Genomic DNA, 72,089 nt, shown 5'->3' with positions numbered 1-72,089 from the left:
AAAATAAGTTAAAAATATTCAGGTATAAGTTTTTTAACTATGAGACTGCATTTTTTTCCATTCTACTCATATCAAACTGCCACTAGACTTACTTTTTTAGTAATGATCAGACTCCAGCTTCTGTTGTTCTGTGTACTAGGCTCATCTTCAGATTTTTTTTCCTCCTTTCCATAACACTTATTAACACTTAGAAACTACAGCAGTTATATAAAGGGTAAATGCAAGACATTTCATTGAACTGTTACATTCAGTTTCCATTTATAATTTCCTGATTCTGGGCCATAGCACTGGCCTGGACTTAAGAAAGACCAACTTTATCAGTTCTTAGTAGTCCCAAAGGCCTAAGCAACATAATTTGAATAAAGTCCTCCACAGACATAGCTTCTCAGCCATAGCTTTTACTCTGAGAGCAGCAAGAGTATTGAAGCAAATATGTCTGGTTAGTCTTCTTTGCAGACCCTTGATGCTTCCTGGGACAGGAAAGTTTTGCCTTCCTTGGAAGAACTGACTTTGAAGTCAGACAATGAGCTCTCTTTAGCACCTCCAATTCCATATGTACTGTAAGACAAAAATATTTTAGTGACACAAGTAGCTGAATGTGCTCTTACAACCACATCAACAATTCTCTTTGAATAGAAAATCTCATTAGCTTTAGTTTATGTTTTCCTTTGATGCTGGTCAGACTGTGGTTATTCTTGAATAGTAAGATACAAATAATCTTCCATCTTTTATTTACTTTATTTTTATTTCAAATATCTTTACATTTTAGGGAATCATTCATCTAATACAAGGGTTTTTCACTTACACAAGAGACTTTTTAAGCTTAAGATTTCTGCAGTATTTTAAGGATTTTCAAAAATTGCATATTATTCTGCACTAGAAGACAGAAACAAGCTTTTCTGTTCTGCACATCAACATGAGCACACACAACAGATTCCAACCCACACAACCTGACTCTGCGACAGGTGCCGACAATATCAGCACAATTCAGGACTAGTGCAAAGTTCTTTGGCTCAGCCGTGTTTACAGGATGTGTTCTACCAAATTTACTTTCTATAATCATCCTCTGAAATCCACCAAATTAATATCTGCAGTTTCCAGAATCTTGCCAACAGAAATAATTACATCTGGAACACAAATCTCAAGTTTTTAGATATTCAGGACCTATGGAGATTGAAAAGTGCTAACCCCCAACTGATTAGGAAAATAAACAAAATAATGTTTGGGAACTAAATATGCACCATAACTTGATTGATTATTTGCTGAAATACATGCACATGTTTAATTTTTAATTTCATAAACCATACAGCTCCAGGGAATTTGCTGAAAAGATACCTAGTGAGAACCTCTTTACTAAGAAAATGAAATTAACCAGAGTTTCATGGAGAGGAAGAACCCTCAAGATCTCTTGTGATTTAAATCCAAATAAATCCACTCTTGTCTTTAAACCCAAATAATGAAAAAGAAGGACCATTGTTTTTCAGGAGGATTAGGTCTTTCTTATGATGCAAAATATAATTTCTTGAGACAGGTAATACTATAAAAATCTTGGGAACAAGAGTCCAGCAGTTTACCATGAACACTCAGGAAGACAAAATGATGCACAACCCATCCCATCCTTCACTTTGTTGAACAGGTATTTAAGAACTGTTTGAGCAAATAGCCTTCCAGGTTCACCCATCCTCCCAGGCCACAGGGACTGGCACCACAACAACACACATACACTTACACATACTCTCAGTCAGACATCATCCCTCACGTCCCCAAAACAAAAAGTCAAGAAGACATCAAAGGTTTGAATGCTTCTTCTTGACAAATTCCACCCCTAGTTCTTGCATCTGGCCTGTATGACAAAAAAAAACAAGAAGTGTACTAAGTTTTGATTTGTCCATTGCCAAGGAATTTGGTACTGTCTGGAACTGGCTGCGACTGACGCCAGGCAGCACCAGGCTCCTCCAGCACTGCCCACTCTGCAGCACCAAGGTCAAATTGTCCACTATTATTTGAATATATCTGATCAAGATGCTCCCTTTATTCCTACTTGAAATGGAAGAGCAGTCATGTGCTCTGTAAGCTCAGATCTCCAACACCTCTTTCTCTTAAATCTGTCTGAACTGTTAGCTGTAGGGTGCAGGGTTCTGAAGACAAAAATTACTCATTTAAGGAGTGTTTGTGTTTGAATTTCTGAGAACCAGACCAAAGCCAGGCATGGTTTCCAGTGACACATTCAGCAAAGAGAAGTTATCTAAACTCAGTATGCACATGGCTACCCAGTACAGAGGACTTGAGAGGCTGGCTGGTGCATTGTCACATATCTCATGTCTATGCTCACTTCAAAAGTCCAAGGCTTCAAAGGGTTTTTTTTTTCTTCAGCTTTGCAGGTGACAGACAGCTTTGAGACAAGTCTGGGCAAGGCATTATACAGAAATGTGCAGTTGCACTGTAACGATACAAAACCCACATGCAGTCACAGTTCTCATTACATATTGTCAATGTATTTACAAATCAGGTGGGAACTTTACATACAGTTTGGACTGATTAGCGTCTATTTTGACAGCCTCATTCTCATTTATATATCTTCCAATTTACTCTACTATGAAAGTCTTACGGGCTTCCTTAAAGTGCATGCAGGTTTATTTGCTTTCCACTTTAGCCATCCTTATCATGCCAGAGGGAGCTGTGTGAAGATAGAAGGAGGGCTTAACTGTTTTTAAGAAATGGTGTGGCAAAAGACAAAGCATTTAGAAGTACTGCTAAAAATGACAGAGCAAAGCATTACATTTTTACTAGTAACTTCTATGCCTAAACCATCTGCTAGAAACAAAGATCAATCTTAATATGACCAAGGCTTCTAATTCTCCTTTTTTTTTTTTTTAATTTGTTCCTTGTCTTATTTAACTCCAGGTTTTAATTACAGATGGGAGGATTATCATATCCAAATTAAGGCCTGTGTGAGCAGAATATATGAAAAAAATGCTAATTCAATTTAACATAAGCTTATAGTAAAAAGGAAACCTTGGAGCTTATGATTACTCTTGCTAGAATTACCTATTATTGCTCAAGCTAGAGCTGGAGATTATAATTCAGTTAGAAGTAACATAAGACATAATATTGATTAAGTATTGTTGCATACAATTTTGACAGCATATATCACAGCAAGGACAGTTTGTGTAAAATTGGTCAAATACAGAATTCTGACAAAAAAAGCATCCAGACTCACTCTCAGGAGCTATGAGTGCTCAACTCAGGATAAGTAATTTCTTATGGAAACACCTGTACACAATGCTATTATTCTCTAGTCGACTTTCTGTAATATCAATTCTAGAGAAAGAATTATGTCTATGAACCACAGTATGCTTCATTTATCATGCATATCATAGAAAATCATCTTATACCTTGGATGAATGGAAGTATATTCTTTGTAATCTGCAGTGCCCTGCAGAAGTCACTTAAATAACACTTAGTGGCTTAAAGTTTGCATCTTTCTTCTTTCTCCCATTATGGTAATTTCTTATGGGGGCTTCCTGATTCATGCAAGTGTCAAAATCATTACAGTAGAATTTGGTAAGTATTTCTATATCCAATTTTGGTAACAAAAAGATGTATGTGACAAACCGATGTATACGACAAACACATCTGACTTCTGAAAACTGACAACAGAAAAAACAGTTGTGGATGGAAGGACATAGAATCATAGAATGGTAGAGGTTGGAAGAGACCTTTAGAGATCATCTAATCCAACCCCCCTGCACAAGCAGGTCAACCTAGATCAAGTAGGAACATGTCCAGTTGGGTCTAACACAGTAGTCAGGACTCATTCATGACCTTTCTCGTTTTCTCAGTCCAATGGAAGAGTGTCTACTATAGCCTCACATTTTAAACAAACAGTATTGTTAATGTTTAAGTGAACAATTCAGGACTTTCTGAAAGACAGGTCATTCCAAACCTTCTGAGCAAGAATTGAAGCAAGCATTAAATACACCAGTACTGTTTTCTGCTAATTTGGAGGGGGTGGGGAGGGGAAGGTGTTTTCCTACAGTTTTACAGCTCAGATGATGGAATTATCTGGCTACATTTTGCACTGTACACTTTGCATGCTGCCACTATAAAATCCATTGCCCAATAGTCCAGAACAATCTGAATTTTTTATTGGGATTTATTGGTGATGTGTTAATTGGCTGCAAAGAGCAGAAGTACAGTACCATTTATACTTTCTTTTTTCAGAAAAGAGCCCAAGAAAAATATTCATTGTTTCTTCCCATAGTATTTTTTTTCTAAATTCTGAAATCTCAGTTTTGTATTTCATATTAGCATGCTTTCTCATCCTTTATATATTTCCTATTCAGTGTTCCCATCATAATTTATTTTATTGTAGTATATTCAAAGTATATGTTTATCCACCTTAACTGATTAAAAGTTAAATACTGCATCAGGCTTCTTTTTTACTCAGTGGAAAGAATCATAGAACCATTTAGGTTGGAAAAGATCTTTAAGATCATCGAGTCCAACTGTGAAACCAACACTGCGAAGTCCACCACTAAACCATATCCCTAAGAGCCTAATCTACATGTTTTTTAAACACCTCCAAGGATGGTGACTACTCAACTTGAGCAGCCTGCTACAATGTTTGACAACCTTTTCAGTGAAGAAATTTTTTTGTAATATCCCATCTAAATGTCCCTTGTTGCAACTTGAGGCCATTTCCACTCGTTTTATTACTTGTAATTTGGGAAAAGAAACCCACACTCAGTTGAATACAAGAAGAGAGAGCACGATCCTTTCCAAACTAAATTAGTACCTCTGGAGATGCTCATTTCACTCCATTAAATGTAAAAACCCCAGGGGATTTAGGTATCTAACTTTAAATATCTAAAGATAGATGAGATTAATTCTACTTTGTTCTTTTCTCAATAGACCATGATTATCCTTTCTTCACATCAAACAGTAAAGTCATCAGAGTTGTCTAAATTTTCATGCTTTAAAAAAAAAAAACAAAAATATAAGTATTTTCTTGTTCTATATGGTACTTTTTGTCCAGACTTGTCACAGCAGCTCATCATAGTTCTAAATGCAATTGGTTTATGTCCCTATCTTATCTACTCATCAGTACCACTCTTTGCAAATAATGCATTTTTCCATTTAAAATATCAAAAATTTTTATGACAGATAAATTCAGCTCACTCAGATTAAGACCTTTTGCATGCATTTCCATTTCAGAAGTAATAAACTGCAGAGCCCTTGGCTGTTTCTACTTGTTTAATTGTAGAATAATTATTTAACTTTCTAACTTGCCCAGTAAGGACTCCAGACTGTTTGTATCATAATTGATGAAGGGCTATTTGTATGTCTGCAGAGAAAATTTGTGCTTCTTCAAAACCAGGCATCTTTCCCTCACTCTGATCCACTCCCTGTGCTAAAAAACAAAACACAGAAATATGAGTCAAAACATATTAGTAGAATAAAACATGCAGACACATAGAAAGGAACTGAAATCAACTAGCAGAGACATTTATCTTTGCAATCAAAACTATGAAATTGCTAATTGTATTATCATTAATCAGTCAATGACCATTTTCCTTCAATGTCTATTCACATAAAGCAACTATGATATTAATTTACCAGCTCTGTAAATGAAGCAAATTCAGAAGCTCACTGAGTAGAAGAAAACCACAAAAGGAGCCACAAATGTTTATCAGCTGAATAATATCAGCTGCAGAAATACAAAATACCTGTATTCTGTGTTACCTACAGCTCCTGAAGGCACTCCTGTTTCTTCCAGAGAGGAAGAGTGGAAAAGGGTGCTTTGGTAATGTAATTATTTATAGTACTTGCTGCCCGTTCTTAATCAATGTTTGATAGGGAACATGCAATCCAGTATCAGTTTTCCAACTGTTTCTGACAGGATTGATTTGAGCTGTAATGAGGGCAGCTCTTCCAAATGGACATGGGATATGTAGCTTAGTTATGGTTGGGTAAAACAGTTCCTCATTGTGTGCTTGGATTATACACTCATATAACCCCAGGAGATGCCCTAAAGTTCAGGCTGTCTGTACAGGGGCAATGCTGACCCAAGATAAAGGACATGTACCTTTCCCCAACCTTTGAGGAAACCCTGCATCCACCAGCAGCCACAAGTCCCTCTTGCCCAAAAAGTTACCTCCTTTTCCAGTTATGTCTACACCAAAAAGTATCAGAGTTGCAGATTCCCTCCTACTAAATACACAGAGGCTGATGTTGTTTTAGTTGTCATTTTATGTCAGGGACCCACCATAACTGAGAATGTTAAACGTCACATGTTTTCATACCTCTTCACAATTTTATTGTTGTCTTTTTTATTTTAAGCTGCCATGCTCTGATCTGCTGCTGGTTTTAAAAAAATATTTTCTCTTTCTCCAGATACATAGACACATATTTTAAATATAGCAGGTGTATATAACATGCATATACATACATAAATAAAACACATAGAATCATAGAATAGTTTGAATTGGAAGGAACCTTTAAAGGTCATCTAGTCAAGACCCTATACAATAAGCAAATCCATCTTCAAATAGATTAGGTTGCCGGGAGTCCACTCCAGTCTGACTTTGAATATTTCCAGGGATGGGGCATCTACCCATTCTCTGGGCTGTTCCAATGTTTCACCACTCTAATTGTAAAAACTTTCTTCCTTATACCTAGTCTAAATCTTCCCTTTTTAAGGTTAAAACCATTACCCTTTTTTTTCTAGTCTAAAAAGACCTACGAAAAAGCTTGTCTTCATCTTTTTCATATACTGTAAGGAAGCTCTCCTTGGAGCCTTCTCTTCTTCAGACTGAGCAACCTCTACTCTCTCAGCCTAACTTCACAGGAGAGATGTTCCAGCCCTCTGATCATTTTCATAGCTCTCCTCTGGTCCATCCTGCAGGTCCATGTCATGAACTGAGATTCTTACTTTTACTGGAGTCTCTATAGAGATCTTGGAACTTGTGAGGATGTTTCCTGGAGATAACTAAAACCAACAAGGTACTCAGAGGAGGAAGCAACATCGAGTCCTTGGGATGGGATTTCACTGGTGTACCAGAGGAGGCACCTCCAAGAAAACGCACCAGGCAATTCTCATGGGTGCATGAACCATCATTCTGTCTCTTCCATCCATAAACATCTGGCTCACCACCTGCCAGGCAGCACAATGTGTGTACAGGACAAAGAGCAAATGTCACAACCACTGACCCCTGTTCTGAGGCCTGGGAAAGTGTCCATGGGGGATTCAACCCCCCAGGAACCACTTTGTCCTTGCTTTACTGAGTGATACGCAGGGCTGGAGCTGGTGGAAGAGGGCTTTGTGGGTTTGTGGGTGTATCAGTGATTTACAAATTCAGTCAGTAGAATATCATCATTTTGACTTTGCCCGTAAAAGTAACAAATCCTTTGAAAACTAATCCTTTTCGGATCATTAAGCAACCAAAAGTCCGAATTTTATATCAACTGTAGATACTATTTGCTTAGGTAGTCCAGCATAAATCACATAATACAAATTTTCTGATATCAGTACTCTACAGCAGTCATCAGCACTGAAGTAAAAAAATCATAGCCTAGTTACTTAACCACATGGTGGTTGCCATGTGTCTAATAGTTTATTAACTATCATTTCATTAAAATTCAGCATATTCAGTGGAGTTAAAATTTACATAAAGATCAGCCAGATTTGTGCCATCTGTAGTATATTCTTTAGCACTGTAATGCAGTACATCATCTGTACTGCAAAATGTATACACTTTCCTAGTCACTCAAACAGTCTGGTATAAACTTTTATGCATGATTGAAAAGGAAAAGCTATCACTCACCCAAAAACGTGCCTCATTTTGCAATAGTTATTTCCAATGAAGATATTTCTGTCTGGGCTTATATTTTATTGGTTTAGGTGACATGAGAAATTGTAAAACTTTCAGAGACAGAATAATCAAACAGCAATGCTGTTAATCAGCACAACAATCCAGGCATTTTGTAGAGACATCTTTCCATGAACTTTCAAGAGTGATTTTCAGTTTGCCTCCTATCTTATGCTCTACAGATATGGATGCTTGTTTTGTTCCCTGACTTTTCCTCCTAAAGCCAGTATTATAGTCCAATTGCTATTAATTCAACTTTTCTGCAGCAAGATATTATCCGATACAGAAATGCTTGCTTGCAGTGAATATTACTTGCTTAACAAGTATATTGTCACTTAAAGATGCATCATGCAGGCTCTGACTTTACCTGTGGACCTGCCTCTCATGAGGATGCTGTTTGAAATCAGTGTCAATACAAACGCACAGCAATGAGCTGTGTCATGTAACTATAACTTTTAGTGTTGTGCAAGCACCACAAAACAGGTAGGAATCACACAAAGCTATGGATAAGTGTACAACATGATAAGTGACCATTCGAGTGATTTACTCTTGGTCCTTCAGAATATATTCATGCATCAAGTAATACAAATGAGTATGATTTCAAAAGATAGACCTATAAATAATTAATAAGCATATTTTGTGAAGCCATGGGCTGTTCACTGTAGTTATGGGGAAAAGAAAAGATTCCTTCATTTTGATTAAACTTGATTATGAATACAATAAATCCTCCTCCAATGATTAAGCTAAATAAAATGTTTCAAAAGCCACCGGTTGTATTGCTATGGTAACCCAGTGAACCGCTGAAACAGTAATTGGGCCTGATATTATGCATAAAAAATTCATTTTCCCTCCCAAACGCACACTGATATAATTAATCTTATTCTGAATCCTTTTCGTACATCAGGGGAGAAGGATAAAATTATTTTCCTCTAAACTTGCAGTATTAAATCCACTGACTTGTCAACATAAATTGCGTTATTCATGATTTTGTTTGTGTAATTTTACCTTAAAAGTCATGATCTTTAACTCAACAAAGTTTCAGTTTAATAACAAAAGCAAAAGTATATGTCACCTCCTACGAAAAATCTCATTTTCTAGAAAGGACTCAAAATAAAACTGATGTGCAAATGTTGAACTGCACCTAGACATATCTAGTACAAATCGATTCTGACTCTGAATGCTTTGAACTGTCTAAAAGCCAATAGATGTGCTGATGTGGTTCACTCAGTTGAAATCTAAATTTGAAACTCACATTCATCTACTGGAGCAACTGTTTTCTGTAAATGTGTTTTACTGAATCTGTGTGGAATTCAGCTAAAGGCGGAAGTTTGATTTCCTTCAAGCTGGTTAATATCTGCTTTATAAAGGTGATATTACTCATACTTTCATACCATCTTAGCTCTTCAAAGACAGCTTGTGTATTTCAAGACATTTATGATGAAGGAAGCCTCATGTTTTTTGTGAAGTATTTATGTTTTGACCCACATGGTATAAGAGAAGTATAGTCTAGCCACAGAGAGAGACTGGAAATCAACTTTTGATGGCTTTTTCATGTGCTTGATTTTCATGTGCACAAATGTAAATCCAGTGAAGGGTTTCACTGGTATAAGATAATGCCTCTGCATTGAGTTCATAGAATCATAGAATCATAGAATCATAGAATGGTAGGGGTTGGAAGGGACCTTTAGAGATCATCTAGTCCAACCCCCCTGCAGAAGCAGGTTCACCTAGATCAGGTCACATAGGAACATGTCCAGGCAGGTCTTGAAGACCTCCAAGGAAGGAGACTCCACAACCCCTCTGGTCAGCCTGTTCCACTGCTCCCACACCATCTTATTAGCAGGACTATTTATCAGACTGATTGGGTGAACACATAATTTTTAAAAGTTTAAAAATTAAATACTTCCATTCCTAGAAGAGATAGTTTATTTCCTTGAAAAGAATGCACATCTTAAACTTCTCCAAGGCTCTGACAAACTACCTGCTTTTTGGATTGAATGTTCATAGGAAGAAACTGATTCACAGTTCATGTTGCTTTTTTCTTCTGCACTTACAGTACAGAATCCTAACCACATATTGAGAAATCCCTAAAATTTGTGTCATGTACTATAGCTGGTTTTGGGAAAGAACACCTGACAATTGACCCGTCTCCATAAATTGCAGAACTGCAACAGGCTAGGTAGGAATGTAAATGGGAAGAAAGAAGGCTGTGTATCTTACCATGTCTGGAATCGGGTCTCTGAATTGAATTTCTATTGGGGACAGTGAACACAAACTTGAATGTCAGACAAATAGAGATGCCTGATATTTCATACAGCGTGAGAATCCAGAGTCCAATCCTCCCTGTTCAGTGGAAGCTGTGGATATCCAGTAACTTTTGAAATTCAAGACTTTATTCTGTGTTTTATAATCAACATTGTAAATAGAATTCTATTAATTTTCATTAAAAAATTGAGATATATTCTTCAGTGAAAAATATTTTATTTGGTATTTATCACTGCCACAGTGGTCAATCTTGCATTAGGTTTCTGTAGTGACTTCTGAAACCAAGCCACATTGTTTCCAATTTGAAAAATAATCTGAACTGGAAGTACTTTTAGATCTTGCTAACAATAGTATTTCTTTTATTGTTACAGTCTTGTTGATGTGGTCAAAGAGCCTAACTTAAAAGATCTATTTCAGCTTAAGTGCTGATTATTCCTATTCTTTACTCGATTTCTTATGTAAGTCTTTCTCAGTGACCACATACAATTCCCTCATATAAATTCTAGTATCTTTCTTACAGTTTTGTGTTATGCCCTAAAGGCTACCCGTTGTAGTTCATAAAGCCAGGCTGTAACAGGAACCACTCATAGCAGTGAGGATTGTAGTCTATGAATAGCAAGAAGCTTAGAATTTTACCTTAAATTTAGAGTTACCTTAAATTGTCAGTAACATCACAAAATTCAAAAGAGATGAAACAGCTACTATTTTTGTAATATGTATATCTTAGGGACACCTCCGTAGTATTCCTGACAATGCAGACACAGTAATAAGTGGCCTTTTGATTAACTAGAAGTGTGAAAACTTTTAGTTGCACTGGAGTAACTTAAATGACCTTTTAAATCATAGAATCGTAGAATGGTAGGTATTGGAAGGGACTTTTAGTGATCATTTAGTCCAACCTCCAATCTGTAAATCTTTCCAGCAGAGTAAATAAGCATTTAACTAAGCCATTTAGAATGCATATTAGTAACAATTTGCTTTCACTTCAAACTCAAACAAACAACAACAACAAAAAAATCTGCAAAGAGATCTGTTAACCAATAAAGATAAACTGGATGGTACTAGCTGACTCTTAGGGTTTGGTTTTGTTTGGTTGGTTTTTTGCTCTAAGGAGTATAGAAGAGAGATTGTGGGCATACAATGATAGTTTACTATCATAACATCAAGTACCAGGGCAACTTTGAAATATTAGTGGGTGATAGCATGAGCACCCTTGATGTAGGCTTTTGTTGTTTCCTCAGGACCACGTACTACATTCCATTGCTGCCGGAATCTCTCATTACCTCCTACTGATTGGGTCACTCACCTCTTATCTGAGTGTCACGCTGATGCTTCCCATGTGCAATGTAAGCACAAGAACTCAGTAATTTTGTATATCTTACTTTAGACTGCATTATCAGATGATGTGCTCATTCTCTAAGACCAGAACTGATTGCCTATGGCAACAGCATCACCTGCTGTTAGATCATAGAATGATCTAACATAGATGAGGAATCAATATTCACATTTCCTGAGGATTTTGCCTAATGCTTATTTTATTTTTCAGGGTAACCGAGCTGAATATCCAGATAGGATTGAGGCATGGACTTTGTTTTTTTATAAAATATTGCCATATACACTTAACTTTTTGACTAGTAACAGTTCGTATGTTGAGATCTCCAGAGTCGCTGCCACCAGAAAGGCGGAGTATTTTGATGTTTAGAGCTCAAGCTTTTTCCCAAAATCTGTAAGGCTCAGTCCATACTACAAAAAGTTGTGAGGGATTTATTGGAAATAATCCTTCCCTGGGTTTGTAAATCAACATTAAAGCTGGTTTCCCAAACAAACAAACAAACAAAAAAAGGCGTACTACATACTACAAGTCTTAGTTTAGAATCCCATCTGAGAATATTCCATTTTAAATTAAATTCCTATGTTTGACCATTATAGAATAATTTTGTAATGAACAAAAGCTATAGTATTGGCCATGATATTTTAAAATTTATTAATGTCTCTTTTTAAATTAGAAAATGACTATAAAATAACATTAATGGATCAGATTGATCTTCAGATACCTGTAGCTGCCAAGGATGTCCAAGGATGGGTGTTTCCCTGCATACTGCAGGAGTCAAACTGATGATTAGTATCTCTATCTCTGAGTCACAATAATGACAACTTTGACTCTTTCATGTTTCTCTGCTTAGCAATGCTTCCCATGGTTTTATCCCCATATACACAGAGATATTGTGGCATTCTTTCACACAAAATTGATTTGCTAAACACTATACTTCATATGTTATTGCGGTTGTGAAGACAGAGAAATACATTGAATAAGTTTAGTTAGTGAAAAACAGTGGAAATATGAGGAGAAAAAACATTTGTCTAAATGCTTCAATAAATGATGAGAGAGCAACAAATCAAGAATTTGTAATGGCTTCTTTTGAACCACAAGACAATCATGTGAAGATTTGTTTTCACTTTTGTGTACTTCACAAGTACACATTTCACTTTGTGTACTTGTGAGGCTAACTTCAAAGAATAGCAAGATAAACATTGGAATAATTGGATGAAAGTGAAACATATATAGCTTGGCAATGAGAAACCTAATAAGATTTATGGGATGACTAAAAGCATTTGAGTAAACAAACCCAACAGTAGGAATCATAGAATCATAGAATGGTAGGGATTGGAAGGGACCTTTAGAGATCATCTAGTCCAACCCCCCTGCAGAAGCAGGTTCACTTAGATCAGGTCACATAGGAACATGTCCAGTCAGGTCTTGAAGACCTCCAAGGAAGGACACTCCATGACCTCTCTGGGCAGCCTGTGCCAGGGCTCCATCTCCTGAACAGTAAAATAGTTTTTTCTTATATTTAAGGGGAACTTTTTGTGTTCCAGCTTCATCCCATTACCCCTTGTCCTATTGCTAGCCACCACAGAAAAAAGGGATGTCCCAACCTCCTGACACCCACCCTTTAGATATTTATAATTGTTAATAAGATCTCCCCTCAGTCTCCTCTTCTCCAGACTAAACAGCCCCAGTTCCCACAGCCTTTCCTCATGTTCTGGTTTAGCAAGGAACAGCTTTTGGCTTAGTAACAGGGGGAGCGGGTTGCAGTGAAGACCCGGTAAAGAGTTTTCGGACTCTCCCCCGGCTCCTGGGTTCACACCCACCTCCGGCCCGGCTGGGCCAATCTGGCGCCTCTGCCATCACTATTTAGGGGACGGGGATTTGAAATGCGAGTCAGGAGGTGTAAGAGTGATACAAGATGCAGACGACCATGCGGACCCTTCAGCCAGAGAAGGAGGAAGGAAGGAGAAGCAATAGACCAGAGACTCATCTGCAAGCCATGGCGAGAATGCAAGGTGTGCCCCTGCAACCTATGGAGATCTGTGGCAGGACCGAGAGTTACCAGCAGCTCCGTGTGAGTGAGCCCGGACGGGCGAGGGACTGTGTGGGGAGACGGCCATGGCCCAGGCCGTGTTGGAGAGCCTGCACGCTGCAGAGCAGCCCCACACGAGAGGCAGAGAGGAGCTGCAGCCTTTGGAATAAGTGCACGTCGGAGCAGCCCGTGCAGGGCTGCCATGCGTGTGAGTTACCCCACGGACTTGCAGGGAGGACTGGTGTGGAGTTCACCCGTCCTGAGGAGGGACAAACGGCAGAAGCTATCGGGAACAGACTAACTGAAACCTCCCTCCCTCCCCCCAAACCGTTCAAGGGGGGACAAGGTAAAAACCCCGGGATCAGGGCTCTGAGCCCGGGAAGAGGGGAGGTGTGGCGGGAAGGTGTTCTTAAAAAGGCTGGTCGGACTCTTCATTGTTGTATTACTCTGTGTTGTTTTATCTTGGTTATGTTTTGGGTTTTGGGGGCATGTTTTAGTTGATGTTGCATTAAATTATTTTTCTCTTTTCTTCCCCGAACCGAGTGGCCTGGTCTGTTTTGTCCTGAACCTTAAGCGGCAATTAAGCTCTCCCTGCCCTTGAGCAATTCTCAGCCACTTCGGTACTTGAGGCTAATCATGGTCTTTGTTCCCTGATGGGCCCAAACCATGACACTTCATATTAAAGATGTTCCAGTCCCCCCTGCGCTGGACTCGCTCCAGAAATTCTCTTGTCACTCTTGAGCTGAGGAGTCCAGAACTCGACAGAGGACTCCAGATGAGGCCTCACCAAGGCAGAGTAGAGGTGGTGAAGAACCTCCCTTGACCTGCTGGCCACACTCTTCTTGATGCATCACAGGATGCCATTGGCCTTCTTGGCCACGAGGGCACATTGCTGGCTCATATTTAGTCTATTATCAATCAGGACTCCAAGATCTCTCTCTGCAGAGCAATTTGACTCCCAGACTGTATTGGTGCATGGAGTTGTTCCTTCCCAGAGTCAGGACTCTGCACTTGTCCTTGTTGAACCTCATGAGGTTCCTCAATTCCCAACTCTCAAGCCAGTTGAGATCCCATTGAATGGCAGCACGGCCTTCTGGGGAATCAGCCAGTCCTCCCAGTTTGGTGTGATCAGCCAACTTGCTGAGGGTACACTCTGTCCCCTCATCCAGGTCGTTGATGAAGATGTTGAACAAGACTGACCCCAGAACTCCACTGGCCACAGGCCTCCAACTCAACTCTGTGCCATTGATCACCACCCTCTGGGCTCTGTCATTCAGCCAGCTCTTGATCCACCTCACTGTCCACTCATCCAAGCCACACTGCTTGAGCTTTCTGATGAGGATATTGTGGGAGATAGTGTCAAAAGACTTGCTGAAGTCAAGGTAGATGACATCTGCTGCTCTCCCCTCATTTAGCCAGCCAGTTATGCACTCATAGAAGGCTATTAGGTTGATCAAGCAGGATTTCCCCTTGGCGAATCCACATTGACTCCCCCCGATAACCATATTATCCTTCATATGTGTAGTGACAACGTTCAGGATGAGTTGCTGCATCACCTTTCCAGGGATGGAAGTGAGACTGACTGGCCTGTAGTGTCCTGGGTCATCCTTCCTGACCCTTTTGAAAGCTGGTGTGACATTGGCCTTTCTTCAGTCCTCAGGCACCTCATCTGTCCTCCATGAATGTTTAAAAATGATGGAGAGAGGCTTAGCAATCACATCAGCCAGCTCCCTCAGCACTCTAGGATGCATCCCATCAGGACGCATTGACTTATGAGCATTATGAGCATTAAAGTCAAACTAGTCACCTCATCTACTTTACTGTTAAATGAAAGAGATACTTAAAATCCACAAATCATACTCACCTTAACTCTTAATATCTCTCTCTCCATCTGTGTTAAAAGGGGAACCAAGATGACTGGCTTTGATTTTTAGATGGCTAAATTTAGATGATAAGAATGTTGTTTTCAAAAATGATCACATGAAAAATCATCAGTTGAGCTAGGTCATTGTGTTCCAGAAGAGATTTAAGAGAGTTTATATCAAAACAGTGATGTGACAGAAAACAACCAGGTAACTTAAGAAGGTTTATAAGAATCAAAATACTGGTGATAGGAGGAAAAAAAAAAAAAAAAAAGAATCTTCTTGGGCTATTTTGTTTTAATTTCTCAGCAAGACTGACTATGACTATCAACCCATACATTCATGATCATCCTCTTCACAGGACCTGTCATCAAGTCTTTCCTATTTACCTCCTTAAACCTTACTTCCATTTTTCATTTGTGGTGATAGAGATGTATAGATTCATCTTCACTAAAATAGATATGGAAAGCAAAGAGAGAGCTGACAGCTGTTAGCCCTTACCAGGCAGCCACATCAGAAATTCTGCAGTGGATATTTTGGTGATAATCCAGCCCCCGGAAACACACTCAACATTTTGGACATTGCCATCAGTCAAACCAAACCTGATTTATTACTTTACAAACTTTCAACTAAAGCATTAATATTATTCTCGCTACCATTATCAATATGATTAATATTCTATTATATGGTATTTACTTTATAGGTCTGGGTTTCTGTGTAAATATCAAGCCATCTTCTTTCTGTTTGATATTTAAAAATCCTGCATACTAAATACGTTCATGTGGAAAACAGGCTGCATGTTGTCTAAGCATTGATGGATCCTCCACTGCATCAGGGGAACTCCCTTCTCTTGGTGCTTTGCTTTTGGTAGCCAGGCTTACTATGTACTGCTTTTTTTTTTCTTTTTTCCCCCCCAGATATGTCTGATATAAATCTCTAGGAGATATATATTTTTATCAGATTAAACTCATAGTGCTTTACACCTGTATCCCCAAGAAAAACAATCCAAAATTTGCTGAATTGGAGTTGTCAAACAAATCTAAGGATTCCAGCAATAACTGACGGACAGAAGGAGGCTCTCTTTACATCTCAAAACTATTTAGCCATTTACTCTTTCCAATGAGCACACACATACACTCAACAAGTAAACACATAGCTATAAAATAAAGAAGCAGAATAGGTATAACATGAAATGCATTATAAATTATGTGAACCTTCTACAAGTTTTAATTGGTAAAACAGTATTTCCTTCCATTCTTATGGAATTGCTAAATTTCTGCACATCATTGGGACATGCTTCAGAAACTCTTCCGTTACTTCAATTTTATGTAAGACACTTATTCAAACCCCTAAATATTTGAATGCAAGGATTCTTGCATCATATCTCTCGGAATAATAATAGAAAACCGAAATGCTTCATCATACAATAAATTCTTACTGCGAACCCTGAATGTGTCTTTGAGCAAACGACTTTTACAGGCTTCTCTCCACTAGAGGTCTCTAGAGAAATATAAGAAACAATTCAGAATAGCAAATGCCTTAAACTTTTTGTCTTGACACTATTTACATTTCATGGAAGATGAAAATCAGCACTTGTTCTATACTTATTCCAGACATTTCTTTGGACATGCTTCTTCTGCTGTGGATAATAAAAATTCCTATTACTATAAGAATAATTCACAATCACTAGGTGAATGCATTTTGTAATCAGATTTTGAACATTTATAGTTAGAATTTCAACATCAAATCCCTTAGAGGGTATAATATTGAAGAAAGTATTTAGCTGAAGGAAGAAAAAAGTTAAAAGTGGTTAGCTGGTTGGGTAGCCATCTTGCTAAATAAAAAAACTAATTAAAATTAATAAAGTAGCAATAAGAATAAGTGAATAAGCTGTTGGTTAACTGGAACAGCATTTTAGTTGACAAATTAGAGAATTTTTACTCTGATTTGTGTTCAGCATGCCATTATATTCAGGCAAAACAGAGCCTGACTTCATTATCTGTTCTTATATACAGGAAAATATAAACATAATTTAGGAATAGGATTAATTTAGTTGGACTCTTTTGCCCCTTGATGCTTTTTGATATTTTCCTGGGCTTGGTTATTTTTATCGGAAGTTTTTAAATTCAAATTTCGTTCAATTTCCATTATTTCAAAATAATAATTTCCAGTTAAAGATGAGGTTTATTCATTTGATCATCTATCCGTTTTAACACCACCCACCAAAACAGCTCATTCAGTTAAGAGATTTTTCAGACCAAGCTTACAACCGTTGGTTTTTTTTCTTCACGTTATTTTATTTCAATGAACTTAATTTCTGCACTGACTATTTTTACTAACATTAGTCTCATTATATTTAATGATGTCAACAGGGTTGCTATAATGTTTAATGTTGATTATCCTTTATTATTTTTAATTAATATTAATTTGTATTTGCATGTTTCTTCATCACCAGTTTCTGTGCTGCCCTATTACCCATGCCACCATATTTGATATTAAGTTTGGCATATAACAGTCCTGCAGATTTTTTCCTCTGAAGTGGAAAGGGGAATTTTAAAACATTAATATAGGGAACTGAGAAGTTGAATGGTCTTACAATCACTATTTTTTCTCCATATGTGCAGCTCCTATCACAATGACAAGTGAAGAAGTATTAGTAAGAAGAAATATCAGTTTAATAATTATAGCCTCCTGAGAAGATGGGTTACTGGGACAGTTCTGGGACATTCTAAAGTTTGTCGAGTTACTTTAATAGAGTATTTTATAATTTTTTCTTTTGTAGATTGAGAACTGCAAAGGTTAATCAACTGAGACAAATTAGCAGCTTGAAATGTCATAGGCAGACATTTAAGAGGTGGTATTTCTTACCGTGTTTCTTGCTGCCAACACCAGAAGGAAATAAAAAGCTCTGAGAGGAACAAAAGGAGTGCAGCAGTGGTATTTTTCTAAAGCTTGTAACATATCACAGAGCTTCTTCAGCTGACCTGACAGTGATGGTTTCAGGCATAGAGTTTTACCCTGTTAACTCACAGTGGGTCTAGAGATTCTGATAATTCCAAGAGATATCTTGAGTCATTTGCTGGTAGGATGAATACAATTCATGGTAGAAAAGAAGCCTACCTATCATTTAACCAGCATGCCTGCCCTTAACCTTAGCAACCATGAAGTGCCACAGTTAGGTAAGACATGACTAATATACCTAGGCCTAGTGATAACCTTTACCTAAAATTATATGTAGGAAATAGTAATTGTCTCTGCTTTCTGCTCTTTTCCCCATTTGTGTCTGCTCTATAATGAGAGGTTGGTCCCAGGTGTTTCAGTCTAATGCTGCAGCCATTTCCAGTTATTCACTTCCCTATTAGCTCTGGTGGAAGAACAGACAAGTACTCCCATTGGAACTCATCATCCTAAAGTTCTGAAATGATCTATAGATTATACCTTGAAATTGTATATATATGCAAACACTTCTATATGAATGGCAGAATTTTTTCCTTGACATGAACATTTTAAACTCCTGGGTTGCAGTTTGAACACCAACTTTCCCTGGAGCCTTAAGATTGTCAATCTACTGGAGGTTTGAATCTGTCACTTTACCCTTCTGCCTCAGTTTCTTCATTTACAGCTCAGAATTACATTTGCCATTTACTTCACAAAAGGCTCCCAAGCACTGACTAATAAGTACAGAAAGGCATATATTCAAAGTATCAGATATTCAGTTATTTTTATATGATTACATAAAGCTCTGAATAAAAGCATTATGTAATAGCAACTGTTACTATTAGAATTAATATTTAAGCTAATACTGCATGTGATTATGTGGCTATTTACTAATTAGAATGTGTGTTAATAAAATTTTTTTTTTCTCAAAACAGTGATATTGACAACAATATTGTTTGGAATATTCATCAACTTCCCTAGTTAAACAGCTCATAGCCGATAGCTGTCAGGACATGGAAAACAAAGGAAAGCAGTACCATTCTTATGGGAACAGACAACATCTTCCTCTGGGTTTGAGTAAAACCACGCGCAAATGATCACGACCTCTGGATGCTTCAGTGCTATAAATACTAAATCACAAGTCAAACTCTAAACTTCTCAAACTTTCTCTGCTGTTGTGTCAGCAGAATAAAATGCTAAGCCTTCTGGAATAAGGAAGAAATTAGTCAATCGAGGATTAAAATAAATGGTTTATATGGTTAATGTATGGTACTAATTTAGGTTACAGAAGTTGGCAACAGAAGCTGCTGTTCTAAGAAGGGTGGTACGAAGTTTCAGGTTGATCCTGAGTTCCCTCCCACCACCTTCCAACATGTATATAAATTGTCAGCTCTCCAGACCCTTTGCCAGTTCTCTCTTCTAGACTTGCCAGAAGCAACAGAGGAATAAAGATGAAGATATTTTTCTTGTTCACCTTCTCCACTTTTTTGTTGTCTGCTTTTGAACAAGCAGCTGCTTCTGCTCACTATGACAAGATTTTAACTCATAGTCGAATAAGGGCACGCGACCAAGGGTAAGTAACTGGAGTTTATTTGTATTTTAAAAGGGAGCTTGTTAAACTTTATTCTCTCCTTGATTCTTGCATTATATTAAATGTATTTTTTCACTCTGAATTCTTGTTATCATTCAAGTAGAACTTTATCAGTTAATTTTACTATAATTGCTCCTAAGTAAAAAGCTTTCTAGAGAATTTCAAAAGGAGACAGAATACTGTTAAAATTCATAAAATGAGGAAAAAATCTAAAATCACCACTTCTCAATGAATAAAATACTTGCTTTTTAATTTTAAAATTTTTAGAATCTCTAAAGTTAATGACATTTCACAATTAATGTAACAGAATGTCAGATATGTTTAATATACATCTTTTCAAATGTATTAACAGAGCTGTCATCGATCCCGCAGGAGTTGCTCTCTTTATTCCCTCCCGATGAAACTAGTGAGCTCTATTTAAATGCTTTCCAACATGGGAATATATACTGAGAGTCCTTTGTAAAACTTCTGTTCCCACAAAAGCAATGCAGCAAGCTGCTCAGCAGGATACTCAAAAGACAATGCTTACAAGCCAGTCTGCTCAGAGACATGGAAATAATTTGAACAGCTGGTAACAGGGAGACACATGTGTCTAAATATATTTTCCTGTAGTCTTTTTCAGTAAAAAAACATGTTGAATAAGAATTGTTCACCATTCTATCTTCGTTTGTTGAATTCCTTCTGCCTGCTACACACACTGAGATTTTCAAATCAAAAAGTTCACCAGCTTTCCACTAATGTAAAATATATGTTCTAACTTCTGAACTGATTCTTTTTTTTTAATTGTAGAAGTATAAATATTTGTGACTAAATGCCTTTGCTCCATGGAATTTGCCCTTATGAAAAACCTCTTCTATACACTACCATGTTAAGGAAGAAGTATTCCTTGTCTGAAATCTGTGACTCCTTTTATTTACATGCCAATTTACCCTTTGGTCCTCAGTCATTTCTAGAATGTTTACTTAGGTGTCTGTGGTACTCCAAACTGTTGGTAATCAAAATAGCTGATGGATTTACAGAAGACAGGGTTTCCTTCTACATAAAGAACAAGGCACTTTTCTTCCCCATCTCCCTATGACCTTCAGCTGCACAGCTGTGTACATGACAAAAACTCTAATGAAAAGAGCCTGACAGTATTCACAGCTCAGCCTCTGGTGGCTGGTAATTAATTCACTTATTCAGGAGGAAGAAAGAAATATAAGGCACACTGAGACTTGACTAAGCACAGCTGGTCATCACTGCCCATTAGAAATAGAGGGTCAAACCAGAATAGAGGAGAATCTTCTGTCCCTGCTGGGAGGGTGGTTTTGCCAAAGAAACCAGCTGGGCAGTCCCAGGAGTTTGCACTGTGGTTACTTGAAAGCACACCTGCCTTAGGAACTGAAGCCAGATGTTAATTTCTTACTCTTGCTCAACAGAAAGGGCATTTGCTGCTTCTGGCATTTGCATTTTCATATAAAAATTTTCCAAAGATGTACAGAAACTTCTTTTTAAAATGTTTCTCACTCCCACCACAGCCCAAATGTCTGTGCCCTTCAACAAGTTATGGGAACAAAAAAGAAATATTTCAGCACCTGCAGAAACTGGTACCAGGGAGCCATCTGTGGAAAAAAAGCGTAAGTATGCTCTGTTTCAAAACTATTCCATATTCATTTGGATAATATAAAGTACAATTAGAAAACATTCCTTTTCTCAGAGATAAACTAGCTATTTGTTTCAAATGTAGACACGGGAAGAATTCAGTTTGTAATTTTACAGGGTTACAGCTTCTGTAGCTGCTTCTAAAACCACCTGGGTAACTGATCCAATAATTATTGCCAAAATAATCACAAAAGTAGTGGAAAGTCTGAAAATTACAGCATAGTGTATATAGTCTTTTTAAAGTCTAAGAGGTTTCAAAGCATCAGTGGCAGCAATACCTCCCTGGGTTTTCAGATTCATATCAAGTATTCACAGCTCTGTTTTAACCACAAAGAGATAAGAGGTTAAGTAACTTACTCAAAACCACAGAAAGACTTCATAGGTCAGTTGTGAAAAGCACTCAGCAGAGCTGGGTGCTAAAACCATACCTCTCCAAAAAGAAAGGAACAAAACCCAAACCAAAATATGGTTGTGAAAACAGATTATATCTATGTGACTTTGGCATTCTTTTGGAATCTGTATGTATATTTCAATTGTCACTTCTCAGAACGTAAGTCATTGCCTTCTCTGTGAAAAAAAGTCAAAGTCACTATTGCTTCATCAACCATAGATCATCTTCAGAGTTAAACACACGTAAAACCCCCAGTCCTGATGTCTCACTTAGAATTCAGTAATTTAACAGTCCGACATTGTTTACCCAACATAATAAACTGTTTTCCTCATGTATCACACTCCTGATATGCAACAACTTTGACAAATTTTTCAGCAGTTGTCACAGGAAATAATTCCTCTTATTTACCCATTATTCTCTTACAGCCTCCATATAGGTCTGGAGTAGACATTTTCAGAAAAGCTTGCATGAAAACAGAGTCCAGGCCTCAATTGCAACTCTGTCTTAGGGTATTAGGAGTCTTGTATTGAAAGACAAATGTCCAAATGCACAACTTGAATATTTGTTGAGAGATTGTCTGCCCTGAGATATAAAGATAAGTCATATTGATACATGGTACAAATTTTACTTTAAATGAAGTTAAGTTCCTCACGTGTATGATTTTTAAACTTTTTTAATGGATATCATCCAAGTTTTAGATGATTTTGAGGTTCTTCTCCCTCTCTACTCTGCCCTGGTGAGGCCTCATCTGGAGTACTGTGTCCTCAGCTCAAGAGGGACAAGAGAATTTCTGGAGAGATTCCAGTACAGGGCCACCAAGATGATCAGGGGACTGGAACATCTTTCATACTAGAAAAGGCTGTGGGAACTGGGGCTGTTTAGTTTGGAGGAGACTGAGGGGAGATCTTACTAACATTTATAAATATCTAAAAGGTCGGTGTCAGGAGGTTGGGACATCCCTTTTTTCTGTGGTGGCTAGCAACAGGACACGGGATAATGGGATGAAGCTCGAACATAAAAAGTTCCACTTAAATATAAGAAAAAGCTATTTCACTGTTCAGGTGAGGGAGCCCTGGCACAGGCTGCCCAGAGGGGTTGTGGAGGCTCCTTCCTTGGAGGTCTTCAAGACCTGCCTGGACATATTCCTATGCAACTTGATCTAGGTGGGCCTGCCTCTGGAGGTGGGTTGGACTAGATGATCTCTAAAGGTCCCTTCCAACCCTTACCTTTCCATCATTCCATCATTCTGTGATAATGTAACATGGAATAGAGATTTTTTTTGTTTCTGTGCCAAAGGCTGCCTTAACAGTGGTTAATATAGAAGTATCCACAGTATTAGCAACATAAAGCAGTCAAAGATTACTTCCTTTGTAAAAAAACTCTTAAATTCTCTTGCAAATGCTTTCCTGAACAACTATAATTTACTAAATAAGCTATAAAGGAGAGATTGAACAAAAGGTTTCTGATAATTTGTAATTAATTAGTCATATACTTATTCTCCTGATTGTCAAGGTTGTGAGTAAATAGGTTCCATATTTTCCAGTCCATTCTTCAAGTTTTAAAATCTCTTTCTAAATATAGAAACAATGATAAATTCTACAAAATAAAAATGCATGTTTGACTTTAAAAAAAATACACAGAGATCACATTGAATCCAACTGAGCTTTTAGAAATAGAATATTTTAAATTCAAAATGGCAACTATAAGACTTTGAAAAACTGTTTGAAATTCATTGGACCACTCTTTACACTCTTCACATTTTTTCTGGTGCAGAAAAAATGATACAGCACGTCTATGCATCACTACCAGTGATAACATGACTGCAGTCTCTCACATTCTTTTCAGTGTATCTACATATATGATACTTTCATAGTACAAAAGTATCCTTTCCTTTCTTTTTTTCATTTTTCTTTAAAGTCAGCTTTACATTTTGGTTATTTTTTCAACCGGTTCGGCTTTTTTGACTGACAATTATATTAATAGTTTTTCTTGAGTACGATCCCCCTACTTACTAATGTAGAACTATGACTTCCAAATGATTATTTATGTGAGGAAAAATGCCTCCAGTAATAATTCTGGTACTGTTAAAATCGGACATGTAAATCAGGCAGTAGTCAGGCAAGGACCTGAAACTGGCTTGGATTGCGATTTCTGCTGCTCCTGTTGGCTGTCAAAGACTTTGCATTTTTTCAGATTCCTGAAAGATGGTACATGTCATAACACAGTGTTGGAAAGAATCCTTAGGAAACAAAAAACTGAGGGAAAATGCAGTATGGAAAAGTTCTCTCTCTTTTTTTCCTGAGAAAATGTTTTCTCAGTCCTAAGAGCATAACATAATTAATGAAGCTGAGTTAACTTCCAATACAGTGAGACACTGATTCCAATGCATAGTCTTGCCTTTGAAGCACTGCCACAGCTTTGAAGTCTCAACTCTAAAGTCAGTCTAGACATGAAGAATGATACCATGGCCACACCAGAGACAAGGAAAAGACATGATTTTCATGGGCCAAAGCTTTCAGCTATTATAAACTTTATTGGTTACTAATTACTTACTTAAGGAGGTGGAAAATAAGTAATAGCAGTAAGTCAGAGTGGATGTAAATCACAATTACCATCCTACCCAGACAAGCAACCTGATTGTTCTAAATCCTCAAAAGTTTCTTTGGACTATAACTGACTATCTGGAATCTTAACTACTCTGTCCCATTTTCATTTTAGCTGTGTTTTTATAAGCAAATGTAAACAGGTTATAACTCATTTTTCATATAAATTGCAGATTTGTATGCATTTGATGATAGCAATAATGACCAATTTCCAGTCAAACTAAATTAAACTGTACATTTACTCGACCTCTACCTTCAATATTTGCAGGAGCCATGCTTATACTCTTTATCACAATCTTTCCTTGTCCTCGAGGTGGCATTATAATACTGACCTCGCTTTTCCTTCAGTGGCCATGCTGCAAGTCATCCAAAATATTTCACCTTTTTGAGTAATGTCTGCCATACCACTGGCTTCTTTGGCACTACACTTTATTCCGTTAGAGACACATTAGGAAGAAGGGTATTTCCTGAAAATGACCTAGACTGAAACTTGGATATTTTTACAAAGTCAGTTTTGGAAAACAACTCACTCCTGTGGTTTTATTCCTCGATAGATGTCATGTCTTCCCAAGACTAAAAGTATGCTCTCAGCAAAAATCTGACAGGGAATTCATTACTCTGGTGAGCTCCAGAAGTAAAATGAGTAACGCAGAGATACATACTTTTTTTGTGTCAGGAAAAGTAGTTTGAAGCAATAGGCAGTTTGGACTCATTGAACTAAAGTCAGATACTGACTGTGTTCTCTCTCTGACTAGAATTCAGAGGAATGTAAGGCATAAAACATTTTTCAGGGGTAAGGTTCTGAGTAAGAATCCTACTACAGCCAAGAGGAAGACATTGAGCAATGTGACTGGGTGGATTTAGGCATGAGCGTCTACACAAAACTATCATCTAACTTTTCCCTCCTCTTTTAACACTCCTGTCATTGCACATGCACTCACAGAGCAAGGCTAGAAGGAGAAAATGGTGTATGTGAAAGTAATTTAGATCACAGTACTCTTGAGGGTTTTTTTGTGGCAGTAACAGAGCATCTGTTATAACTTAGTCTTAGCTGTTAATGGGAGTTTTATACTCTGTACTCAAAACAGAAATTCAAACATGGCTAAAGAGGTTACTGTAACAAGAATGTTTATCCAAGAGATGATGACTCTTCTCATACTAATATCTCCATGTTAACAAGTCCTCCCTAACTTGCATGCATGATCTAGAAAATGTTAACATAAGAATACTTTATATCCTCTACACTTCCTACCCACTGCTGTAAATTTCCAATTGGGACGCAACTTAAACAATTGCTAAAATCAAAGTGTATTGGACTAGAAGTCTTTCCACTGTTTCTCTGCAGTATTTTATCTCCATGCCAGCAAGGAGTACAAACAGATGAGTCACAGAGCTGATATCAATAAACTGAAAATTGGCTCTGTTAGCCAAGAATAACAGGGGCACAAGGTAGGATTGCTCTGCCCCTTTTTTCTTTGAATGAGCTCAGAAAAAAATGTGCTAAAAAACTCAAACAAGCAAACAAAAAACCTTACCAAATCTCAAAAAACTCAAGAATGCAGAGTTACTTGTTATCTGTGTAACTACTTTCTTTGCTTCTTGCACTAACTTATATTGACCTAGCAGGGAAACATAGATGAGAATAACTTATGGGTGTGAGATGGTATTTCCTGTGTGCCCTGTCTACACATGAGTGGTCCTGAGGAATTGCACCTTACACTAAGTTTTATCTGGTTCTAACCTTATTTTGAGGTCCTTCATATAGACCTCTTTTTTTCCCAGTCCATCTCTCTTACTACATTTTGAGCACAGCTGATACATGGACCTTCTAATTGCAGTTAACTGTAAGGGAACATCAATACTGTAAGTAGGAAATTATAGTAACCCCTGATAACTGAAAATAATCCTGGGCTGTACATGAGCTACATGATTAAAAAAGCACTGATTTTGTAATGCTTGGCTGAAGAAGCGTTCTCTGTATTAACTACGTTCTTCAGCCAGTTTTCTGACTTTCAACAATTCTGTCATTGTTGGATATGGTAAGAAGACTAAACTTGCCATGTCTTACTCTATACTTATAGTTCAGTGTCCTCTTTTCCCAAAAGCTAATTAAGACTGCAATCTTTCACAGCTGCTCATGGGCTGAAGGAGAGATATTTTCTATTCCATGGTAGAAAAAAATATTTTCTCACGACAAGGCAATTGGGAGAATATTCTGAGTCCTATTTTGCTAGTTTTCTTTAATCAAATTTCTGTTTCTTAAATTGGGTTTTTACAAGTATGTGAAAAGGTGAAAGAGTATAAGGTTCATTCCCATATTATTTAGAAAATCAGCAGCTTAAACTGTATGCTATTCTTGCATTTCCTAGAACCAGCCATTCAGTGAATATCTTTAAAGAAAGGGATGCGCAAAAAGAACTATAGAAATTATTTCAATATATGTCTTCTCATTTAAAAGATACACATGGCAGAAGGGCAAATATGCATGTGTGTATATGTATATATGGGAATGGAGACAAAGTATTTTCATAGCACATAGAAATGAAAGATTATGTGGGTTTTGTTAAAGAAAAAAATCTTTAACCTTCACTAGCTCTGTCGGATTGTGGTCAATTTTGGAATTATAATCCTTACGTTTACAATCATGCTGTGTAATGTTATTGTTCTTCCAGTTTACTGTCATTTTTTAATGTCATCTGTTTGGATGTTGAAGGTCTTCAGTCCAACTTTGCATTTCAATAAGCTATTCATTTTAATATGTCTACTACTAATGTTTGGTCAGCTTTAGTTTACAAAAAATGAGATAAGTGTACTCAGCTGTCACTGAAGAATCTACAGATTAAAAGCTGGAATTTAGTGGTAAAGACTCAGCAAAAACTTTTGAGGAATTAGTGTTCAGAACTCTAATACTGCCAACACTAGCCACACCTCTAAAAATAAATCTATTATCTAAGACTGTGATGGCAATTTTCCTTCTCACAGTGTACTATAATTTGAAAAATAATATCTGAAGTCTAATGTCTTAAGGTTTATGGTTTAGACTTTGCTAAGATTGTTTAATTTCTTGGCATTCCCTCTCCGTAGGATCCAAAATCAACTCCTTGATAACTTTAATGAATATGAACTTTCATTTAACAGAGGAGAAATTGTCAAGCAGATCTGCAGTAGAGCTGATTTTCTGTCATGTTGTTAAAAAGTCATTATATCTTATATTTTATCAATGTTAAATTGAGAGTTACAGTACAGAATTATCAGTTAGTTTGCTTTTATGTATAACTTATATAAATTCAGGAACGATAGTATTTTATTGAATCACTATATAACAGTTCTTTATCCCTGGTATTTTTACATTCTATGTCTATTCTAATGACATGCTCTTTTGATTTTGATTTCTTGTAGTCTGGTTTTTATCCTCACTGCACTTACCAGTGAACCTGCCCTTGTGTCCATCCATCCAGTCTTTAGTGACTTTCTTCTCTATACCCTACTTTATGTCTGTTCTGAACTAGTTCTCTTCCTCATTCTTGAGATTCTTCAAAGTATTCCTTGAAAAACTGAGGCTCTGCCATATCCCTCTTTATCACCATAAAATCCCCAGGACCTTCTTCTATGTAGGTTTTGTTTAATTTGTGTTGAGTTCATTTAATTACTTTTTTCTTTTTCCTTTACAACCCTGCTACTGCTAGTTTCTCTGAAGGTTCTTTATTTTTCCTTTTTTTCAGTCTCATCTATTTTTTTTTTGTAACTATGTTGATTAAATAAATTTGATTCAGCTGCTGTTCCAGTCACATCATCACTTAATACCTCCACATCCCTTCAATGTTCCTTCTGACCACTTAAGCTTAATGATGGAACTCATTTTGTAAATTCAAAAGCCTCACATTTAGTAAAATATAACCAATTCATAACCTATACAGGAAAGGTTAAATGATAAAAAAGGAATGAAGATCTGGAGAGTATGCACTTAGCAATGAAAACTTAACTTAAAAAATAGATTGTGTATAATTCTCCTTATTTAATTTCACTTTTGTCCGTGTTCCACAGAACTGTCTTATATGAGTGCTGTCCTGGCTATATGAAGATGGATGGTATGAGAGGATGTCCTGCAGGTACAAGCTTATTTTCATATGAATGAGTCATTTATAAGAAGCATTTTAAGAGACTTTCAAAGGTTTTTGTCTTGAAAAATGATTGCCTCTTTTTGAGCCTGAGAATACAGAGCATTATTTGCATACAGTCAACACAGTTGAAAATCAATGAGAGCTGAATTTGCTCATGCAGTTTAAGTTGAATTTTCTGACTCCTTCCAGTTGCTGTATTGGAGAGGAATGATGGTGTTTTCTGTTCCAAAAGCTGCCAAAGAAAAACTTCTACTCCTATTCCCATCACATACTAGAATTACATAAAGCATACCAGTGAGGTCAGAAACCCAGGACAGGAGGTGTGACATATCTAAATTTTGTTTATTCCTTTTCCTGAGAAGACTTGTATCTTATTCACTAAAAGAGTGTGACAAGCTTTTAATTAAAGGAGTAAAACTGAAGACCGGAATTCTTAGCTTTTCATATTTGTTCTATTTTGTTTGCCATAAGTAAAATTACTTGCAAGGGTAAGAGTAATCTTAGAATGCATTTTGTAACTTTAGATGCTTTTATCTGATGTAATACTTTTATATTCAGTCATACAGTCAGACATATCTAAGGAGAGTTTGGTTTGTTTAGATGAATTAGTCTCACTTTCGACGTTTACATTAGGATGAGGTCAGACACATTAGAATTGCCTGTTCCTCTCCATGACTATAAAAAGAGCAACTAGCTCACATGCAGATGCCTCACTTCTGGATTCCTAGAATGAGGCAATATGAATTTTGTTCTCATGTATCAGTGTTTTAACTGTGAGACTATGGCATTTCTTACTCTGGGTGAATCAGTATATGCACAAACGATACACAAGAAGAGCAAAAGGCCTCACACTCCAGTGAAATTTTTGTGAATGTAGATGGGATTTACTCCTGGATAGCTTCCAATTTCAGGTTGGATTGACACAAAGAAAGATATATCTTCTACAGAACACAAAATTTACTTTTTTTTAATCAAATTTTTCAATCAGCAGAACAAAAAAAAAATAACATGCAGATGTGTTTTGGTGATTTTTGAGTACATCGACAATGAAACTTTAATCCAAACACACTGTGGTAGTGTGAATTTAAAGAATTTCAGAATGACAATACTACTGTCCAACAAAAAAGAAGGAAAGTGGATTTGATTATGAGAAATTGGATGTCTGAAAAGATTACAGTACTCTTATCTCCTGTTTATTACAGTTGCTCCTATTGATCATGTGTATGGTACACTTGGTATTGTGGGAGCTACCTCCACACAGCAGTATTCTGACATATCAAAGCTGAGACAAGAGATCGAGGGACGAGGATCATTCACTTTCTTTGCACCAAGCAATGAAGCTTGGGAGCAATTAGATGCAGTAAGTTTATGTGTGTATGCACAAATGCATGCATGGGTTAAACTGTGTTTCCCTTTCAGCTAATGTTGTTTTAACTGCAACAGCTACTCTATTAGACTAGAAAATATATTGATATTTTAAATATAAAAGGACATTGCACAAGTTATAATAAAGTAATTTATATGTTTAACAAGCATTACTGAAGCTAGTGAGACTGAATTACTTTTCAGGAGTACTTAGCAACTGTAAGGTTTTTTTGAGTACTTGCATAACAAAAAATGCTATTAGTGTTATTTGTGTGGTTTTGGGGAAATTGACAGGGATTCCAGCAGTTGTGTGATGTAAAGTTTAATTGCATTTTGTGATTCAAGTGTCCTTCCTTTAGTAATGTTTTAGTTAATATTTGAGTCAAATCTCCTCAAATGACTTGTCTGTGATGAGACCTCTTCTCTTCCATTTGTGAGCAAATCAGACTAAAACTTCCTTTAAGTGGAGCCAGATTAACAGGTATCAAAGTTGTGTCTCCTGACAGGAAATATCCATTGTTGAATATATTGAAAGCATATGTTAAGGTAAAGAAATAAGTTCATCTTTCTTGCCAGAGGAATGTTTTGAACTGTCAAATCAATTAAATTCCTTTCTGCTTCAGGAAATTCACAGGAATTTGATTGACAATGTCAATATTGAACTATATAACGCTCTCCATCACCACATGGTAAACAAGCGCATGTTGACAAAAGATCTAAAGAATGGCATGACTCTGGTGTCTATGTATAATGGCCAGAAATTGCTTATTAACCATTATCCTAATGGGGTAAGTCTACTGTCTTTTTTTTTTACTCAGATATAATTATTCAGTTGTAGCCATTGTTCTTTACTTATTTCCTTCTATAGACAAGAAAATAGGTTAAAGTTTAATGTCTAGCAAGTCAGTTACCATTAAGAGAAATAAATATATATCCTCTTTAAAAAATTTTGTCTGCTGTGTAGACTACTGGCTAAGAAAAAATTAATAAACCTGTTTTTTTCTGTTTAGAAATCCAAGTTCAAACAAGAATGAACAGCCTTTCTAAAAGACGCTTTTTGTGTGCAAAATATGATTGGAATAAATCTGAAAGCAAAAATTTACTATAAATCTTTATGTGTTTACAAAATAATATTAAGCCAGATCTTTTATTTTAATTAGAGTGCACAATAGAAGTATTTAAGAGCCACATCCATTATTTGACTGAAAAAATAATTTTTATAAATGCTAGAGATCTCTCTATTACGTTATTCATCTTTGTTGCCCTAAATGCAACAAAATATATATTTTTAACTACAGTTTACATTAGTAAAACCTAGTAATACAATCACCATATTATGCAGATATGGAAAGCAAATATGAAAAACTGCAAAAAAGATACAAAATGTGAAATAAAATCAATGTACACTGAATAAATCTGCTTTTAGTTCTCAAGAACCCCAGTTAGCCTTTCAAATCTTGCAAAGTTCTACTCAAAGTTTAAAATAAAAACTGAAGGAACAGTGAATACATAATGTATAATACATACATTGTGAACCTGTATAAATCAGCTTCCAAGTATATGATCAAATTAATACTTAACTTTCTACTACTTGAATCTTCAAACGTAGGTTGTCACTGTTAACTGTGCCAGGGTCATCCATGGCAACCAGATTGCTACCAATGGTGTTGTACATGTCATTGATCGTGTCCTGACTGCTGTGGGAAATACCATTCAAGATTTCATTGAAGTTGAGGATGATCTTTCATCTCTTAGAGTAAGTGGAGAAAAGCAAAAATGTTTCTCTCATCTTTTAGATTTTTCTTCAAATAAGACCACATCAATAGGACAGAATGTGTCTCTGTACATGAAAGTGTATCTTCTCTTCAAGCACTGAGATAATGAAACATGAGCATAAATTAGTGTCTGGTGCTAGATAAATAAGAATAATATGAAAATGGACTATAGAAAATGGTAAAACAAACCAAATAAATCCAAGAACCTGACTCACAGCAAGTTTCAGAACATCAGTAGATATGTATAGGAAGGGTTTTTCTCACGGAGGGGAAGCAGATTTTTTTCTGTCCAAGTTACTAATTTCTTCTTCTTCTAGAAGATATATCTACTTGGTGTAATGAAATTTCATGCTGTACTGGTTTAAAAAACCCTCAAACATACCATGGTTTTTCAAATAGCTGTTGTCCTTTGCTCTCCTCCATCTTCTCAATAAATACAAAAAAATATTCTAAATGCAGAGGCATAAAGGTGGTAAAGACCCTCTGAATCCTTCAAATCCAGTCCATGACAGCTATAGGTAACTACATCATTTAATCCCTTAAAAAAATGAATAGAAAAGCCAGCCCTTTGTAATATCTGGTTAAAAAAGAAGCCCACTCTATTTCATTATTTTACTGTACATTCTTTCTTGTATCTCTTTTATTTGGGTTTAACTTTTGTGAAGCCTAAGCAGATATTTTCACCTAATCCTAGATAAAGTCTTATATTCTCCTTTTATATTAACTTCCTTATCTTCCTAACTCTACTTGAAAAGAGCTCACTGGTTTCCAGGATACATGCTAGCACCACACTTGCTTTCCTTCAGTTGCATCACATTGCACTCTGTCTTTCTGACTTTTCAAAGGATGAAATTCCTCTTTATAGCACATGCACCTGAAAGCTCCTGTGCACATACTGCTGCACTTGATAACAATTTAATGACCACTTTAAAGGCTCCAAAAGCTTATGTGCTAATGAAACCATAAAACAAAATCAGCCCTAACATGTCATTTACTTTAGGATGGTTATTCCCAACTTCCTGTTTACCAGTTTCATACACACTTAATCTTCCTGTCTTAGGTTGAATTCATGGTGTTTAATGCTTAACAAATTTTTCACTCAAGTCCAGATATGATCAATTTTACATATACTCTTTTCTAGAAAGTGTGTTTACAATTTATATTGGCACATTGTGTCATGTTTTAATCTGTCATATTTTCTCTCAATTTTTTTGGTCACTTTTCCTGCATTGTTCTTTTTCTTCAGTCTTTTATGCTAATGAGGACAGGCTGCAGCCACCAAAGACTTATTTTTACCGTATTGTCTTTTAGGATTCACCTAATAACAGAAACACCAACTGGTGAGATTATATAGAGGAGATTTAAAAGTACATTAAAAAGATTTATTTCAGAAACAAACAAGAAATTATGTTTTTTGGAAAAACATTGAATTGAGTTTTATTTAGTTCTCACTGCATACAGTGTCATTATTAGAAAGTACATGATTTTTCATCAACAGAGTTTAACTTTATTAATGTATAAAGATGAAAATATAAAAATGTGGTGGTGACTTTTCCTGGCCTCAAAGCCTGAGGTAGAATAGAATAGACTATTTCACTTGAAAGGAATCTACAAAAATCAACTAGTCCAGCGTCTTGACCAGTCAGGACTGATCAAATGTTAAAGCATTACATTAAAAGCAAATACCTTTTAAACAGAGGGGCTTGGGGCATCTGCCAGCTTTCTAGGAAGCCTTTTCCAGTGTTTGACCACACTCTCTCTAAAGACATGTTTAATAATACCAAGTTTAAACCGCCCCTGATGCAGCTTTAACCCATTGCCACATGTTCTGTCCCTGGATACTAGTGAGAAGAGATCAGCACTTCCTTCTTCATTTCTTCTCCAGAAGCTGTACAGAGCAAGAAGGTTGCCCCTCACCTTCCTGTTGTGATTCAAAACCTTCTCCTTGTATTTAATCCACTTAATCATATATCTGTAATATATTTTGTATTATTTCAGGGGCACATTATTAGCTTCGATACACCATTGCTTTGATCTAATTTGTCAAAACCTATATATTCTCATTTTTCATTTAAAAATTTAGGACATAAAAGTACAAATTTCTGCCTTGTTGTCACCTCTGTCAGAATTTGTTGATGCATCTGTGCTAAATTAAGCAGGTAACTAGGTATATCAAGAAAAATTTTAATATACCTTTCAATCATTTTTTCATCTTTCTATAACACCAATTACCATCTAACTTTAAAGTATCTGTGAACATTAGGTAAAACTAGATAGATAATGTATTTTGGTAATAGTTTCATTAACTAACATGAAAAAGCAAATTTATATTCTAGGCTGCTGCCATCACATCAGATGTCTTGGATCTTCTTGGAAGGCCTGGTCATTACACACTCTTTGCTCCAACTAATGAAGCTTTTGAGAGACTTCCAAGGGGAGTCTTAGAAAGGATCATGGGTGACAAGGTGGCTTCTGAAGGTATGTAACTGGCTTTTGCAGATGAGAAATACAAGTGAGTAGGTCAGCAAGTGGAAACTACATTATCCTAGTAGCTCTGAAATTAAGGATCTGTACTTTTAATACATATATAGGAGAAGTTATTTCTTCTTCCTTTACCAGTTACCTAAAGGATTCAAAGTCACTGAAAATTTCATTTCCAAATATGTTTAAAGGAAACCATGAAAATATAAGCACATTGATGTTTCTAATAGTTTAGCTGCATAGTTCAAATAGAGATGCCCACTTCTAGAAATACAGGGCTATCTCAAAGTGAGATCCTCTCATAGCTTTCTCATGAATAGCTTTTTCATACAAAAAAGGATATGTTCTTGTAAAAGGCAAGTTTTGCCCTGCAAGTTGAACTAAATCAATACTATATATTCTAAAAAATGGTAACAGTCAGCACACTTATTCTTCTGAGAACTAACATAAAACTAAATAATAGCTGAATCAGTTTATGTGAACAGTAGTGATGGACACTAAGTAATGGAAGGCTGTATTTCTGTTCTCATCTATGAGCTCCACTGCACTAAAGTTCTCCATCATTTCATTATAGGCTGAACAAGTCACTCTTCAATATCTCAATACAGAATCATGAAAAGAGTAATCTGGACTAACGTCAATGTGAGAAAATGACTGAAAATGGAATCCTGAAATAATGTGGCATTTTTGTTCTTTGTTATTTTTTTTCAATTTACTTTCAGGAATTTTTATCTGATTCTTTTGATACCCACAGACAATATTACACTGAATGTCATATAACAAGTCATAACAAAATATAAACCTGGAGCTGACTTGACATAGCCTATAGAGTTTTATAGCCAGAGGTCCATTTGAAGCATGTCATCTGCAGTGACCAGGTTATGTACTCTGTTGCATGCAGATCACAGCATAAGCAATATAGTTTTCATAATACAAGGAATGACAAAGATTTTTTGCACTAGATATTGTTTAGACAACTATAGATCTGGGTATGTGGTTGATAGCCACCTAAAAGTGAGCCAACAGTGTGCATAGGGGGTCAAGAAGGCCAATGACATCCTGGCTTTTATCGGAAAGAGTATGGCCAGCAGGACCAAGGAAGTCATTGTCCCCTGTACTTGCAACTAGTGAGGCTTCATCTCAAATACTTTATTCAGTTAGGGACCCCTCACTACCAGAAAGACATTGAGGTTCTGGAGCATGTCCAGAGAAGGGAAACAAAGCTGGTGAAGGGTCTGGAACACAAAACTTGTGGAGCAGCTGAGGGTACTGGAGTGGTTTAGTTTGGAGAAAAGGAGACTGAGGGGAAACGTTATAGCTCTCTACAACTACCTGAAAGAGGTTGTAGTGAGGTAGGAGTTCTCTTAAATAACAAGTGACAGGACAAAAAAAAATGGACTCAAGTTGCAAGGAAGGTTTAGATTAGGTATCAGGAAAAAAATACTCACTGAATAGATTATCAGGCATTGGAAAAGCTGCACAGGGAACTAGTGGAGTCACAATTGCTGGAAGTATCTAAAAGATATGTGACTGCAGTGCTTAGGAACATGATTTAGTGGGTAGACTTCACAGTAAAAGGTTAGTGGTTGGACTTGATCTTAAAGGTCTTTACCAACCTAAATGATCCTATTATTCTATGATTCCACAATTCTATTAATTCAAATCAGCAAATATTCTAGATAAGATGATAAACTATCAAAAATAGCGTGGATGTAATAATCTATCCTACATCTATAAGTGAATTATACATATATATGAAACTATGTGTCAAAGCACTTCTACATGAACTTCCCATTCTTTTCTCCACAGCTCTCGTGAAGTTCCATGTTTTAAATACTCTTCAGTGCTCTGAAGCCATCACAGGTGGAGCTGTCTATGAAACCTTGGAAGGAAACACAGTTGAAGTTGGTTGTGATGGTGAAAGTCTGACTGTGAATGGAGTGAAGATGGTAAAACGCAAAGATATTGTGACCAGCAATGGTGTTATTCACCTTATTGATGAAGTGCTAATTCCTGATTCTGGTCAGTGATGTGTATGAAAAACCACTTACACTGAAGGGATTTCCTGATATCTTACCTAGATTGCCTCAGATATATTGTTATTGATCAGCATGGAGAATCTAAATCGGGAAAAGGAATAAATTTTGTGATAAAATAACTCTCCTCATTCCTTTATTTGCAGCCAAGCAAGTCATTGAGCTTGGGGGTGCTCAGCAGACAACTTTTACAGACCTGGTGGCACAGCTAGGATTGGCATCTTCTCTAAGACCAGAAGGCCAATACACTCTCCTGGCACCTCTGAACGGTGCTTTCTCAGGTTAGTAGCCTTAAAAGTCTATGCTCTGAACATCAAAATAAACAAGAATATATACTACCCTGACATTTTCCTAAGTGAGCCCCAGTGCTTAGTGTAAGTCTCAAGGAAAGAGAGCCAGAGAAAAGAGTGATACTTTCTCCTTTCGAAATGTGTACCATGCAGAAAGACAAAACAAGCCTAATCATCAGGCTACACAGCTTGTTTTTAGTGGTATCATTTGTTAATTGAGTACTATTGCTAAAATAATAAATATAAACAGACAAATTGTGGGGAAGGAAAGATATTAGCAAACTTCCAATTTGCTTAACCTTTGCGTTACTTGGATTGGATTCATAACTTATTGTTCACAGAAGGTTGGTATTTTCCAGTACATTAAAGCAGAGAAAAATTGATACAAATGTACTATAAAACAGGTTTTTGTATATTTGTAGAAGTGACCACAGGGGCATCCTAACCTTCCCCTAAGAATCTGAGTGTTAACTCACCACCACAGAAGCAAATTTGAAAAGGTTTTAAGGTACACATGCATAAAGGAAAAGTTGTAATAAGAACTTCAACAGTAATTCAAGAAGATGGAGCAAGTGACATATAAATCAGCTGACATATTGTTTATAGTAATTAATCAGGGTTATGTCAAAAGTTCATGTCTGAATTTAAAGAGTGACAATTGAAGAAACTAGTTAACAATTCTTCTGTATGCAGAAGAAAGTCCAAGCCTTAACTTAAGCATTTCAATTAAAGATTCAGTACTTCCATGGTCTTTTAATATAGTGTCTGAGGTTAAACTTATTTGAATGTAAATTCACTATATATTAATATCTAAATGGCTTTTTAGATGACACCTTAAGGATGGATGAACGTCTTCTTAAAACAATCCTGCAGAATCACATTATAAAAGTGAAAATTGGGCTTAATGAATTGTACAATGGACAAGAGCTGGAGACAATTGGAGGAAAACTGCTTAGAGTCTTTGTGTATCGCACAGTAAGTGAATAGGGCTTTCTAGCAAAATGTATCCCAAATATAAAACTGAAGAGTCATGAAGAAATAAAAGAGGAAGAAAACTAAGCCTCTAATATTTGCCATTATAAATATCTAGCAAAAATCTTTAAGGATTTAAACTAGGAAAAAATGAAAATGTGATTTTTGTAAATGGGAGCTTTTTGTATGGAAGACTCTTTGAGTAAATGAAATAGGATTCCAGATTTGGCACTTCATTACTTTCAATTTTTTATAGCTTTTTTTTTTAGAACTAATTAAGAAAATTCTCAAGGAAAACAAAAAAAAAGTTCAGAAATATTTACACCATATTAACTTACTCCAGATTTTGCTACTTTTGCTTACTCATGCAACACCAGATTTGTTGTCAAGGACATCCAATGACACTGTGCAAAATACATATGGATATTATTTTTAAGTTTAGGAGCCTGTTGGAAAATGTACATTCATCTAATTTTATCAAAAAGTGTGCATCATGTAAACACCTACACTTGTTTCTCTTTTAATCAGGCTGTATGTATTGAAAATTCATGCATGGTCAGAGGAAGCAAAGAAGGAAGGAATGGTTTTATTCACGTCTTCAGACAGATCATCAATCCAGCAGAAAAGACATTACATGAAATGCTGAGAAATGATAAACGTTTTAGGTGAGTAGCAGTTCTGACAGCACGGAGATTTTCATACAGAGGGTTACTGTATATACAACATAGCTGGTCTGAGAAGTAGCTGTAGACTGTGGGTTATTGGATTTTGGGTGCAGGGAGAGCAGGGAAAAGGTTATTATCTCCTCAAAAAAAAAAAAAAAAGTGAGGGAGCAAGTAAGAAAAACAAAGTCTGCTTCTCTAGCTGTATGCTGAAAGGACTCCCAGACTTTACGCTAGAACGGTTATTAATGGCACATAGGAGTCAGTAAGACATCAGAATGAGAGGAGTAAGAGGACAAAAGCAATTGGATGATGCACCCAGAGCAATAAATGTAGCAGAGTCTGCAGGTTTATTTAACAAGTATTGCAATTCCATATGGGTACAGTGTGATTGCATACCCTTCCAGTGCCTATTTCTGTCCTCTTCCAACACATGCCTCAATACTCCTAGAGAGATCAACTACCCTTGGAATCCTCCCTTCATCGCTTTGATCTGTGGGAGTTTTATTTAATCCATTCTGTTCTGATCTAGGTTTAATATATTTTCTTTCTCAAATCCTTTTTCCTCAGTCTGCTAGTCTCATAAGATTGTCTCTTTTTTTTTCTCATTTTCCTCCTCCACAGTCTGTATTTCTTGGAAATAGTGAGAGTGATTGAAGATTCATGAAAAATCAGAAAAAATGAGGGAACAATGTGCCAGGACTCAAGTATAGTTACTACACTTCAACAGAATGTATTTGTGTTTTCTCTGTCGTAAACAGTGTTTTCCTCAGTCTGGTGAAAGCTGCAGATTTAGATGATGTTCTGTCACGGCCTGGAGAATGGACTCTGTTTGTTCCAACTAATGAGGCCTTTAAAGGTTTGACTGATGACGATAAGGATATACTGATAAGTAAGTAACATAAGAAACATAGAAATATAAACAAAGGTAAAGTCGGTGGGAAAGGTGTCTGGTATATTTCTTACACAAAAGATGTCTGAATAAACAGTTTACCTTTTCCACCGAGCAGGTCATAGGACTTGTATTAAGCATCCAAACTGAATCTGAATTTAAGCTGCAATCATTGATATGTTATTTGAAGATGCAAATACCCTCCAAGTTAAAATCTTCATTCAATTAATTGAGTTTCATCATTCCACTTTGCTGTAGAGTTTTTAAACTGAAAAGTCTCTTCTATCACATTTCTAGTTTTGAACGTTGCATTAGAGATTGTGTAGTATTGACTTTCCTATCTTTCCTCTCTTTTCTGCCTCCACCTAGTTATCTCTGCTATCACTTGTAAAATTTTAAAACTACTCTGCTTGGTACTCCTCTCTCCTAGCAAGTTTGAGGGTATTTCAACAGCCCTTCCTGTGAATTTGAAGCTGCATGGACCTAGAGCATCAGAGTCCTGTCAGGAAGCTAACTTGGTCTCCAGAATCCATTTCCATTTTAAGTCAGTCTTGAAAATGTTGATTTTCTTTCTCTCCTTCCCAAATAGAAATATGGAAATCATCCCTGGAACAGTTTTTTATCCCCTTTGCAAACTTCAAGTTGTATCTGCTCTCTGTAAAAACAGACAAGACCAGAACTGTCCAGGACTCATTCTTTTCTACCTGAAGTGAATAGCAACTTTCTCCTACCCTAGATGGGAGAAAATGTGTTTATATAAAGAGTTGTGAATTATCCACAGTCATCTCAGAAGGGTATTTTCACAAGATAATAATTACAGTAATTTTTATCTATGGATTCCTTTTGTTGCAACAGTGTTAAAGCTGGAGTTTATCTAGTAGCTTGAGGAAATTTGGTGTTGCTGACTGCTTAGTGGTTCTGAAATTATTGCCTTCGAGAATGATCTGCAAATGATATTTACGAAAGGGGCCAAAAACTTCTGATTAGAGGGACAAGCAAATAAGAGAACATACTACAGAAAGAAAAAAAAAGAACCCACTGGCTGCTTTTCTGTTCTTTTGTATAGTAGTCCTCATAGCATCTTTTCCCCTTTATCATCAATGTAATAGTTTCAAAGTATATGTGTTCATGATAGTTTCATACATACTATGCTTAGCTTCAGGTCAAACCTGTGTGAATCCTTAGAGCTTCCATGAAGAACTAGCTATCAAACTACAATTTAATTTTTACTCCTAGTTTTCTTTTGTTTTTAAATAGGAGACAAAAATGCTCTCAGGAATATTCTTCTTTACCACCTGATACAAGGAGTTTTCATTGGAAGTGGTTTTGAGCCAGGTGTGACAAATATTCTTAAAACCATCCAAGGAGGGAAACTCTACTTGAAAACAGTTAAGTGTTGAAAAAGAATTCTCCTTGATAGCTTTGTAACAGGGATTTGACATTCCATGTTTATCCACATTACAGAACAGAACAATTTTTTCTGAATGTTATATTAGGGTTTGAGTTTTTTTATAGTGTCTTTGATAACTTGTCTTCTCTTTTCATCCTTTTCTAGGTGAATGATACTCTTCTGGTTAACGAACTGAAATCAAGAGAACCTGATCTCATGGCAACCAATGGTGTCATTCATGTTATTGATAAACTGCTATACCCAGCAGGTGAATATATGTTTATGGAATTTATACACATTCTTCTGAATCTATTTACACATTACATAGGTGCCATAACTTTTAAAAAGTTAATTCTTTTAAAGAGAAAATTCCTATGTGGAATGAGAAACAGAAAATTTACCTTACTACTCATTTGTGGAAGAACCTTACTTGAAACCATGCTACTCTGAAATTCTGTGGAAGTCAGGTATATGGAAGACTAGATGCTGTAGGCTACCTTTTCCACTGATATGGAAGAATGTATATGGACAAGTACATGCTTGTGTGAAGGTTTGAGCGTGATTATCTCTCCTAATCCCCGTAACTGAAGGTAGAAAGAACACAGACGTACGTTTTCTCTTACATGTCTATTTATTTTGTCAGATCTGCCTGTTGGAAATGATCAGTTGCTCACAATCCTGAAGAAATTGATTAAGTACATTCAAATTAAGGTACTCTTTAAATAATGATCCCTTCCTTTTTTTGGCAGTATCTGTGAAACTGTAATGTTATAACTAATAAATCATTCTCTGCTCCCTCTGTTTCTTCAGTAGACAACACATTCAGTAGCTCCCACTTATCTAAATATAATTGTGAATGATGCATTGCATTCAATAACTAGAATTTCTGGTTTTTCAACACCAAATAATTATGGGATATTTGCCTTTGGATAACTCCAGTGTGAACTGGCACATACCTTCTCTTTGGTTCAGGTACACTTTATCACTCCAGCAAAATAAATAACATCTAAATCCTTGAGGAAATCCCTCTTTGAAAGAAATATTGAGTAGCTAAATTGATATGTCATTAAACCCAATAGTTTCAATAGGCTGTGGAGAAGAAAAGGCATCCTTATTTGTCTTAGCTATCCTCTTGAGCTTACATTCTCCTTCAACAATAAGTAAGGTGACCTAGACAAATAGCACAGCCTAACTTTTCGATCAATAAAGCAGTAAATCCTACTCATTCTCATTAGAAAACTAGAAGGCAAGCTCTCTTTCTCTTAAATTCTAAAATGACTTTTCTGTATTTATAGTTTGTTCGTGACAGTACCTTCAAAGAGATTCCACTGACGTTTTACAGTAAGTTCATTTTAAATACTTCCATATGGGTTTGAAGTTGCTTTTTAAATGTTGCCAATTGTAATCTTCAATCAAGGATCTTTTTTTCAATCAAAAATAATGCAACATCTGGGAAAGTAAGATGCCAATGAAGTACAGGAAGAGAAAGACCCAAAGCAGAATATTTCTGGCTGTTGTGCTACTGAATTAATTTTTTTTCCCTTTCCAGATGTGTGACAAGAAAGTAGTCTTGAAGTAAGCTGTTCAAATTCTTTGAGATAGGCAAGATACATATAGGAAAGATTGTTTTTGACTTTTAAGCCAAGGTTCAGTGCCTGGTGCGTAACAGATTTGTACTGCCGCTCTCTACAAAGTGCAGCTTTGTACTGTACTGACTTTCCAAGAACTACCATTGACCAAACTCTGCACTGAAATGCTTTCTTTTACATAAATGATTTCTGAGGAGCAGTGTGCCTGTTCCACTTGTTTTCCATTTGTGTAAATACGAGGCATTTATGGAAAGTAGTTGTTCTGATCAATTCCTCTTTAAGTAGTACATGTTAAGATGGTGAAAGGTCTTGAGGATAAGACTTACGAGGAACAGTTGATGTCACTTGGTTTGTTCAGAGTGGAGAAGAGAGGCTGAGAGATGATGTTAATGCAGTCCACAACCTCCTCAAGGGGAACAGCAGAGGGGCAGGTGCTGACCTCCTCTCTGGTGACCAGTGACAGGACGTACATCAGGGGAAGTTCACACTGGATGTTAGGAAAAGTCTTTTCACTAAGACAATGGTCAGTGACTAGAACAGGCTCCTCAGGAAGTGGTGATGACACCAAGCCTGTCAGAGTGCAACGAGCATCTGGATGATGCTTTTAGTCACACAGTTTAGTTTTAGTCACACAGTTTAGTTTTAAGTAGTCCTTTGAGGAGAAGGGAGTTTAACTCAATGATCTTTAGGGTTCTCCCAATTCAAGGTATCCTAGGATGCTACTATTCTATCTCCCATTAGAGCAGTACAAGAAGAAATACCTGTAAACTGAAGCCAAGGAGCTCAGTCAGACATGAGATAGTTGTTACTATTTAGTATAATGTAGGAACATTAATGTGAGATCTCTACCTGTGAAGTCTTTGCTAGCAGTGAATGGCTACAAGTCTAATGGTCTATTAGAGATGTTCAGTGAATACCCGAGTTGGTCTAGGTGTAGAGGGACAGTCTGATCTCCCAAGGGCACCACAGGTGCACTCTCCATGAGGTTCTATCAAGAGTAAGAATAGTTTTCAATGTCAGAGGATTTCCTCTGCTTATCAGATCAGTTCACTAAAAAAAAGGGCAAGATTGGAATTTAAGATATGTCAGGGAATTGTGCAGATCTTTATGTGGGGAATCGTACAACACGTTATTATGTTACACTTTACATTATCATGGTACACTTTAAATTATCATAGGTTTCATAACCAGTGGGTTTCATAAGGCACAAAGAAAGGCAAAGAGCATGCTTTACAGACTCTGTCTGCAGTCAACATCTATGCACCACCACTTAGTAACTAGAACTGAGATCTGTATTCTGAACCTTTTGAATTGCTTTTCCATTCATTAATATCTGTAATTTTATCCACATCTTTATGACCAGTCTGAATTGAGTTCATCATTCCCATAAGAAACTGTAAGAATGGAATGTGTTTTATATTCCATTTTCTATACTTTCAGAAATAAACATAATTGAAAGCAACGTCCAACCCATCATCAGAAAGGAAGGTAAATGAGGCCTTTAGAATATATATTTCTATATATGTTCATATACATATACAGAATATATATTATACATATATTTCTTTAACAGGATATATTTTATGTATAACAACTCCAGGACATTCAGCACTTTGCTGCAAATGCAAAGATACAGATATTGCAATTAGAACTGACTGAAATATTTTGTATAAAAATGTTTCCCACAGTTTTTCTCCTCAAATGGATTTTCTCCTTTTTCTACAAACATTATGAAAAAACATTTTTTAATACTCTTCTTTCAAACCATATATTTTAAGTGCCCCAAATAGTACTATATTTTCCATTAAAATATTTTTCTTCTTTTTTAAGTTAATTGAAATAGTTATTTTTAAAAAATGAAGTATATTTTTTCATTATATTTTCAAGGAAAAAAAACCCAGATCATTTTCTGTAGTTTTCAATCAGTTCTAAATACCAATATATGTCAGATGCCTGGAAAGGACAATTAGCCAAATTGTTTTAAATTTAAATTTCTTGAGTCAAAATCATGGCTGGAGTGGGACTGAGAGAACAAAAAGTGGATCTGGAACCGTCAAAATCACAAATGATTCATAACTTAACTAAAACACTCATTGGTTTCACTAGCCCAGGTACACTGATAATGAGCTCCATTTCCTACACAAAAGAAGGAATGCTCAAGGGGAAACTGGTTGAGTTCAAATGAGGAGAAAGGCACTTAAAAATGTCTTGCAAAAATGTTATCCAGACTGTTTAATCATTGTTTTTATGAGTACGTCTTCCCAGCACAAGTGACACAAGCTTACTTTTCAGCACCTTGTCTATGTTTCATTCCTATTCAGATTACACACCATCTAGCATATAGGCTGATCCTTGTTGACTAGTCTCTATAATTAAAACAGATCCACAGCATAACATAATTGGATAGATGATTCCATATGGTAATTCATCTAAAATGTTTTTTAAGTCTTCCTATGATGAAGGAGAATCACTCTCTGAAAGTATGTGTTCTATGTTAAATCCAGAGACGAGGCATACGATCCAGATGATTTCCATGATGTTTAGAAGTTGAAAGTTAACTAATTAAAAATTCTTTGGAAGAAATAAAATATCTGCACTAATCTCTAGTCAAATGTACAATTGTTATTCATTGGAGAGAGGAAAAATATAACTTTAAAAGTTAATGTGTACTGAAGAGTAACTTCTTTCCTTGTCAGTACAGTGTTTCTGCTTTGGGACACACTCCAGAGAATGATGTCTGACCAATACAGCCTTTTTACTGATGATTCAGAAAAAGACCAAATAAAGACAATTTTGACCCTTCTGAACTTTCTAGTAGTAACAGTAGTGAACATTAGCTTCCATGAAAGCTACATAAAGCCACAATTGTCTGTAGAAAAAAAACTAGTAAAGTTACAAGCTAATTTTTGCAATATATGTCAGAAAGTTCTTGTAGATTATGATGGAAAGAAGATTTAAGTAAACCAAAAAAGAAAAAAAGCACCACCCTCTTCCCTCAGGTATAAAGAGTGATGTCTGCCCTTTTCTATCTCAATGTTTTCTACTTGAGCTATGCTTCTGTTGTCCAGACATAGGCAAGACAAAGAGTTAAATCTGATTGAAATGGAAATATTAATGGATTTGGTGTTCAAAGGATTGATCCTAGACTAGGCAGTGTAGCAAACTATGCAGTTTGTCTAGGTATAGTGATTTAAAAAAAAAATTAAAGCGTTTGTAGACATTAATAAATATGGCATTGGCATGCTTTAAATAACATTAATCATTTGTATCAATGTATATTGGCATTTGAAAGATTCTCAGTATGTAAAAATATCTCTAAATTTATATCAGAAGCAAATGAATGGATCTTGTAAGACATCTTTAAAAAATATTTATGAATGCCTTTCAGCTAGACTTGTGTAAATAATAAAAGAAAAAGGAATGGGTTGTTCAGATATTTAAAATTCAAAGTAGACAGAGCTCTTTAGTAACTGGGTGTTGTTATAATACCTGGACACGTTCCTATACAACCTGATCTAGGTGGGCCTGCTTCTACAGGGAGGTTGGACTAGATGATCCCTAAAGATCCCTTCCAACCCTACCATTCTGTGATTCTATAATTTTAAATCATCTCATCTGATTCAACTAAACTAATTATTTAGCTCCAAAGTCTGATTTATACATCCATCTTCAGCTTCAAAAACAAACAAGAAATATATGTTTATATTTGTTACTATTGAAGGATACTAGTTAGCCTGTATTGTACTCTTTACAACAATTGACACCAGCCAAATACATTAAAAAGTTTTTGTTAAATCTTGATCAGTCATTTTAAACAATCCAATCTATGAAATATCAATTTCTAAGTAAATTCATATAAAGAAAGATTTGTAAGGAATTTCTAAAGTAAGTGACAGAGATGAACTGTATTAAGTTTTTAATTCCAAGTAGGGAATAAGGGAAGTGTGTGTTACAGGAGCTTCTTAAGTAGAAGATGTTGACGTAAGACTTGGTACCAAAGCAGCATGTTATTTATTCTTGTTAATTGACTGCATAAGTGGTATGTTCCTAATTTATTTACTATCTGCTACTCCAGACTGTCAGACAGAGATACATTTGGATTAATGTGGTCTATAGGGACTGCACAAGATTAAGAGGTTTTTTTTGGCCATTGAAATCAAGATGACCTCTCCCAACTCAAAGAACATTAGCAATTAATGCTAACAGACATCCTTACAGACGTTCCAGTTGACCTCCAAAGTGATTTTATTATTCTTTAAGCTCGATGACCACTTGCCAAATCTTCACAGCTTTAAAAAAACAAAAAAACTATTTAAAAAACCCCCAAACATTACTAGTTTTTTTCTAAGCTTATATTTTGCATGCTGATCACTAGCCAAGGAATAACTATAAAATTCTAGCAACGCCATGGAGTACTCTTCTTACCAATATAATTAGGGGAAGACTCTCTTTCAGCTGCTGAGGATCTGTTTTTTTGTGTGAGACTTGACAATAGATATTAAAAATATCAGATACAGAAAAGGGAAAAAAGATTGTAAATTGTAAGTGTACAATAGAATCTAAATTTAGGATAGAAGGGGAGGAAGTGCAAGATATTGCTACCAATGCCTCCTCCAACTTAAATTAATCTTAAATTACAGTAATGTGGTTTATTTAGGTGACAGGGGATAATGCTAACTTCATCTCATTCCCATGCAATACCATAAATATTTTTATGATTCTTTGTAATATGCTTTTTTTTTTCCTATGTCACAGACCCATCCATCACACAGCTCACTAAATTAATTGAAGGGGAACCTGAATTCAAAATAGTCAGGGAAGGGGAGACAATAACAAAAGTGATTCATGGAGGTTGGTATACTTTCAGCAACTGAATATCTATTAGTTAAAATTTGAAACATTCGTTAATCCCAGACGATTTCTGCTTTATGTAGGTGACTCTTGTGATATGTTAGACAATTGTTCAGTTTTTAACAAGACCTTCTGGAAGTGTTGTATTTTTTTTTGGCATCGTTTCATCCTCACTTCTCATGCATTTTTTAAAAATGGAGGTTTTTTGCCTAGCTGTGTCCCATAGCTATGGTCAAGACAGTGTTTGAAATGCTCTGCATGCTGACATAACATCTCTCTCAGTTAAGAACTGTTTTCCAGTTGTTGTCCTGCAGTCAAAAATGCACTACATGATTCTGTCATAGACAGGAGATAATATCAGAAAGAGGTAACCTTTGCCACCTTATTTGTTAGCAGCATTGAGAAGTTCATGTCTAGAATGTTTTTTGAAGGAAAAATAACATGTGACTATCTGAAATTTTGAAGAAATTTAGTTCTCATTCTCCTCCTAGCATTATTCATAAAATATGTTATGGTATTTACCTGAATTTACCCCTGAATTTACCATCCTTTTAGAACCAATTATTAAAACATATACCAAACTCATTGATGGGCGACCTGTGGAAGTCACAGAGAAAAAAGTAACAGAAGAAAGAATTATTCAAGGTAAATTATGCTGAATGATTCATGCTTAGTAAAGCTCACCTTTATATACAAGAGTAACACATCCTGAGTTCTGTCCTAATGCCTGAACAGAATTTCCTGGAGTGATGAGTTTTCCATAATGTTTCTCACTGTCCATGTATGGCTCAAATTTTGATTGTCTGCTACACACATATATATAGGAACAACAATAATAATTTCACAGCACAAAAAATAAAGAAAACTTGGGTTTTGTTGGGTTTTTTTGTTTCTTTTTTTGTATTTGCAAAGTATCTGCTTTAGTAAGCTTATTGCTGAAACTGCTTTTATTGGATTTTTTTTTTTAGTCTGTCTCACTTCAGAGTTTTTTATTTCTTTTTTTTAAACTTTTGGATTGTACATCTCCAGGTAAGTTGCATTTGATGAAAGGTAGAGCTTTGGGGAAGCAAATAAAATAGCATTTTATCATTTCTCAAATCCAGATTTCACTAACATCCCTCATAAAACGGTCAATATAATGTAAAATGCCAGCGTTTCAGCTCTGGTATTTCCTTCTACTCCCTTTGTAGAAGAAACTGATACAGAATCTCAAATGCTAAGGTCTCAAATGATTCATAGCAGTAATAAAAGTAAAAAATGTCTATTTATAACAGTGGATACAGATTATTTTTACACTTGGGAAATACCTGATGCAATAAAATGTTTAAAATTGTGTCTCATTTTAAGAATGTGAGCACATTTTTTCTATATATGTGTGTTAAATTTGTGTAAATATTTGTAAACCTCTTAATTTGGGATACAGTGAAAAATAAAATGACCACAAGAGTAGATTAAAACTTGTTAACCATGGAACTGTACTAAGTGTTAAATAGGAAAAAAGTACATTAAAATGCAATCCTGTTATATCTGGTTAAAGTCACTGTCTTACATGTCTTTGTTCCAGGTCCTGAAATAAAATACACCAGAATTACTGCAGGAGGTTCAGACAACGAAGAAAAGTTAAAGAAGTTGCTTGAAGAAGGTTAGTATCTTTGTTTTCTTTCCTTCCTTTAAAAAAAAAAAAAATATTACTTAACTGACCATAGAAATTAAACCAGAAATTAAACATCAGAAACAGAGAAGTGTTAAAATCTAACCTTCTGGTCTGAGCCTCTGATCTTCAGTTTTCAGTCAGCTCCAGTGTTAAGGTTGCCTGAGTCTAATATGTAATTTGCTGTCTTGTTATAAATTATGGTGCTTTCTGTACTTACATGGAATGTAATGTCATAACAGATTAATTTTGTAATTCAGTAAATTGCTAAGACGGGATAAATTTAGTAATATACTGTTAAAGAATTGTCAAATGCTTTCTGAAAATCAATTTTTTGCCATAACCTATATCCTATCAGAGGTTACCAAGGTGACCAAATTTATTGAAGGTGATGGTCATTTACTTGAAGACGAAGAAATCAAAAGACTTCTGCAGGGAGGTAATTCAGTGTATTATAACTAACCTTTTTGCAACAGGTTATGATAACTGAAACCCTTCTCAGATATATTTTAAAAACATTTTAAAGACTGATCTAGTAGAAGTATGACATTAATCAGAGAAAAAATAGAATGCCGAGCATGAAGTGCCAGATATCTGTGAAATGGAAATAAGCACCAAAGTTTGATTAATTATTTTTTTTTAAGATATTGATCATGGAAAAAAAACCAAACCAAACCAACAACTACTCAGTCTTTAAAAAGTTATCTAATTAAAACTCAGGGGAGCAATGAAGATTTATTCCACTAGCTTTTTTTCAGTAAATTTAAAACTATGAGAAACACTTATGAAGTGTAAAGTATTGCAACAGGCCAAATTCCACTTCCTTACTAATTCTTCAGAAATGAATATTCATTGCCCTCAAGTCAATAATTAAAGGCATGTTTAACATCTTCCTTTCAATGCTTACAGGTGACGGATATCAAGGCATTAACTTTACTTCAAATATAGCATTCCAATGAATGGTTTTCTTTCCTTCTTGCTGTCTTAATTCTAACCACGTTGGCAATATATAACCAGTAGCTGTAGAAAAATAGTAAAAGAACTTGTGCTTCTGAAATTAATCTTTATGTATGAATTTGGAATGTTCTCTGCTTACTGTAGATTAGAAAAAAACTATCTATAATAGCAAAGACTATTAAAAAAGAGAATTCAAGTGGTGTGGTTTTAGTAAATGTTTGTGTAAACCTGAGTCGGAAGTTCAGAAATATGTACGGATGTTTCTCTTGGCATCAGTTAACTGAGTCCACTTCAGTTTACATTCACTTTTCAGTAAGTTAGTAAGTTTAGTAAGCTTAATTCCAGCAAAGTAGCTTACATCCAGCTGCTTGTTCACTGAACTAAATCTTGTAGTCCTTCAAAAGCACTGTTCCTTGAACATGGCTTAAATTTCAGTTAGGTAAAAAAAATAGTGGTGACTAGTTGATACTACAATTTTAGATAAATGCTGAAGCATGACTATGAATAGTATTGACTGTATTTCTTCTGTTTTAAACATCTAAATCTTAGTTTTACAGATCTAAAGCAGCATTTAATTGGAGAGAAATAGCGTTTTTCCAAAGGATTTTTCATCCAAGTGTCTCAGATATATGAAAAAGTGGGTCTCTGGAGAGGCTATTTCAGTGTGGAATATTTAAAAGTTGAAAAATTAAATAAATTATAGCAAGAAAATATGTTCTGTTGGTGTCAACCAGGCAATAAAACACAGGTTCAAACTTGCTTGTAGAACTGTTCAAAATTATGGTGACAGATCTGATGCCAGAATCTAATAATTACAGTTATAGTTGTTTTCAGTATACAGAGGTATACAATTAAATAGACATAATCTATAGAAGTACATTTTGCAGTGATCCTGTAGGGCTATGAAAGAGAGATAAATAGTTTTTCTGTAGTAAATTTGGAAAAAGCATTATTATCTCTTGAATTCTTGCTATTGTTCCTTGCTATTATATGTTAGTTTGCATAAGCATCCCGCTTTACAGAATGGACCAAATAAACAGATTCATCTCTTGTTTTAATTTGATTTTTCTTTTCTCTGTCTTTTCCATGATTTATCCAGTCAGCTACCTTTGACTTCCATGATAATACCTTAACATACATTTAGCTGATAAAAGCAGATACACATGCAGCTTTATGGGTGTTGGTTATATTGATGATAATGTTTTATGGTCCTCTGGTGTACATAAAATTACTTCTGTTTTACTGAAAATATCCTAAGCATTTAAATTCGTATCCATTCACAAACAAATGTATTACCACTGTCTAAAATAAAAGAACAATTTCATATGGGCTGTAATTCTACTCACACAATGTTCAGCACTGCTTATTACGATTGGAAGTCTGAAACAAAACTTTAGTCCAAGATTGTAATAAATGATGCAGCCCTAGAGAAAGAATCACCTGTGGCAAGGCCAAGGGAATCAGCAGGACTTTATGGCATGAATAACATTGTGATCTGTATACATCTACACTCCCAAGACGACACTGATTCCACTGAAGGCTCCTTACATATGGAAAAATACTATGTCAGATTTAACTCATTTGTTTTTGATGCTTACCATAGCTGGAACTGAGTACACCAAGGTTACTAAAGTAATTGAGGGAGAGCCACAGATTATCGAGAGAGAAATCAAGAAAGTCCATCTGGAAGGTTAGTTTGTCTAAAAATCCAGTATCACTAAGACCTGCTTTGTCTGAAGTGATTATTCCAGGTGAGATTTTATAGTATCTATTCATAAAAATTACTTAGGTCTCAAGCCAGTATTTTAGCAAAGAGTTTTATAATTGTTTTGGAAAATAATTCTTTCAGTGATGTTGCAAAGAAAATTGTTTAGGCTTATCTTGTGGCTAAAAGTAACAAAAAGATTTTGCAAGTGTAGTAGACAAGAAGAAATATCTAACCACTAAGCTTAAATAAAAGATTGGAAGGAATACATACCATAAGTATTGCCTTTTTTTCTAAGCAGCACAGCCAGAAGACCATGTGAGTTGTTTTTAACTTGAGTTACTTCTTGCCAGTGATAATGTGATCTGTTGATGTGAAGGATTCTCAACGTGGTAGGAAGAGAGTAGGGTGGGAATGAATGTAACCTCTGGGGTTGAATAAATATCTCAGAGGGTCTTGGAATCTCTTTACCCTATCCTATTGTTAAATAAGGGAAATTCTTGGGTTTAAAAAACTAAATGGTGTCAAGTTTCAAATTTAATCTCTTAAAGGAACTAAATACAACTCAGCCTGAAATTATACCTGAAATTTGTTTTTTAACAATCCTTTTTTAATGATCTTCAAAGTTAAGAAATAGATTGTTTAGGATTTCTGTTACATTTAGACGTGTGTCCTTTTCCAGTTCCAATTTTAATAATGCAGATTAAGGTATTCTGTCAACCTTTGAATTGAATTCATAGGGAAAAATATGATAGCTCGTGGAAAATGGAGTTAAATATGTTTCTCTTTTTTTTAATTTTGAAGTCTATGCTAAATATTGAGAATATTCTATAGTGTATGTGTAACTTCAATGTCGAGTAGCATAAGACGTGTGGGAAAGTCAGTCACCTGAAAAGGACAGATAGACGTGACCTTCGGCCATGAGATTTACTTGAAAGAATAACTGTATGGACATCATATACGTATGGAAAACATACCTTAGATGGAACTCTGTCCTTGTCGGGGGAGTTCAGAGCTTGACATTTTCTATCATACTGGTACAGATTCCTGGCATTTAACCTCATTTGTGAGGCTATGAAACCTGTATCTCAGGATTATGCATTTCTATACTCTCTGCCTCGGGATGAAAAGACAATTGATCATAGCTGGTTAAGTGAAGATGTAAGGACTTCAGGGAAAAATATTGCAGTAACATTTCTGTAACAGTAACAGGAACATTATCTCTTATGCTTGTGAAATGTTTTTCTTCTCAACGAGGATCCAACTAAAAAATGTCTCAAGGTTTGATGAGAAAGAAGAAAAAATGTCCATGGCCTCACTGAGCCAGTCTTGTAAAACAGATGTATCTGTTAATGAGGGTAGTACTTATTCCTTAGCCTTTGCTGCACTCAACCCTTTTAAACAAAAGTCTGAAAAAAATAACTGAACTCTAAATATGGAATCATACTGTGAACTCACAATGCAGTTACACATCAAGCTCCAAACATAGCTGGAAATGTGACCAATGTATTGTGACAAAAGAGTTTCAAGCATGAAACTTACAAATAACTCCTGAAGAAATGTCTGTACAGCAGACTTGGACATCCTCTGCCAAAAGCTGAGACTGAGCCCTGGGCTGTACAGTAGTCTGAGCTTGTACATCACTAACGGTGTCAAACAGTGTTTTCCAATTGAACAACAGGGACAAAATGTGCTGGCACCTGCGTATATCCTGTAAGCATCAATCAGAGATCAATGTAAATAATTGATTCATTCATAATGTTAAAGTGTAAAAAAATTTTTGAAATGTTGGTAAGATTTGATAGCTGATTGCACATGACAGAAAAGTGTGAATTGTATTATAAGCATTCATGTTTCAGGTGATCAAGTCAACATGATAACGGGTCAAAATTCTGAATTTACTGAAAACTTTAAAGAACAAACTTCATATGTCAACAGTGGGTTTCCAACATTTGTAGTGAGTTTTCATTCAAGGGCTCTTACAAATAACTTCTGACTTCAATATTAACTTTTTTTCTAGAAGCACCTGTACGGAAAGCACAACCAAGCAGGAGGACACAAGGTAAGACATAACATATATTTAAGCATTTTAATATGCATCAAACATTGTTCTCAGTTCTGTTAAAAGTCAGGAAGGACAGAATATTCTTAAGAAAACAGAGTTGTAAAGGAAAGAGTTGCATTTCTGCTTTAAAAGAAAGAAATTTTAGCAGACTATTGAGTCTACAGAAGAAAAGGCTGAGGGGGATCTCGGTAATTACAAGTATGCGAAAGGTGCATGTCAAGAGGAAGTTGTGGCACTTATTTCTGTTGTCTCAAGTGACAGGACTAGGGCCATGAACAAAAGTTGCACATAAAAATTTCTGCTTAAAAATAAGGAAAAGCTGGTTTAGTGTTCAAGTGAGGGAGTCCTGGCACAGGCTACCCAGGAAGGATTGTGGAATCTCCTTCTCTGGAGGCTTTTAAAACCCACCAGGACTTATTCCTGTGTGATTTGATCTACATGGATCTGTTTTGGCAGGGGGGATGGACTAGATGATCTCTAAAGGTCCCTTCCAACCCCTACCATTCTGTGATTCTATGATACTATGATTAATTATGGGATGTCTAGATTTTTTTCTTATATATATTTCTATCTGAAAATAACTCATATGTTTTGGTCAAACAGTATTTCACTAACACAGTGAAAAAAGCACTGTGAGATTCCCCACAATAGGCTTTGTAACTCATAGATTCTACATTATTTGGATCAAAATAGAAGCTGAGAGATCATTGTCATTTCCTATCTCGTAGCACAAGATTGAAAGGTTCAGCATCATGCTTCATCTTTTCACATTACTGTTTCACAAGTACATACAGTATATAGTGTAACTATATTACATATAGGTTATAATTATGGTTCTTTTTCCATTTTTCCCAGGGGGAACAGCAAGAAGGAGGACAAGACTAGTTAATCCCTAAATGCTTTCCAAGACAGAATCCACAGAAGTACAAATTAAAAGCATGGTCTTTGAGAGGAAGATAAACTGTTTCTTAAAAAACCTAGATCATTAGAAAATGACGTTGTTTTGATAACATAATGTAAACTGAACCATGAATCCACAAAAAGATGTGAAGCTGCAGATACTGACTGCTAACCCAGTGCTCACTAGGAGTAGTCCATTTTGGGTGCTTTAACTGCTCTTGATAGTAAGCACTATACAGGGTAGGATCCTGGAACTGTTAAGAGCCATCAAGTTCTGTAGAACCAGGATTCCTTCTTATGATGACTATTAAGTGTTTGCAGGATTGGATTCAAAAAGAGCAGGGAATAATACAGAGTGTATTTTTTTATTATTATTATTTCCATTAAATAAAAAATATAAATGAAATTAGAGCATTTCTAGAAAAAAAAATCCACTTCAGGTGACTTTTAGAGTGATCTAAAATATGAGACGTTAACATAACACTTCCGGTTCAGTAGTATTGTATGCTTTTTATAAGTCAAAATTCATCACGTTTTTAATGTCATAATGACATCAGTAATGTTACCTTTTCTAAACAAATATGCCTTATATTAAATATATCCTCTTTTTTTTGCTCTACATTGCATATCCAAGTGCCTTCTAGCAACGTGGCTGATGGAAGCTCTTAAAAAGAAACACAACAAATATTATGAGCTTCTTGAAACGTATTTGAGATCAACTTCTTTATTTATAAGAAAAATCATTCCCATTAAAGGAAAATTATACCAATACATATACTAAGATTCTTAAGTGTTTTCCCACTTTTACCTAAATATGTCTTTTTTTATTATTAAAGTGGATTATGAAAGGGATAAATAAAATGCATGCAACAGTTAACTCAGCATGGAGAAAGGTTTTACAAAAATGAGGTTAAATCTGAAAGCTTTGATATCAAACATGCTTTGCCTAATATCTGGTGCTAACATGGAGTTATATGTAAATTATGTAAATTTTATAACTCTAGTTTTGTACTCATAAAAGTTGTTTGCCTTTATTAGCAAAAATTGGAAAATAATTACTTATGAAATAGAAAAAACTCATTCAAAGTACCTTAATTCTGCAGACCAAAGTTTCAGAGTAATTATCTAATGTGCTTTTATACTTCTGTTTTGAAACAATAATCAATAAAAAATTGGCTGAAATGAGCTTGCTTTCATTTGTGATTCTTTTTTAAATACTGCTGCAAATTCTAAATATTCTTAAGCTTTTAGTGTAATTTTTAGTTGAAAAATATGCTTTCACAGAAGCAAACCGGTGCTTCCCTTTCTCAGTCACCATGTCCTAATGAACTTGAATTGTATCACTCTCCTTAAAGACAGTTAAAAACCTTCCCTAAATCCATAATCACACACCATACCAACCCTGAATGCTAAAGCTGTCTGAACACTGCACTGAGATGTTGTGTAGTCTTACTGTCAGACTTTCTCAATGTGGTCACCTCAGTATCTACTCTTATAGTGTTTTGGTGGAAGGAGAGCTTCTAACCCTCATAAGATCTAGAGAACTTTGTGAGAGCTCTTAGACCTACCCAGAGAGTGAGCTGAAGATGTCAACTTTCCCCAGGGCCTTTGACAGTGGTGAAATCATTAACTTCAAACTGCTTTCTTCACTGCTCTGCCACCATGAGCTGTCAGTCAAGGAATCTTTTAAAGGACAATAACTATGTTAGGGGAGAAATATGCCTGTGGTCTCCCCCAAGAAAAAGTTAGACGGGGAAAGTAATGGAATGGAACTGACAGATTAAGTATGTACAAGAACTGTGGAGGAAGCAGAAGGACATAGGAAAATGGATTAAAACCTATCTTGCGGTAGGACATCTTTAATATTTCAATTGGGAATAAATTTGTAATATACTAATTTTGGTATGTTTTTGGCTTTTATATCATCTAGTAGTCACTAAAACAACTTTCTGTATTTCATTCTAGTTTAATATAATCCAGCAACAATACATAAAGGGCATTCCACTGTGAACATTTTTCTTTTTCTCTGGTACACTCTGTCCTTCTGACTGCTTCCTCAAGAACAGAAGGCATTTGCCCAGCATTGTACACTGATATCTCTTTTGATGTAGTGGCTTTGTCTGCTTATCTGAACAAAAATCCTTCCACATCTCAACGTAGAAATGAAATCTACATGTTCTCTTAATTACTTTTCATAAAGTTATTTTTGTGACTATGACTCCTTCTGCCCCATCATCTATTTTCCTACACTTTACAGTAATTTAAACTAATGTAGTGTGATTAAACAAAGTATTAGCATACTACCAAATCAGAATGCCCACTAGTAACAGGGAGCTCACTCTTTTCTGTGTTTTTACCTAATCTCTTGGAGATTTATAAACGGGAATGCCCAGTTGAGATGATGATGGACTTTTCAAAGCATCTTATCCTGTATAAAAAATGGATGCCAAAGAATACTGTAACTAGCAGTGCTCCCAAATCTGTCCTTCCAGGAGTAGGTGCACATAAATGGAATATGAGACCACTAAGTATTACTGTTTACTTTAAAAATATTGAAATTTAAAATTAAGTATTTGTTACCTTGTGATATTCTAGAAACTAGGATTTTTATCTACATTATTTTCCCTGTGATACAGGATATTGAATATTCATAAATATTCATAATTTGACAAGTATTGAATAGAAGAGGCCATGGTAAATATTTTTCATATATTGCATAGGATGAAAAAAAGTGAAATCTGTGAGGCGGAGACATTACAGGTTCATGACAAAACTGGCCTGAAATTAGCAATACTTCACATTTATTACTTAATTCTTCAACTTTATTCTTCATTATCAAGACCATAATTGTCTGTATTTGTCAGACTCAGAAGTATTCTTATCTTCATCCATTTAATCTACACCATATAAGCAGTGAGAGAGGAGGATTAGAGGACATTGTGGTATATCTGCAGTGAAAGTCAATCATAAAGTTCCAGGAAATTACCATACCCTAGAGGAACAATAATATAGGATTCACGCATAGGGCACTAGAACAGAGTAACTTCAAGTCTTGGCAGTCCCCCAGATGGTTACTGTCACATTAACAACCCCTTGGTTGATGGAGATGGACCTTGAAATTGTCACAGTAATAAAGTCTTTTTTCTTCAATATCATTGAAATAATTAAACCACAAAACTAGTTAGTGGAAAAAAAGCTCTTAGGAGTAAAAATATTATTGGTAGGGTTGGGATTAATGAGTGAAGGTTTCAACATTAAAAGTTTTCCAGATAACTCTAAGGTTCAGACCATTGTTTATACAACAAATATGACAGAGAAGATGACTGAAAACTTAGGAAGAATCTTATGACACAGTTACTGTTGGAGGAGACTTCAGAGTCGAGCAAATGCCTGATCTAGCAATGGCAGAAAATAGGCCTTATTGTAAATCACTGAATATGCTTTTTTTTTTTTTAATGGAAAATGGTTTCTTCTGTCCTCTTTTCCTTTTTCTCTCATCTCCCATTTGAAATGACTAGCAAAGATTCCTGAACATTTCTTTGGCATGGATCTATGTAGTCAAAACATTCCTAAGCCAATCCTCTGAGCTTGGAAGTTATGTTGACTCTGTTTACTTTAATATATAGAAAGCTCACTTCCCAATTTTACCTGTGAGAAGTAAATAGTTTAAAGACATAAAATAAACTACGTTTAAAAGCAGTGCCACAAATCATGTGCTGTTTCATACAGATTTGTCGTCCATGGTCTTCCGTGTTCAATACTCCTTTGACAAACTGATCTGAAATTTCTTAAGAGGTAAAAAATAGAATAGACTACTGACATACCTGTACAAATCTTCCCATACTCTCAGACACATTTCTGTACCCATGAGCACAAGATTGATGAAACGTAGCCTAAGTAAGGAGAAAAAAAAGTATTCTCAACAATGCCTGCTTCTCTCTTTACATGTTTCAGCAAAATGTTTCACCCAGTCCTACTTCTCTCTCTCTCTAGTTTGAACAAGAGCACTGTTGTACAACCTATTATCTGCAAGACATGGGTGTCAGCCTTAAAATGCCTATGCTACCCTTTCCTTTCCTTTCCTTTCCTTTCCTTTCCTTTCCTTTCCTTTCCTTTCCTTTCCTTTCCTTTCCTTTCCTTTCCTTTCCTTTCCTTTCCTTTCCATTTTTAATCTTCAGTAGTTTTCTTTTATCTTGGTACTGTCTGAGAAGAGTAAATATTTCAATCTCTATAGATACTGAACTTTGGGTTTTATTTTGCTTTTTTTTACTTTTATTATTTCTTCAAAGATTCTTAGAATTACCTGTGGTGGCACCTTGGTGCTCTCACCATTCACCACTCATACAGCAGCTTCTTGACAGAACTGTAGGAGCTCCAGTAGTGGAGGTATGTGTGATATTTATAAAAAGTCAAATAGAATAAACCTCTCTGTTACTTTAATTCAGCCCCCAAGAAAAAATATCAAAATTTTATAAAACTGAAAAGTGTCTATGATTTTTCAGCAGAAGTGAAGAGAAAATATACTGTGATATTCCTCTAGATGAAAAATTGAGTGACTCTATTAATTAGTGCACTTTAAATACCTACTTCGGCTATGTGTTGGCTTTCCTTTATTTTTTTCCTTTTTTTTTTTTTTTCCAGCAATGATTTTCAAAAATAGTATTTTTAGAAAGATCTCATGGACATTTTATAAAGAAATATGTTTTGCATTATTTCATGGACTTTGTGTTTCAATTAATGCCATTTGTGTAAAGTGGAGGCTTTTGAAATTAGTGATACAGAAAAACAATGTTGCAGTTTTTTTAGGAAAATGTTAATCAATGTTTTCAGGTTATACATTAACTATAAGAAAGGAAGAATTAAAAGACTTCTTATAACAAAACAATATAGTTACAGTTGCATTGCTTTTGCAGACTCTCTCAGAATGTTTAACAACTAGTATTGGTCAAACTGACAAAGTTATTCCTTTAACATTGTTACTAATTGTCAAACAGTTATTACTAGCAATAAAATTGGTTAAAACACTCAAAAATGCATTTGGCTAATGTAATAAACTTGGAAATAAAAAATTAAAGGCATTCTTTCTATCTTAGTACATGTGTTTTGACATTAATTTGTAGTAAGAATATTAAATAGAAATTAAAATAGCTGCTCTCATGCTTGGAAAACATGAGAAAATGTGTTACTTTTTATAGTCATCAGATCCCCAAGCATTAGTATCATCATCTTGGTTTTACAGATGGAGACATTTACAGAAAAAATGAAATCCTCTCTTCTGAGTTCCAGTTCATTTCATGGTTTTCCAGATGACACTTCTCTGGTTTCCTCATCACTAGCTAACATTTAACATCAAAATGCCCTAAAAAAAATACACCTTATTAACTCTGATAGTGATACTTTTTGTGGGCTTATGAGAGAAGCTATACTAATAGGACAATTGATAGATGGGATAAGTCTCATCATCTTCTGCCTCTGACCTATTTGGATGCTTTATGAACAATATGTAGATCACCTATCTTGGTGTGTTTTGCAGCAGATTATATCCTTTATCTGTTCATCTTGTCATCAAACAGAATTATGTTTCCTCAAGTTCTGCATCCGTATTACACAGTACTTTGTCCTCAGCTTCTTTTACCATCTGGAGCCTCTGTGGTTTCATTTTCTTTGCATGGGTTGAGGAGGAGTACCTTTTCTTTCCCCTTCCTGCTTTAGAGTTTGTGAAATAACATGGTGCTCGTGAGAATGCTGTTTAACATGACACAGAAGATTTGCACTGTATGCACTACTGACAAGTGTACAGGAGTTAACTGAGAGTGTGAAGCCTGCTGAGGCAGGGTTGGATGAAATGAGAAAGCAAAAGCTGTGCAGCCTTGCCTATGCTCTCTGTTGGAGCGTTTCCTGGAATCTATTATCCACAGATTAATGCATGGGATTGGATCAAAACTGCAAGCTGGCGATGCCAAAACCATACTATGGAGTGCTCTATCAGAGTGCTGGGTCTAATACTCTGTCTCATTCCCATATACTGTTCCTTGATGTAGCTATGGACTAGGATAGTTGAAATTACCTCTTTTTATATAAGCTACCTCATGTTTAACTTCATCTGAGCTGCTGTAAATTAGGTGCTATAATTTATGTATAGGTCTGGTATATTCAAATGTATGAGCAGAAAAAAAAAACAAAACAGAAATAATGACTAATTTCAAAGGTCCTTTCCAACCCCTACCATTCTATGATTCTATGATCCTTGTATAAACTGCCCTGCCATCTTTCTTCTTAATTTCTCTTGTATGGTAACCAATGTGTGAGATTCACCTACATTAGATGTAATTACTCTTATCTACAAACCACATTTTTTAGGTAATTTGTGGGAAAAAAAAATAAACTTTGCACTTCCCCTGGACCTCACAGCATCACAGAGTGGTTGCAGCTGGAAGGAGTGTCTGGAGGCCACTGGGTTCAAACTCTCTGTCTAAGCAAGTGCAGCTAGAGTAAGTTGCTTGGGCCTGTGTCTAGTCAGACGTTTTATATCTTCAAAGATGGAGTCTTCATAATCTCTTTGGACAACATCTGCCAGTGATTGACCAACTTTACAATAAAAAAAAATAGAAACTTTTCTTCTTCTGTTCAAATGGCACTTCTTGTATTTTAGTTTTTGCCCATTGCCTCTTGTCCTGTCATTGCTAAACTCTGAGAAGAGCCTGTCTCCATCTCTGTTACACCTTCCTTTCAAGTATTTTTGAATTTTGCTGAGATCCCTTGGCACCTTCTCTTCTCCAGACTGAATAGCCTCAGCTCTCAGCCTTCCCTCACCTGTTAGATACCCCAGTCCCTTCATCATCTTAGTGACCATTTGCTGTACTCACTCCAGCAGCTCCATTTCTCTCTTGTACTGGGGAGCCCAAAACTGGACACAGCAGCCTAGGTGTGGTCTAACTAGTGCTGAGCAGAGAGGAAGGATCCGTTTCCCTGACATGTTGATAGTGCTTTTCCTAATGCAGTCAAGGAGTACCCTGGCCCACTTTTCCATGAGGGATCACATCACTGACCCATGGTCAATGCCTTGTCTAAGAAGACCCAGTGTCATCCTCTGCAGAGCTGCCTTCTAGCCAGTTAGCCCACAGCCTGTACTTGTGCCTGGGATTATACTGTCCAAGGAACAAGACTTGGTTTTTGCCTTTGTTAAACTTCATGAGCTCCTTGTCAGCCAATTTCTTTTGAATTGCAGAACAGGCATCTGGTACATCAATCACTCGTCCTTGTTTTGTAGTCTGTGTAAACTTGCCATGGGTACACTGCCCCTTTGCTGAAGTCATTATGGTAGATGTTAAACAGTGTTGGGTCCAGTATTGACTCTATACCACGATGAAATGAAAGACGTTGCTGGTCATAGTGTGTTGGATTTTTAAGCAGTGCTGCTTACTGCATGCTGTTTTATAATAATTCATTTTGTTATAACTCCTGCTGATATTTTTTAGGGCTGTTTTAATCATGTCTGGGTTGAACCACAGGCATTTATCCATCTAATTGCTAGTCCAATTATCTCTTTTATTTTTCCTCTCAGCAAAATATTTAACAGTCTTTTCAACAGCTGTATTTCCCACAATGGAACATATGTCCTGATTCAGGGCCACGTTTAAGTCATGTGATGTGAATATGATGCTAAACAGAATTAAACCAGCATATTTATTAATTGAGAAAAATACATCGATGTGGAAACTACTGGCGAGAGGAGTGGACATTTTCAGGGGCATAGACTTGAGGTATGATTTTCAGAAGCTCTTCAGGCTGTTGACTCTTCTGTAGGAAAGGTCTAAGAAACCTCTTAAGGTCCTCAGTGTTACTACAGCCCCTCAGAGCTCAGGTGTCTGCCTGTCACTCTCAGTGTGTCACCATGATCTATAGAAAATCCAGACCATGCAGTTCTCGATAGCAAATACAGATCCATCTGTCTGCAGACGCCTGTCTGGAAGACTTAGCAGGACTTAGTTTTGTCTTTTATGAAGACCTTGATTTTGAAGTGCTCATGCTGCAGTGGAAGACCTAGAGAAAGTGGTGAGTGAGACTGCTGAGCTCCCTTGTTCCACCTCTAGAAAAAAAAACAGCTGTGATTTAATTGGGACTGTTCTTTCCAGAGAGAGCAGAAGGATAACTCATTTCTGGTCAGAGACAGGAAATACAGTAAACAATATTTAAAGAGGAATCCTGGCAAAGAGCTTTTCAAAATAAGTTATATATTGCTGTATTTTTTTTTTAAATTTTCAGATGAAATTTGGTATGGATGAGGTCTTTGGAAAGGTATGTGACCATTGCAAGGCATATGTCTCCTGTACAAGTCTGCAGACACCCCAGGAGCATTTCCAAGATAGTGGATCCTCATGTGTATTCCAAATACACCTAACACTACTGGGACAATACCCAAATGTGTCCTCAGAAAGGATGAAAGTGTGAGCCAGGGAGATATCATGCCACAATCCAAACAGAAGCGAGTCTGGAACAAAAAAGCTGTACATCAAATGTGTATTTATTATTTCTCCAGCTGCAGATCAGAGATGTTACATATGGAAAAGTCTTATTAGATCACGTTATCGATCTCCTTGCCAAGGCTGGATTGTTCCCCACTGTTACAGTCCATAATGTTTTGCCCAGATAAATGGTACCTTCTCAAAGTAATTCTCTCACACTCTTCAGAGCTGTTTTCCCATATTTTACTCCCTGTTCTTGCTTAGCTGCCATCAAACTAGGCAGATATATTCCATCAAGTACTACTTCTGCAGAAAGGACAGCTGTTTTAGTTATAACAAGAATGAATATCCCTGTTAATGTGGCACTACTGAACTTGCTCATACTTTGCTGAAACATTGGTACAACTGGAGATCTGTTTTGGTGTTGAACAAACTATTGATGTTGATTCAGTTTGTTGACAGGCTTATATATCTCCCACTTTTTTTTCCATCTTAATGATGTCATAACATTTCAGGATATGTGGTTCATGAAATCACAGAATCACAGAATCTTTAAGGTTGGAAAAGACCTCTGGAGGTCATCTGGTCTAAACCCACTACTCAAGCAGAGTCAGATAGACTTCAAAAAAATTGTAGAATCACAGAATTGTGGGTTATCCACAGCTTCTCTGAGAAACCTGTTCCAGTACCTCACCACCCTCCTACTGAAGAATCTCTTCTTTAAATCTAATCTAAATCTAGTCTATTTCAGTGTAAAGACATTACTTCTTGTCCTATCACTACATGCCCTTGTCAAGAGTCCCTCTCCAACTTTCTTGCTGGCCCTTTTAGGTACTGGAAGGCTGTTCTGAGGTCTCTTCAGAGCCTTCTCCAGGCTGAACAACCCCAACTCTCTCAGTCTATCTTCACAGGAGAGGTGCTCCAGTCCTCTGGACCCTCCCCAACAGGCCTTTCTTACTTTGGAGGCCCCAGAGCTGGATGCGGTACTGCAGGCAGGGTCTCAAAAGAGTGGAACGGAGGGGGAGAATCACCTCACTTGACCTGCTGATCAAGCTGCTTCGGATGCAACGCAGGATACAGTTGTTTTTCTGAGTTGCAAGAGTACATTGCAAGTCATGTTCAATGTCTTGTCAACTGACACTCACAAGCCCTTCTTCTCAGGGATGCTTTCAATGCAGTCATCACCCAGCCTGTATCTGTACCTGGGATAGCCCTAACTCATTTCAGAACCTTGCACTTGGCCTTGTTGAATTTCACGAGGTTCACCTGGGCCCACCTCTCAAACCTAACCAAGTCCCTCTGGATGCCATCCATTCCCTTCAGCATGTCAACCGCACCATACATTTTGATGTCATCAGCAAACTTGCTGAGCGTGCACTCAGTCCCACTGTCTATGTTGCCAATGAAGATGTTAAACAGTGTTGGTCCCTGTACCAGACCCTGAGGAACACCACTCATTCAACAGTAGAAGTGTAGCAGAAGATAACTATAAAAATCAGCATTCTTTTCGATTTCATGATTGAAAATCTTATTGGTCTGAAAGTCTTCAGCCCCTGGTAACCAGGATATCAGGGCTGCCTTCAAGAATCAGGCAGCAGAAAATTATTTCAAGCCATTTGGCTCTTGGTATCTATACCTTGAGATTCACAGTTCAGAAAGGTCTAGGCTCTGATTTCACAGAAAGAATTGTCTCTGAGGAGGAGCACAGCTGACTGGAAAAATCAGGCTGTATTAGCTGATCAATAAACCACGTGTGATGTATAAGCATCTGTATTTTTTTCACTGGAAATCTTTAGACTGTGTCTGCCTCATCGACACATGCAGATAATGTACACAGTCACTGTAAATTTACCATCTGGATAACTTGTGTCTTTTGTTACTATGTGCTCAACTGCAAATGTCAGAAATTGACCCCTAGTTCTATAGCATGATTCAAATGAGCTTAGGACAGCAATCAGCTGCTCTGAAGTTGACGTTTTCAACAATCTGCAAGAAAGCAAGCTTTTTCTTTGTGCAGTGGCTATAGCTGCAAGTCACAAACAACCTTTAAGGTGCGCAAACTTTTCTCAGGGCTGAAATGGAAGCATTCATTAATTGACATCCACAGCACCAGAAGAATAGATCACTTCATAAAACTAATTTAGGAGATGTAAAAAGCATGACTGGGACAAAGATTCTACTAGCTATTTGATTAGAGACAGTAGGTGGTTACTATCTGGAAGGAAATATCCTACCCCTGCAGACACCAGTGGGACTTTTGCTGTTAATTGTAGTGGAGACGGGATTACATCATAGTCATTTTCCTTTCTTAATTTACTAAATTACTTAAAGAGGATGAGCTACGACTCTGAATCTGAATAAAACTTTTAAACACATGCTGTAAGTGGCTTGGTATATCAGATAGTCACACTCTCAGCACTTGCCAACTGCAAGAAAGGGAGCTGTGGGTGGGAAGTCCTGGAAGGTGGGTGGTTTGGATTTATGTCACTCTCTTCCTGGACTTTAAAGCTGAGATAGATAGTCTGCCATCTGCCCTACAGTAAATAGATTATGCTTCTTGGTCTTTACAGTATCCAGGAAAAAAGGTCTGCAATTATATCTATAATGTCATAAATGCAGACCTATATGAAGTTGCCAAAGTGACTGGTCTTCAAACACCAATGTTGAGAAGCAGAATATTTAGGTTATGGTTAAAGATGTGGTTAGTTAAAACACTGTTTGGTGTAAATTGCTCATGATCAGTGTTTTTTCAAGGGAATGACTCAATGCACAACTTGATCAGAGTTGAAAATGTAGCATACGTGGTGCTAGCTCAAATAACAGTTTTGAATGAATGTCACACCCGCATGAATATGTTCATGTGAAGATTCTCCAACACTTTTTGACTGTTTCCACAAACCAGAGGAAGTCCAGCTGCTGGAGCATATCTGCCTGCAGATACAGACAGCCTGGGCAAGAAAGATTGACACAGTAACCTTTCTGCCATGCGTAAATCTGCAAAAGAGTGAAGCTGTCTATATTGAGTTCAATCTCCTTTTCAGTAAGTGACAAAGACATTTGAGTGACCTAGAGGGTATTTCATGTTTCTAAATTGGGAATTTGCTTTGTCTCGCTTGGACTGAGTGAGTCTTCCTCACCCAAAAAAGGAAGAGACATTGTAATGAATGCAAGCTTCATGCAGAGAGTGCACACCATTTGGCTGTCTTCATTAAAGTTTTTTAAGGGACCCGGTGTCAGAATTAATCTTTAATATTTAGACTTCATTGTCAAACATTTAGGCAGTCTCAATTTTTAACTAGCATTTAAAAATATAAAAATGCTTGAGGGAGTATTTATAATTTGGATTTTTATTAAGAAAGCAAACAAATCCTATGCACAAAATTAACAATAATAAAACCATACTGTTTCTGTTGTTTCTGGTAGAGAGTATTATCTTCAGTGTAATAATAAAGCATCATGGTCTTGAAAAATACTAAGAGGTCACTGATCCACATAACATAAGCAAAACTTACAACCATGTCTGGTTGATGTATTGTCCTGTCTTGTTAAAGAGGATGACTATAAAAGATACCGCTTGCTGCCTTCTTTAAAGGAAATACTGAACCATTCACAACATATGTGGTCTTTACACTGGGTAAGAGAGTATTTACCTCATGTAAAGGGTAAGAAGAAGTTTCTATTATATTTTTTTAATTGGTAGCTGTGCCATAAGAAATATTCCTTCCTACAAAGATAGGGGAAAAAACCCCAACCAAACCAAGACTGTTTAGAGAAATTTTAGTCTAAAGTAGATATCATAATGGACCAGTTTAGGAGACAAGTCACTGTTAGTACTTTCACAATACTATTTATAGATATCAGCCTTTTCCAAAGAGAGAAAACACATTCATAGCAAAATTCTCAAATTACTCTCATGACCATGACATTGCAGTCAATGTAAAAGGAAGATTATGATATTTGGCATTTAAGGATATATGTTCTGAAGTAGTGCAGAAAAATGTAGGTACTTAGCCCTCATTGACTTTTTAGTGATAAATGAACTCCAAGATATGTCTGTGCCTTTAAAGGCAAATAAAGGGGAAAAAAAGACTGTAAAGCACAAGCCGAAGTTTAGTTAGCTATCAGCATCAATTTTTTTTCACATAGAGGTCCTAAGCACTGCCATCTGCAGAGAGAAAGAGTATCAGGTACTCTCTGATCAGACTTTCTTCTCCATACTTGACAACCGTCAATTTTATGTGCTGTGGATATGTCTATTTGACGGAATATGTCTTCCCTCTCTCAGCTCCTCCTGTGCTCCTCAAGTGCCACAATGTCGTGACAGTGGAGCCTGAATTCCCAGATTGCCTGTATTTTTTTTTCTTGAACACTCTGACAAAACAGCTGCAATGACAGTCAGTGGAGAGATTATACTTCAATAGTCAAGGGTTCTCTTCATGGAGAGCATTTTAGACACAGCAATAGTTAATTGGATGATATCCAATACACAGACTTTAACAAAAATGAAGACACCTACTGTGCTTTGATCATAGTAGTTTCCACTACTATCAACCTTTCTGTAAAGAAATGCCACTATAAAAGATATAATTTAATTCACATATTGTCTGATAGTTTCTGTTTCGTTACAAAGGCTATCCTTTCAAATTCTGCTACTAGTAAATGTTTCATTAATTTAAATAACTGGTGATCATTTTTTAGACTTTCATCTTCAGCCAGATATTTTCTTTTTTTTTCAAAGCATACTCTTTTTTGCAAAGTGATTTCATTTCCTGCGTGACATTGAAGCTGTTTCTCCAAGACATGGGATGATTGTACTGAACAAGTGATCTGTTTATATTTTAATATTAATAGTCTACTCTCTATTCTACATTTAACTTTTATAGTTCTCTTTTAGTCACCCATCATGTCAGTCTTAAAAAATCCATGTCTTTACACTTAGCTGACCTTTCTGAGATTTTCACAATGCCTCAATAGTATTTTGTAATGGAAAAAGACCTGAATTTACTCTCCTCCAAGAAAGTATTTATCAGGTTTGTACAAAAAACAAGCTATTTGTTCTTCTTTTATCACATCATATTCTTGAAATAAGGGGTTTTTTCCAATTATGTATGTTACTTTAGTTGTATTTTTCCTTTCATAAATTATAAATACTTAGCAAAAAAATTAGTATATATTTACAAAATCAGATAATAAAACCAAATAACAGTAATTAAATCAAACTCTTAGAAAAGATTACATCAGTCTGGGACCCCAGCAACTTCAAGGGGCCATTGAGTAGGTTGGAGAGTTTAGTTTCCATACTTTGCCACAACTGTCCATTCTTTTGTCCCCTAGGTGTGCAAAACATAATCGTCCTCCAGGCCTATTTGAGGACAGTAAACCTTACAGCAAGTAGGATCATTAATTATAGGTGACTATGCACTGTCTTCCCATACCCATGAGCTGAACAGTAGAGGAGTCACCAAGCAGTGGTCAAAAATTGCTGATAAAAATGAGCTTTGTTGCAAAGCTTATTGGGTAGTATGACTCTGTGTTCATGACTTTGGCTTAGGAGGACAATCGTGTGAGATACCTACACTTGGTTTCCAGGAGACATCACCATAGGTGTTTCTCAGACAATAATGTTCAATGTTTCGAATTTTTCCTTCATTAATTCATAATTAGTACTTCTACCTAAATTGAACATTGTCTTCTTCAGCTGGATTTCTCATGACAGGAGCAAAAAGAGACAGTAGAACATATCTTTACGATTTTACCCATTCTGGCAGTTTTTGCTTCCTGAGAAATGTTTTTTTTTTAATATCCATTATTTGCATTTAATTGCATTTTCCTTGTTTATTCATGGCTTATTTTATACATATAAAATCTTTCCCTGTTTAGGAGCAGCATTCTTACTCTTAAAGTGCTTGCCAATATTTTTTTTACCTTTTGGTTTTCTACTCTCTTCTCAAATTAAGCAATGACAAAACTCAATTTATTTCAATAGTTTAAGAGCATCAGGTCTAAATTTAATAACTGGAGAGCAATGTCTTTGCTTATATCATTTGATTCATGACAAGTTACAGTATTGATTAAAGTAATTTAAATTAAATTAATTAAATATATAAGTCTGAAGAATAATCTAAAGTAGCTGTCACTTCCACAGAGGAAAAAAAAAAACCTACGGGAACAACAAAAGTATACTTAAGTTAAAAAAAAAATAGAAAATACTGTAAGACTTGACTTCCATATAAGTTTTTCATTTCTCTTCACCACAAGAAGCAAACACATGAATAGAGGAAACAAGATGAAATTACTTACAAATACTGAAAGTCATTAGAACCACGTAGAGTGAATTTCAGAAAAGGCAGGGCAAAATACTAAATGTGAGTAACACCGTGAGAGTGCCAGGATGTAATTTATGAGTTCTTGAACATCAAACAGAGAGATGAAAGTATTGGTCTACAGTCATACTGAAATGGAAAACTTGTAGACAACTGCTATCAAAACTAACTCCAGTCGCAAAGAGCAGAGGTCTTTCTCTAGCGTAGAATGAAAATATTGAGAACTGAATGTCTTCAAATGTCTGGACCTGATGAATTTCATCCTAGGAGAGAAAAGAAACTGACATAACCTCAGGAGAAAAGAAGATTATCTTGAAGAGATTTTGGAGCAGGCTGAAATACTAGAACACTGGGAGAAATGTTTCTAAAAGGGGACAGAACAGAAAATTAGTCCCATTAAGTCAATCTGATCCTGGAAAAGAACTTCAATTTTGGAAAGGTAAATAGCAAAGTAAGCATGTTCAATGACAATTCATATTAAAAAAAATGTGCTTTTCTTCTAGGTAAGACATGTTCCTATGCGATCTGATCTAAGTGAACATGCTTCTACAGACATGTTGGACTAGATGATCTCTAGAGGTCCCTTCCAACTCCTACCATTCTATGATTCTGTGATTCTAAGGCTTTCTAGATGCAAAGAGAGGGACACATTAAAAAAAGTAAAGACAGTAGTGTTGTGGAAACTCATATTTCCAAAGTAATTTTTCTATGTTGCATATACAGTGTACAAAAATAAATGAAATGGTGTGTTATGTAGAAAAAGTTTTTACTTTTTAAGTTTTTAGTTTCAAGATTTTTAGGTTTCTATTTTTATTATTTCTTTGAAATAATCTGCACTGATTCAGGCTTTGGCTTACTGCTTAATTTCTACAATTAATTATATACAGGCAGCTCATACACCACTGAAATTTCATAGAATGGTTGTCATTGGACGGGACCTCCAGAGATCATCTAGTCCAACCCCCTGCTAAAGCAGGTTCACCTAGATCAGGTCAAACAGGAATATGTCCAGGCAGATTTTGAAAAAAATACCTTTGTTTTGTCAAAGGCTAGTCTTAGTATGAACCCATTAGATTGTACACATTCCTAGTACAGGTCACATATTTTATTCTAAAGCAAAGGCTCATCCAAGTGTCTGTTAGTTTACATAGGTAGGTTGTAAATTTCATTAAGTACAATATTTCTTACACATTTTCTGGCACTTTTACTTCTATTCTCAACTGGGAAAAAACTAAATAAAGAACCTCAAAGTATTCAAGTATTTCATTGTAGTATCAGCTGTTATCAGTTTAATCACTGATGCATTCTCAAGGAGAGGACTTTTTTTTTGGATGCATCAAGAAGAGTGTAGCCAGCAGGTCAAAGGAGGTTCTTCTCCCCCTCTATTCTGCCCTGGTGAGGCCTCATCTGGAGTCCTGTGTCCAGTTCTGGGCTCCTCAGCTCAAGAGGGAGAGAGAACTTCTAGAGAGAGTCCAGTGCAGGGCCACGAAGATGATCAGGGGACTGGAACATCTTTCATATGAGGAAAGGCTGCGGGAACTGGGGCTGTTTAGTCTAGAAAAGAGGAGATTGAGGGAGGATCTTATTAATATTTATAAATATCTAAATGATGAGTGTCAGGAGGTTGGGGTATCTAGCAACAAGACAAGGGGTAATGGGATGAAGCTGGAACACAAAAAGTTCCCTTTAAATATAAGGAAAAACCATTTTACTGTAAGGATGAGGGAGCACTGGACAGGCTGCCCAGGAAGGTTGTGCAGCCTCCTTCCTTGGAGGTCTTCAAGACCCATCTCAACATGTTCCTATACAACCTGATCTAGGTGAACCTGCTTCTGCAGGACATTCGACTAGATGATCTCTAAAGGTCTCTTCCAACCCTACCATTCTATTATTCCACGATTTTTTGGCATTAATCCAAAATTCAGAGTTGAAAAAGAAAAATTCAAGCCTCAAGAACACTGAAAAATTTTCTATTTAAATTTGACACTGAAAAAAGAGAAAGCACTCTTTAGGTTTTTTCAGTGGCATTTGGGCTCAGACATTGATGGCAGTGGGGTAGAGGGAAATACATTCAACACTGCTTAAGGGAACATTCTTTATATGGAGACATCAGCTGGACATTGCCAGTGGATATTTCTGCCAGGTACATCTCAGGGGTTTTATTTTAGCGTTTTCAAAGCAAACCATTTTGTTCAGGGTTAACCCAAGCTCTAGCAGCTCTTTTTACAGGAATTTTGGTAATTCCTTGGAAACCAACTGAAGCTGGGAAAGTCCCTTTCTGTATCCAGGGTCCTTGGTGTTGATTCAGTCATGCTCTCCATACAGTCATTACTCAGTTGTTCAGCAATCCAGCACTGGCACAGATGTAATCAAGCAAAGCTGACGCAAATTATTATACAAACAATATCATTGTTGCATTTAGCTGTAGCAGAAGATTTATAACTTCACATAATCCCATAAATCATTCAGAGCCTGGAGTTTCTCAAATACAATTTCAACTCTGGCACTTAGAGACCTAGAGAAGAGTTGGTGAATAAGACTGCAGGTGAATATTTCAGAGTCCTCCCTCCAGTTTCCTGTGGTCAGACACTTTCTCATATTGAGCCGTGTAACTTTGGAGGTACCAACCCAAATGCTGGACTACCAATGTCTTCCAGAGTGCATAGTTTGCTGGCCCAGCACCCAGCAAGTCTGTGTCCAGTTTGAAATACAGATTACGTGTTAGGTCTCTTATGGGGTAAAGAAGAAACCAGTCTGAGTCCTCCTGGTCCAGACAGGCCCCATAGGGGTCTTCATAGTACCTTCTCGTCCCAGAGCCAGGAACCAGACTTTTTGGTATTGCAGCATTCCAGTTTTGGCTACCTATATATTTCTCAAATCACTTGATGACTCATTGGGTGAAGATGAGGGAAGTGTTTTAAAAGCCAATATTCAGCTTATATAATAAAGTTTAAGTGATACGCTCCCAGCCTGGATCATTGAGGAAAATGAAAGTAGGACAGTAAAGCAATAAATATAGAACTTTAAGTTCCTTCCTACTAATTTGGGTATTTTCTAGTTCATGTGAGCCAGTAAG

The 72,089-nt window shown here is 36.2% G+C and overlaps 1 protein-coding gene across 2 annotated transcripts; it reads left to right on the top strand.

Annotated features, from left to right (window-relative positions):
* The first annotated feature begins 19,734 nt into the window (after positions 1–19,734).
* Positions 19,735–54,985, top strand: POSTN (periostin). 2 transcript variants are annotated; one of them, XM_062020449.1, is made up of 22 exons: positions 19,735–19,870; positions 21,406–21,504; positions 28,568–28,632; positions 29,847–30,004; positions 30,633–30,797; positions 31,619–31,765; positions 34,121–34,262; positions 36,075–36,287; positions 36,448–36,582; positions 37,418–37,566; positions 38,092–38,228; positions 38,987–39,117; positions 40,375–40,505; positions 40,673–40,775; positions 41,151–41,218; positions 41,803–41,848; positions 43,537–43,584; positions 46,852–46,947; positions 47,503–47,592; positions 48,512–48,589; positions 53,281–53,322; positions 54,181–54,985. In XM_062020449.1, the coding sequence occupies exons 1-22, from the start codon at positions 19,749–19,751 to the stop codon at positions 54,219–54,221; spliced, it is 2,406 nt and encodes an 801-aa protein (XP_061876433.1). In that variant the 5' UTR covers positions 19,735–19,748; the 3' UTR covers positions 54,222–54,985. The 2 variants fall into 2 exon arrangements, with proteins under 2 accessions (XP_061876433.1, XP_061876434.1); XM_062020450.1 differs by lacking the exon at positions 43,537–43,584.
* Positions 54,986–72,089: the final 17,104 nt, after the last annotated feature.

Source organism: Colius striatus, chromosome 1 (genome assembly GCF_028858725.1).
Source record: "Colius striatus isolate bColStr4 chromosome 1, bColStr4.1.hap1, whole genome shotgun sequence".
Classification (NCBI taxonomy): domain Eukaryota; kingdom Metazoa; phylum Chordata; class Aves; order Coliiformes; family Coliidae; genus Colius; species Colius striatus.
Note: the sequence above shows the minus strand (reverse complement) of the source record. Positions and strands in the feature narration are given on the sequence as shown.

What these genes read in the sequence shown, in the direction of transcription:
- POSTN (XM_062020449.1), top strand. Translation starts at nt 19,749, where the DNA reads ATGAAGATATTTTTCTTGTTCACCTTCTCCACTTTTTTGTTGTCTGCT. An exon ending in TTAAGTACATTCAAATTAAG is followed by an intron (nt 41,219 to 41,802) that starts GTACTCTTTAAA and finishes CTGTATTTATAG; the next exon opens with TTTGTTCGTGACAGTACCTT. An exon ending in ACCAAGCAGGAGGACACAAG is followed by an intron (nt 53,323 to 54,180) that starts GTAAGACATAAC and finishes CATTTTTCCCAG; the next exon opens with GGGGAACAGCAAGAAGGAGG.